This window comes from Pinus tabuliformis, chromosome J (genome assembly GCF_031772625.1).
Source record: "Pinus tabuliformis cultivar Carrire ecotype Pingquan chromosome J, CPIR1, whole genome shotgun sequence".
Classification (NCBI taxonomy): domain Eukaryota; kingdom Viridiplantae; phylum Streptophyta; class Pinopsida; order Pinales; family Pinaceae; genus Pinus; species Pinus tabuliformis.
The window spans coordinates 121210075-121282163 of NC_142295.1; the positions used below are offsets into that span (position 1 = coordinate 121210075).

At 36.7% G+C, this 72089-nt stretch overlaps 3 protein-coding genes and 3 pseudogenes across 3 annotated transcripts; 3 read left to right on the forward strand and 3 right to left on the reverse strand.

Annotated features, from left to right (window-relative positions):
• Positions 1 to 1685: 1685 nt before the first annotated feature.
• LOC149225871 (ADP-ribosylation factor 1 pseudogene) lies at positions 1686 to 2219 on the forward strand (annotated as a pseudogene).
• A 4381-nt stretch (positions 2220 to 6600) lies between these two features.
• On the reverse strand, positions 6601 to 7468 carry LOC149225872 (pathogenesis-related protein 1-like). Its single transcript, XM_089375158.1, has 2 exons — positions 7239 to 7468; positions 6601 to 7119 (listed from the first exon to the last, which is right to left on the reverse strand). Exons 1-2 carry the CDS (start codon positions 7420 to 7422, stop codon positions 6818 to 6820), a joined length of 486 nt encoding a protein of 161 aa, XP_089231284.1. The 5' UTR covers positions 7423 to 7468; the 3' UTR covers positions 6601 to 6817.
• An 18468-nt stretch (positions 7469 to 25936) lies between these two features.
• On the forward strand, positions 25937 to 26552 carry LOC149225873 (ADP-ribosylation factor 2 pseudogene; annotated as a pseudogene).
• A 4438-nt stretch (positions 26553 to 30990) lies between these two features.
• On the reverse strand, positions 30991 to 31864 carry LOC149225874 (pathogenesis-related protein 1-like). Its single transcript, XM_089375159.1, has 2 exons — positions 31629 to 31864; positions 30991 to 31509 (listed from the first exon to the last, which is right to left on the reverse strand). Exons 1-2 carry the CDS (start codon positions 31810 to 31812, stop codon positions 31208 to 31210), a joined length of 486 nt encoding a protein of 161 aa, XP_089231285.1. The 5' UTR covers positions 31813 to 31864; the 3' UTR covers positions 30991 to 31207.
• Positions 31865 to 58466: 26602 nt separating this feature from the next.
• On the forward strand, positions 58467 to 59125 carry LOC149225875 (ADP-ribosylation factor 2 pseudogene; annotated as a pseudogene).
• A 4373-nt stretch (positions 59126 to 63498) lies between these two features.
• Positions 63499 to 64229, reverse strand: LOC149225876 (pathogenesis-related protein 1-like). Its single transcript, XM_089375160.1, has 2 exons — positions 64062 to 64229; positions 63499 to 63942 (listed from the first exon to the last, which is right to left on the reverse strand). Exon 2 carries the CDS (start codon positions 63899 to 63901, stop codon positions 63683 to 63685), a length of 219 nt encoding a protein of 72 aa, XP_089231286.1. The 5' UTR covers positions 63902 to 63942; positions 64062 to 64229; the 3' UTR covers positions 63499 to 63682.
• Positions 64230 to 72089: the final 7860 nt, after the last annotated feature.

Consider the following 72089-nt stretch of genomic DNA (forward strand, 5'->3'; position numbering starts at 1 on the left):
ATTTTGATATATCATGTAGCATTTCTTCCTCTTCTTCATGAGTCATGCTAGAGCTTTCAGGTTCCTTACTAGGTGTTTGCATTTTCTTTCCTCGGGGCATCAGTTACCGATAATAATGCTTTACTATGCCCTTTCAATTCCGTTAAACCAAGCTTAGATAAAAAATTAAAAAAAAACTACACACCTTTTTTCACTTTATAGAAGCCTGATATTGAATCTGACGTATCTCTGTAATTTCGGATCATCCAGTTCTGAAATTGCTACTTGTAGTAGCCTTCTGCGTCCTCTTTCCAATGCCACAAGTCTGAGCCAAATTGGATTCTCCAAATAAGAGTTATGTCAAATCTCCCACAGTGACTTGCTTTTACACTGGTTCAGTAGAGCGCAATTGTACGAAGTGCCACGAGTCATTGTTTCAACCTTTGAATCTGAACCACACATACAAGAAACTACAGTCTGTCCTATTTCTGTACCTTTTTACGAAATTTCAATCCGATCCTCAGAGAGAGAGTTATGACGATTTTCCCCAGGTCACCTGTTTTGAATGTAATTCAGGAGTCTGAAAAAAGGCCAACTTCCTCAGATCATATCTCCGAAAATATCACGCGAAAAGCTCTGAAATTTGGACCCAAGGTTCAGTGCCAATTCTTCTCAAATGAGTTTTTTTTGCGACTTCTGAAACGTCACAGAAAAAAGTTATAGCGAAAATTCCACGATGACCTGTTTGGAGCAGCGAAACCCTAGAATCCAAAGCTCTGATACCAAATGTTATGAAACCAGCTCAAGAAAAGATAGAAAAGATAGATCAACGCCTTAGAATTTAGCCTCTTCGAGGGGGAAACCTCCTTTAAATTACATAAATGAACAATTCTTGGATGATACAAATGACAAAACCTCCTTTCTATATATAGGAGTCTAAGGAGTCACAATATAATCCAGCCGACCTAACAATAATAATATAAAGCCACAAAAATAACAATAGATGGATTCTATGGGGCACAGAAATAACAATATGGGGGTAATAGGGGCACAACAATATAAATAAGGGGTATAACTACAATAGTAATGGGGTAATCACTAGTATTATAGGGACCCAACACTACATATGATTGTGTGTGGAACCAGAGAGCTAGTAAATGGCGGTGCCTATGATTTTGGGTGGCCTGGTGGAAGGTTGATTGGCTTGGGCTGGACTAATGGAGAAATTATGGTTTGCATTGTTCAAGACGACAATGTGTATCGGTCATATGACTCGATTTTGTGAGAACTTCACTAAGATCTGGCATTTAACATCATCACTCAGTGCCAAGAGGCATGCTAGTATCGGGACTTGGACTATAACTGGGAATGGGGTTGGCATTCGTAGTATATCCCCCTCCCCTTTTCGGTTGCAGTTTTAGGTGTTCGAGAGGCATCTTAGATATCTTTGTGGGGAGCGATTCTTTTCCCCTCGAATCTCAAATCTGACCTTTCAACTTGGGATCTCTAACAAGTGGTCAAGATGGGATCGAGACTTGGATTGGAACTGGGAATGGGGCTAACATTCACAGTATCGCCCCCTCCCCTTTTCAGTTGCAGTGCTAAGTGTTTGAGAGGTGTCTCAGATGTCTTTGCGGGGAGCCATTCCTGTCCCCTTGAATCTCAGATCTGAACCTTCAACTCAGGATCTCTAATAGGTGGTCAAGATGGGACTCACTTTTACCAAGCTTTTGAGCTAGTTCTTTGCAAAGAAGGAAATGCACATTATGATGGTTGGTCTCGATGCCGCTGGTAAGACGACCATCTTGTATAAGCTAAAGCTGGGAGAAAATGTTACAAAAATCCCTACCATTGGATCCAATGTGGAAACCGTCGAGTACAAGAACATCAACTTCACTGTGAGGGATGTTGGGGGGCAGGACAAGATCTGTCCACTATGGAGACACTACTTCCAAAATACTCAGTGTCTCATCTTTGTGGTTGATAGCAATGATAGATACCATGTTGTAGAAGCGAGGGATGAACTACATAGATTGTTGAATGAGGATGAACTACGTGATGCTATATTACTTGTGTTTGCAAATAAGAAAGATCTTCCAAATGCTATGAATATTGCAGAGATCACTGAAAAACTTGGGTTGTATTCCCTTAGGTAGTGCCACTAGTATATCCAAAGCACTTGTGCCAATTTTGGTGAGGGCTTCGATTGGCTCTCCAACAACATTGCAAGCAAGGCTTGAAGAAATATGGTGAATTGGGTTCCTGGAATTTTTGTAGGGCAATGTCACCTTATTTGAGTTTTTGTCAGAGACAGTTTGAAGAAATAAGTGCAGTCAAAGTGACTTTTGACTACTATTCAATTTCTTCTATGGGTTTGGATATTTGAAGCGTTATGGAGGTCAGCAACTATTTCCCATTCCCGAGCTAGGGAGCGTAGAGGACTGTAGTGATTTGTTTGATTTACAAAATTTGAAGATGCTTGAGCTGCATGGACTCTAAATGGGTAGCTGGAAATTGATGGTCGAATCATAAAGGTGTCGGCAATCAAGTTGAAATGCAAGACTTTGGGGCTAGTGTTGATGATTTTAATGTTGATTTTAATAATAAGTATGTCATAATACTTCTGGTTGTTATTGAAGTGACATTGGTCTGACCAACTATTGTCACATTTTTTTAGTGTGTGTTGGAACTAGTCAATCTGACAATACAAAAAATTGCGGGATATGATGAAGACATGACACTGAATATGGCATTAGAGGAGATGCATCATATATTAAGGGATGGTGGACAGTCAAGATTGTGTGATTTTATGGAATAGACTCATGATCATGGTGTATTATGACTCACATATTGTAATTAAAACATATCTACATGTCATATATTGTTTTGTAATGGTTAGTTGTGGTCCTTCAAATGTTTTATGTACCTGCTGTAAGACCCAGAGAGGCATGCATACCCTTTGTTATGTGTTCCCTCTGTTAGAGAGTTTTGACAACCTGGAAGAGTGTGTCATGTGGGATGGATACACTTGGGTGGGCCGTATTGGCTTTAGACTCCATGAGGTGAAATTTTATATTTAGGGGGAGTTCATCAAGAGGTTGGGTGAACCATGTATGTGAAGGACTTCCTAGTAGACTCACAGTTAGAGTGGTTTAGAACCCATGCATTCCCGTAGATGGTTGTTACTTTATATGGACATCGACAATTGCATTAACAAGGTACAAGGTGTAATTACCAAACTAGACCAGATGTGATATAGATCTTGTAGATTGATCTCGAGACAAGTAGTCATTAAGGGGGAGTGATGGAAAATGTAATTCCTACTTGTCTCAGTTGTGACTTTCTATGTAAAGGAGTTTGTTCCTACTCTATAGGAGTTGTTATATCTATATTTCTGTAGTTTGGTGTGTGGTTGAGATATTCTCTCAACTAACTGATTGTGTGTCCAAGATGGTTTCCCTATCTTGAGACAACACTTCTTGTATATATACGTAATATCAAAATTGATCAATGTGTATAGTTTGCACTATCAAATTTTATCTGAAACATCGCTCTCATATCAATTTGCTAAACAGACAAAGAAGGAAACATAAACTTAACACACTCAAAATCGGAGCTGCAGTTCAATTACATTTCTTGCTTAATTCAATTGTTCAAATCTTACATGATTATAAATATTCGAGAAGAAAGATAAGGTTAACACACTCAAAACTCTAGCTATTGTTCAATTGCATTGCTCACTCAATTCAATTTTTCAAATTTTATATGATTATAAAGATTCAAAACCGCTAAAAATAGCTACGTTAATCTTTAGATCTCACACACATGACACACACATCACTATCAGCGCACTAACACATAGATTAACTTTATATAAATAACTCGAACACACATCACTATTAGCTCGCCGACATGGATTAACTTTGTATAGATAACTTGAACACACACATCACTATCACCTCATTGACACATATACTATTCTTAATTAGGTTTCACGAGATGTATATCAAATATGTTTGGTCATTGTGCTAGCTTACAATCACATGGAAAATTTTAAATTTTAAGAATAGAAATGTATTTAAAAGAAAAAATTATAATTGGTAATTGTGCTAGTTTACATTTTCACGAAAAATTTTAACTTTAAAGATGAAAAACTGTTTTGAAGTGTAAAAATTTTGGTTAATTTTTCTAATCTAATATGCAAACTTTCAAATATTTGGTAATAATTTTGTTAAAAAAAGTTAAATTTTTATATTTTTATATAATCCTTGAAATTTTGAAAATTTTAAAATATAATAAATTTTTCCTATAAAGTTTGGGCCAATCATTTTTATACCAAATAGGAATTAGTTAGTTATTTTATACAGTCATAACCTTAGCACTAGTTTGGGTGAGATTGCCAAACCTACCTTTGCATCTCTGGAATTTCTCTTCGCTAGAGGCCATTGGAAATGCAATTAGGAAATTTTACTGTAGGTGCCGAGAAACAGAGGAATATGCTAGAACCACATATGCGCGGATCTGTGTGGAAATGGACTTTAGCGCCGGATTCCCAGCTGAAATACACCTAACAAGTAAAGACTATGTGTGGAACCAGAAACTCGATTATGAAAGTGTCCTCTTTAGATGTCGACCTTGCTTTGAGACAGGCCACCTAGCCAAAAATTGCCCAAAAGCCTCCCAGAAAAATTCTGCTAGAAAAAATCACCACAGATCTACATGGTGGGAAGGAGCACAAAAAGAACACTACACTGTCAGCAAGGAAGAATACTCTCGAGAAAACTTTGAATTACAAGAAATCGGGCAAGATAGAAACAACTCTCAAGACAAGCAGGGGGAAAGCCCTGCCCAACAACAAAAAGGTGAACTCAACAAACCCTCAAGCATCGACAGTTATGAGGTTTCGAATAACGCGCAAAATAAATCTTCATTTAACAGGAAAGCAGATCTCCTAGACCAAACTTCTTCTCTGACTATCTCGAAAAGACGAACACAATAGATCGCGAAGTTAAGACACCAATGTCCCAAGAACCAGAAGAGATGAAGGAGATGCAAGATAAAGAAAGTTGGAAGACTGTAGAGAAGAAAAAGAAAGCTACATCACCAATCTCGCCAAGAAAGATGAGGAGCCAGACAATTAGAAATTAAGAAATTATAGGTCCGATAGACCAATTTGGTCTTAATGGACGTTAACCATCATCATCATCATCATCATCATGAAATATGATGCCATTTACTAAATTTAACCCATAAAATTTTCCTTGGTGAAGGCATAGTTTATTGTATTCAGTTTGAGTCAAAATACTTTCACTCTTGATTAATTTGCAAATTTTTAAAAACCATTTGCAAAGTTTATTAAATTTTTGGTAAAATTAAATATTAAATTTATTTTTTTAGAAATTGAAATTAATTTTTGAATTTCTAATTTTTGATGGGTGGATGACTAGTTTTCTTGTTTAAAATCAATTTGTTAGCTTTAATAATTGTTTAAAACAAAAAAAAATGGCCAAGTGTCCTCATAAATTAATTATAAAAAAAAAAATTGAAAATATAACTTTTTCCATTATTAATATTTTCTTTCCATTCATTATAATATTTATTTTTAACTATAAATATTTATTAACTTGTAATCATTCATGACTGACTTTCTATTAATTGTTGTATTCTTTCTAATAACAGTGAAGTTGTGAAGTGTCCTCATAAATTAAATATATAAATTTTTCCATAATAAATATTTTCGTTCCATTTATTATCATATTTATTTTTAACAATAAATATTTATTAACCTATAATTATTGTATTCTTTTTTTTTAATAACAATGTTTTTTCAAGGTTTCCATTAATGTATTTTATTGATCATAATAATTTTTTTTATAGTTTAATTATTTAATTGTTGCTGACCCTTTGTCATAGAACTATGTTTTTACATTTATCCATAAAATTTTACTTCTTTTCAATATTACTTTTTCAAAGCTGATTAATATATCCAAAGAAGTTAAATGATATCAAGAATGATATAGTCAGAAAGGGTAATCTAAAGAGCCCAGAAAATAATGCAAATTCTGGCAAGATTATGATAAAAATTGGCAGAATTCAAAAAATTGTGGTTTATAGCTATCAAACTTCAAAATTGTGGGTGCCTCAGAGATTCTTGATGACGCTGAATCCATTTCCACCATAAAAATAAATAAGTGATTCAAACACTCCAACACTCTGATTTTTGGAATTTTTTTAGAGAATTCTGACCAGAAATCTATGAAATAGCCAAATTTATGGTTTGAGTAGACAACTCCTCTTTTAAATTGTAAATTGTATGGTTGTCTCTGTTATTTCAAATGGAAATACTGATATTTCTATGAGTTTGTCCAGGAACGTAGAGTTTTAGATCTAAGTGCAGTTGCGGTGATATATCCTAGTCTGAAGGGGTTGCTCAGAATCCTCCTATTTCCAAACATTCCAACATAGCAGGCATCCATAATCGTTTAATGTGGTTAACAATAGATTAAAATGCAGTGTTATGGGGATTTCATCGCACTGCACTTGAGGATATTTTTGAGTTATTGTAACGATTAAGGGCATTGAAAATATCTTCAGTGTGAATAACAGAACATATAAATATCATTTAAAAAATATATGCATGATTATTGCATTATGATAAACCGATAAAAAACCATGCAATATAATAGTCCGTCGGATTCATAACAATGCAACGTTACAGAGACGGAATTAGCGACGAGTAAAACGATAACTAGAAGGTACAGATATCATAGCCATTTCCTCTTTTTATTGTAGATAGCCCGTTCCATAAAACATAGTTTGGACAGATAGAGATGTAGATTTAGCAGTACAAGGTGGGGTTGGAGAGCAGATACTGCTCAATCTTCTTGAACATGGCATTACTCTGTTCCTTCATCTCTTGTGCTTTGCCTTCGTCAACCGGAGCGCCAGGGAGGGTTTCGTAGTTGCAGATCCAAGTCACCACACAGCCGCCTTCTTTCCTGGGAACGATTTTGAGCTCAAAGTTTGAGGCACTCAGTTTCTTGCCGAGCAGCCCTCCTTCTATGGTGGTATACTTGAACACCATCTTCTCCTCGTCCATTTCATCGACTCGCTCCTTCTCGTAGCTGAAATCCTTGTTAGCTGAGACATGAAAATGAAAAACCGTTATAACTGCACTCTAAGTCAATAGAGGAAAAAACTAGAAGCTGAAATATAATCTTGATTTATCCCCATTAATGTTGATTTTATAGCCATACTACCAGGGGTGAAGTTGAGCTGCTTGATGGTGCCGACTCCTCCATCTCCCTGCAGGAAGGTGACGGAAGAGAAAAAATCAGGAAAAATCTTTGGAAGGAGGTTGTGGCTGTCCTTCACTAGGGCGTTCCATAATCTCCTTGCTTCCACCTCACTCAAATCTTCACTTGTTGCAGTCCCACTCACCATCTCGATTACCTAAACAAGTCTATCAACAACAAGAAATATAAGCTGCTTGTTGTGGTGTGCACTAAGGAGGAGGAAGAAACGGTATATATAAAGGCTAACACCCAGAACGGTGCATTTAAGAGTAGTGGTAGTTCGTTAGATGTCACAATCACGGGGTAATGTGATCCTGAGTGAATTCTTTGCAATCGTATGCCGTCGAGAATGTCAAAGGCAATAATGGAAAAGGCAGGTTAGTGCAACTGCGAACCCCATCACGGATTTCCCGTAAAATGTCGGTAAGACGACTGTAGAATGTAGAAACCAGGATTTTGTGGTGGACCGAAATTATAGATGCTGCTCAACTGGACCGAATATATAGGTTTATCTTTACTGAAATGGTTTACAATTGTACATTTATTTCAGATTCACCAATTACGTTTATCAATTTGTTGGGTAGGCCTTTATTTTGACAGCGCATTACGCTTTTCGAAAGCGTTCGGGTTTTTGAGCTTTATTAGTGTGTATTTGTACTGGGCTTTTCAATTGCCGATGGCGTCATTACGGAGGTTGATTACCGGCTTTTCAAATGTCGCCTCTGGTAAGTGAACTTAATTATTGGGCTCTTTAGATGCCTTGATATTTTCATCGTTAAAAAAAAACTCATAAAAATAGTCAATTTATACTTACCCATGTTATTTTTAATAGTTTTATCAAATTTATATTTTTTTAAAATTATTTTCTAATTAAAAAATAAAACCCATAAAAATTGAATATTTAATATTTTACACAAATGAGAAAATTGAATTTTGAAATTTAATTAAAAATCATTTGTGTTTATGGTACACAGTAATTAATATATAATGTTATTTCTCAAATTATTTATATTTATTGTACATAGTAATAAGTGATATAGTACATAGTAATTAACAATAGAGTACACAAAAGTCAATTCTTCTCATCATTACACAATAAGAGGGGAGACATTTCAACCAATCACATTGAGATAATAGAAATAAAATTTTATTTAAAAATAATAAATTTAATTTCATAATGTTATATATCTTGCCAGCGACAGATATAATAAAGAAATAAGCATAATAAGAAAATGGAATGTATTTTGATGAAAAACAAGTAGATGTCATAAATTTGAACGCGAAAAACAGGGCATGTCATAAATTTAAGTGTAAACAATAATTACAACAAAGAAATATGTATGAGAAGCAAATGAAATGTATTTCTATGATGTGTTTACTAACAAAATTGTAATTATGATAAAATTAAAGTTAATTAGAGGTTTGTTTTCATATTATATTTTATCCTCTTTCCATGTGAAAACAAAATTAACTATAATAAAATTAAAGTTAATTAAAGGTATGCATACAAATTATATTTTATTTTCTTGGGATGTGAATTGTAATTTTTGAATATATTTTAGTGAAAAAACATCTATTTAACCATCATACTTATTTACACTGTATAAAATATTATATTTAAAACATTAAAACTATTGCAATTATATAAATTTAGTCTAGTAAATGTTATGATTATATAAATTAAGTCTAATAGACATCTATTTATAATAAGCATCAAAACATTTCATAATAGGTTTTACATTACTAAAACTAAAAAAATCATAAAATTAACTAAATTATAACTTTATTATTATTATTAATCAATTTTTTTTAATATAAATTAAATAAATCTCAACTTTTGATCACTGAATATCCTATAATATTCTATGGATGTTAAATCTCTAACATGTGCCTAATAAATATTGATAACTAGATTGAAATTCTAAATTACTATTCCAAAATAGGCACATTAAACTAATTATTTATTTAATATTTTTATTTTTAATAAAAATGTTAAATTAAAAGTTATATTATTAAAAAATAAAAGTTGAATAAATTTAAGTAAATAATTGAAACATGTATTCTAACTAATAGATAAAATGAATCTCCCGGCTGGGGTGACGATCGAGGGAAGTACTATCGAAGATGGGAATGATTATCCCCCACGTGACCATCTTAATTCATAAACATGTTGGTGCAAGACCGTTGAGAATCTGCTCGACGAATGTTCTTGAGACAGTGGAAGGAATATTAGGGAGGTTGCTAACTTGGAAAATCATTTGGAACAATAATGCTATGAAATTTGTAGCAGAGGATGGAACTGTTGGCTCCAATTCTACAAGTGGACTTCTCCGAGCCCTGAGTTGCTTCACTGCTAGAGGTGTGTTTTGCATAGTGGTTCAGAGGTCTGAGAAGGATGAACTGCAAGTTCCTCTTGTTGCTCACTTTGTAATTCGGGACCCGGGTTCGACTGATTTATTGGGCCTTTACACTGATGGAAATATTCGTGGTGAAGGTGACAACCCATTACAAGGATCCTTCCAAGCGGTTTGGCTGTGCAACGCAAGGAAGGTCGCGTTGCATGTTAGTGGATTATCTCAGGTAATTTTTTGCCAATCTCTCCATTTTGGGTGGATTATTCGATCTTCTCTAGTATTCTGGCCTAGTTTTCTCCCAAGGTTGCTTGAATTTGTGTTATGTATAAAATTTAAACAAATTTAAGGGGATAATCATCCCGCTCTATTTTTATTTAGGAAGTTTAGTGTTATTCTTCTTTTGTCAGAGATCTATCGGCCAGAGACAAGTTTGACACTTCTTAGTCGCTGCTGGTTAGTGTCAGGAGCATGGAGAATTTTCTTGCTCTGGGCGCTTGGCTATTGGAGTCCTTGGAGTGTTGGGTTTAGGAACGCCGCTTCCAAATCTTGTTTTTTATCTTAGTGACCACAATCCATTGTGGGCGTCTGTTGTTCATTGTTTAGAGTGTGTATTTGGGATTTGAGGTGGGTTTCCTAGGGAAACTACAACTTCCCAACCATTCTCAGTTGGGGTTGGTGTAGCCCTCTTCAATTGTCAAACCTCGGTGGGTCCAGAAGAGAGGCATCGTTTGTACATAGTTAGAACGACCATTTGTTGAGGGTGGGTGTCGTTTACTCAATAGGCCACCTATGTTGTGGCGACGTGGTCGTTCTCGTTGTGGGGTTGGGCAGTGGAGCCAAGGATATAGATTGCAAGGGGATCCTTTGGCAAAAGAGGGCGAGCTTGATCAATTTCTTGGTGGCTCTCCTAGGTGAGTTGATCTGCCACCCGCTTTTCATTTAAGAAGCTCAAATTCGCCTTGTCCATGCTTTGGTGGACCAACAAGCTCAAGACAGTAGAAATGACCACAATGAAATTCTCAATTTTCTTAATGATATTTTGCACAACTAAGGATGCATCTTAGATTTCCATGAGTTACTAAGCCGTAATCAGAAACACTTGCAAGATCAGATGGATAGTTTTGAAAGGCAGTTGGCCCATATGGAGTCTCACGTCCATGATACCTTTCATCGCCCGACTAATAGAGGTAACTCTGCACAGGGTGCCAACGATATTAATATGGAATGAAGAAAGTTGGAAGCATTTTGTTTTTTCTCAATTTTGTGCTAGTTGGGTTATTGACATGAAATCTCCCAGTTTTGTTCAATCAGTATCCATCTTTCTTTGTATGTATTTGTTGGCCAACAAATCCAATAAGAGTGAGGCTTTTGTTTACTCGCAACTTCTCTACTCACAATGTAATCATCTTTTGAATTAATAACAAATCTTCAACTTTAAAAAAATGATGAAATGACTATTTTCTAAGCATTTTACAATTTATGAAAAAGTAATTGTATTTAATAATTTTTATAAAATACTGAAACTAAAATTAAATAACATAATCATGAGAAAATTAAATTTGAAATTATGAATTTTAATAAAATTCTAAAATAATTAAAATACAATAATTATGTTTAATGTAAAAATTTAATATATTTATATAAATAATTAAATTTTAATAATTATTTAGATAAAATAAAATAATTAATATTATAATAATTATAAATATCAATATAAAAGATTGTTTTTATAATTTTGTTTAATAAAAATCTATTATCAACTTTATAATATAAGCGGTTTTGATAAATATAATAGTTTTGTTTTATTTTTAAATATAATATTTTATAACAATTAAGTAATAGGGTGACAAGTTGGGGTCAGAGTCTAGGTTTTGATAAATATAACAGTTTTGTTTCATTTTTAAATACAATATTTTATAGCAATTAAGTAATAGGGTGACAAGTTGTGGTGAGAGTCTATATGGTCTCAGGAAAAATCTAATAGTTTATTTTTTATAGGGCTTTTCACAATGTTTCCAGCAACTTAGTAGAAGCCTTAGCATTATGGAAAGGTGTTATGAGGCACGTGATTTAAAAAGATAGCAATCTAATAATTACAGTCCACTTTGAAGTGGGAAGCTCAATTTACAATGAACACAATGTATAAGAAAAGATTTGATGATCCTAAGATTAGTTCTCCTTGATATATATATATCCTCCACATCAAGTTGGCCTAGAAGAGATGAAGTTAGCCTGAGGACATCAATACGACCTACCTTGAAGCCTATAAATAGAAGCAAAGTCAAATTCATTCGGATCATCCCATCCCAAGCAAGTTCGATATCTATAAGGAAGCTAGAGAAATACTAAGTGGGTCTAAGGAAGCCAAAGGAAGTGCGATTTGGGTAGAGTCTAAGAAGAAGAATAAAAACAAAATTTTGGTGCCTCTCTCTCTTTGTTTCATGCCCTAGTTTGGGAGATTGAATTTTTCCAAGTTTTGCTGATGCCAAAAGCTGCCTAATGCTGGAAGCTACTACATTGCTGAAGTTGCTGGAAGAGAGGTCATAGATCTGGGATGTTGAATTGGTGTGGAGGGAAGGTTTGGTCTTTGTCTAGGGTGAAGAGTCTCAAAGAATACTATTGAAAGGAAGAAAATTTGGACTAGGCTTTCCCCTCGAGAGGGGTTTTTCCCTGGCATAGTGCCTATATCTAGTGTCAATTTTTTTATGTGCTTTTGCTTTGGTAATTACTTGATGAACTAAAATAAAGAATATATAAATAAAGCCTAATAAGAAGTTAATAAAATCACAAGTAATTATCAAGTATAAGAAAATATTTCTGCCTTTCCGGTATTCTAACAAGAGAGGGAGGTGGGAGAGAGAGGGAGAAAGCAGAAGGAAGAGAGAGATGACTCAATAGAGAGAGAGAGAGAGAGAGAGAGAGAGAGAGAGAGAGAGAGAGAGAAACACATAGAGGGAGAAAGGTGGAGAGAGAGAGGGAGTGATAAGAGATAGATGGAGATAGAGATATAGATATGGAGAGAGAATGTGTATGTTTGGGGGTGAGATAAAGGGAATAAGAAAGATACACATAGATACAAATATAGATATTATACAATATTATATAACCATTCTAGAAACATATTAACCCCAGATCTATCAAGCACTAAGAGTGATCAAATATTTCGAGGTGCAAACATTTCCTCAAGTTTTGCACTCAGAAAATAAGTTTGCAGCTCAAGAGATTTGATCCCTCTCGAAACTTGATAGATTGGGGGTTAAGATGGATCTAGGTTGGTTTGTAACCAATCTATTTCTTTTAGAACACACCTTTTATACATGTCCTTTTAATAAACTTCAACCTCAAATAAAAAACGTTTTCTTTAAATCACCTTTAGTTTTATCCCTTCATAAATAAAATTATGAATGTATCCCTTTCAAATACATAAAGCATTATTTTCAATAATTTCCAACGTGCTTTGGGCTTTGCTAATGCACCTTGCACTATGAGGGTGTTTTTTACTAATGCATTATTTTATGAAGAGGACCCACATCACTGATAACACACCTCTCACTGCAAGGAGGTCACAGTATCCTGAATTGCTGTAAGTTTGTTGTGTGTAACACAACTTTCTGGTTTTTCCAATAGTATAACGAGTGTAGGGTTTTTCCAACATTATAATAAGTGTGGAATAGATTCCACAATGCATTATAGTGGATTTCTTTAACAAAAAAAAATTCTCTTCTCACGCAGACTGCAATTGCTGACCTTGGCTCTTGCTCGACTTTGTTGAAACCTCAGTCTAATACCAATTTGATAGACAGACAAAGAAGGAAACACAAAATTAACACACTCAAAATCCTAACTGTTGTTCAATTACATTACTTGCTTAATTCAATGGTTCAAAGCTTACATGATTTTAAAGATTCCAAACACTAAGAATAGCTATGCTAATATTTAGCTCTCACACACATGACACACACATCACTATCACCTCACTGGCACATAGATTCACTTTGTATCTGACACATAGATTCACTTTGTATAAATAACTTGAACACACTAAGGACACACACATCACTATCACCTCACTAACACATATACTATTCTTAATGAGTTTTGATGAAATGTATATCAAATGTTTGGTAATTGTGTCAGTTTCCATTTTCAATCAAAGGGGAAATTTCAAATTTTAAAAATAGAAATTTATTTTAAAGTGTAGAAACATACAATTGGTAATTGTGCTAGTTTACATTTTCAATCACAATTGTTTTTTAATTTTATGTATGAAAAATTATTTTGAAGTGTAAAAATTTTGGTTAATATTTCTAATCTCTCATATGCAAACTTTAAAATATTTGGAAATAATTTTGTTAAAAAATTCTAATTTTTAATGCTTTTATATAATCCCTCTGAGTTTTTTGACGATTTTAAAATACATTAATTTTATCCTATAAAGTTTGGGCCAATCATTTTTACATCAAATGATTGGTCCAAAAGGTCGAGCCTAAAAAATGAATATTGTGGATTTTCTAAAACCTCAAAGCTCTCAAAACCAACTAAATATTTCACATGAAATATGAAGCCATTTACTAAATTTAACCCATAAAATTTCCATTTGCCTACTACAGAGTATATTGTAATCAGTTTGGGTCAAACTACTTTTACTCTTAACTAATTTGCAAAATTTTTAAAAACTATTTGCAAAGTTTATTAAAGTTTTGGTAAAATTAAATATATTTTCTTTTAAGAAATTGAAAAATCAAATTTTAAATTTTTAAAATTTGAATTTCTAATTTTTCATTAGTGGATGATTAATTTTATGTGGTTTAAAATCAATTTGTTAGAATTAATAATTGTTTAAAACAAATAATCTAATCACCAAATGTCCTCATAAATTAATTATCCAAAAAAATATTGAATATATGAATTTTTCCATAATTAAAATTTTCTTTCCATTCATTATCATATTTATTTTTAACAATAAATATTTATTAACATACAATTATTCATTATTGGCTTTCTATTAATTGTTTTATTCTTTCTAATAACAACGTAGTTGTGAAGTGTCCTCATAAATTAATTATCCAAAAAAGAAATTATATATATGATTTTTTCTATAATTAATATATTCTTTCCATTTATTATCATATTTATTTTTAATAATAAATATTTATTAACCTATAATCATTCCTTGCTTGCTTGTATTATTTTTTCTAATAACAATGTTTTTCCAACCCTTTCCATTAATATATTTTTATAGTTTAATTATTTAATTTTTATGGACCCTTTGTCATAGAACTATGTTATCATCTACCAATAGATTATTAGGGATTAAATTTCCCTTCTACCAAGGTTGTAGTGATTAAATCATGCACTTAATATAACTAAAGTATATAGATTATTAGAAGTTAGATTCCACTCCACCGAAGTTGTAGTGCTTAAATCATGCACTTGATTTAACTAAAGTATATGATCACATTCAATTCTCTACTATTTACATAAAAATGATATAATACTAATAAAAAATGTTGCATATTACACTTTTTCAATATTATGTTTTTACATTTATCATTTATGCATAAAATGTTCATTCTTTTCAATATTATTTTTCCTACATTTATCCATTTACAAACGACTATCTGTGTATAACGATCTTGTATTATTTATCCACATACTACATAGTTATGTTGGAAGCGAATGCACTTATTGATGCAGTTCTAGATCCCATTGGCCCTACATGGAGGATCAGGCACATTGGGGATGAGGGTATATCTAAGAGACTTGATAGATTATTAGTGAATCAAACTCTATACAATCATCTGGTGGGCATTAGATCTTGTATTATCCCTTCATTTATTTCTGATTATCAGCCAATCATGCTATTATAGGATGGGGAGAAAAAAGAGGAGGATCTACCATTTGAAATTTAATCTGAAATGGCTACATACAGAAGATTTCAAGAACCTAGTTTATAATTTGTGGAAAGAGGTAATGACTCCTCCCCCGTTGAACTGCATGTCATCAAGTTTCCAAAAATTAAAATCCCTGAAAAGAGAAGCTCGTTAATGGATCAAAGAGAAGGAGGAAGAACCTAAAGCCCTAAAAGAGATAGACTACATACTCCAATATTATAATGATCCTCCAGACCCTCTATACTTTTTAGAATGATACAAAACCAAAATTATTGAGATGGAGAAAATGAGGAGAGTGTTTCTTCGATCACAGGAAGAAGATATCTATATGAAAAGCCGAGAGATTTGGGTTCAGGATGGAGATAAAACTCCATATTCTTCCACGTGCAATATAATCTCAGGAAACAATCTAACTCTAGAAGGAAGATGAGGGATGCTACAGGTAATATATATTCCTCTCAATCGACTATAGAACAGGAAGTTGTTACACATTTTAAAGGGCTATACAAGGCTCAGGAACATGATTATTCATCCCAAATGGAATATATTTCTCTTGTCCCCAACATGTTCTTCGAAGAGGATAACGAAAATCCAGGACAATTGATTATGAGTGCAGGGTTGACAGAGATATTGAAGGATTGTGCAAAGGAAAAGAGTCTTACACCAAACGGGTGGGGGGTAGAATTATTTCTACAGTTCATTAAGTTGATGATACTAGACCTTTTGGCGATTGCTGAAGAATCAAGGATCCACTGATACATTTCGGGGGCCATGAATGCCACATTCATAGAACTGATATATAAGAAGGAGAAATCTGAGACCTTTGTTTTTTTTTTCTAGGTAAAAGTAATCTATTAATATGTACAAAAAGATACAAAGAGGACAAGGCCTCGACCAAGGTATCGTAGAGTATACAAAGAGGACAAGGCCTCAACCAAGGTATCGTAGAGTATCAACAAAAATTGGACTGCCCCAACATTGGGGAAACTAGTCCAGTGAGAGCAGAAACCTCAAAAATGGTATCACTTCTCAAGTCCAGACCCCACAAAAGAAACAGTAAGATGGTTCCTTGACGATTAGTCTAGATAGGAACCCAGAACCCATGCAACACTAGAAAAAACCAAAAAGACCAGATAATGAACAGCTGGGCTGCCATAGCCAGCCTCGAACTATCATCAGGCAGCCCCTGCCTATACTCCGTCAGCCACATCCGCTGCCTGGAAGCCTCGTCATGGAATTGGCTCCTCGATGATTGGGCAAGCTCACTCATCCACCTTGTCATCCACCACGTCCTTGGAAGCGTTGCTGTGTGGCTCTTCCCCACCTCCATGAGTCTCTCCCCCACCTTCGTTATTTCATTATATATCGAAATACATTGAAAATGCATTGAAACTGGATTTTTTGCGGACCTCAAATATTATCAAATAATATTTAGAGTACCGTCAGGTTCGCATCATCGCATCGCGCATATGAAGGTGTGAAGGCTCCGCCCCTTGGTTTCCGCTGACGTGATATTGCGATGCGATCTAATCGCAATCGCATATTGCTGTATGTAAAGGCCTTGCCCTTTGTGCCCCACATTCTGCGATCTGCCGATGTGGTTTAGGCCGTCGATCCATTTGCGCGATCAACGGTCCTTTTTTAATCGCTAATCACCGTAGCCATCGCAATCTGCATCATCGCATCGGGTTCACATCATCGCATCGCACATATGAAGGTGTAAAGGCTCCGCCCCTTGGTTTCCGCCGATGCGATATTGCGATGCGGTCTGATCGCAATCGCATATTGCTATATGTAAAGGTCGTGCACTTTAGTCTCCCCATTCTGCGATCTGCTGATGTGGTTTGGGCCGTCGATCCGTGTGTGTGATCGACGGTCCTCGTTTAATTGCTGATCACCATTGCCATCGCAGCCTGCATGGCAGGCCTTTCAAAACTTGAACCACCATGTTGAATGCCACCGAACAGGCCATGTGAGGTGAAGAGGGATTCATCCATTGCGTTCTTACCTGTATCCCTGCGATTACTGTGACTAGGAGCGCCTTCCTGAGTCATCTCCTTCTCAACTATTTCATTGAATTCCTTCATTTGTGCATCCGTTGCAATAGAAAATAATTCATTAGCTTTCAGAGTAGTGTTACTCTCCACCCGTATGTTAGCAAGAAGGTCAACCACCTTATTTCCTTCCCGGCGAATATGTTTGAAATTAACTGCTCTGTGGGCTCTGAGCCAATCTTCAACAAGTTCCAGTCTTTCAGCTAGTCTCCAACTGTTGCCAATTTTGTTTGAGGGAGTCCCCTGCATAATTTTGTTCACCATATTTATTAGTATTTGAGAGTCGCCTTCAATGATGAGAGGTAAAAACTCATGTGACTGAGCTAAAAGGAGTCCTTGCCATAACCCTTCAAGCTCTGCTGAGTTATTAGAGTCCCATCCTTTTGAGCCTAGAAAAGTTAGAAGGATGGCCCCTTTATGATCTCTGAAAATTCCTCCAAACCCGGCTTTACCTGGATTGCCCTTTGAGGCTCCGTCGAAATTCAGTTGGAACACATTCTGAGGAGGAGGGATCCATTTGTCTGAGATTGGACTTTTTGGTATAGTTTTGGCTGAATTTTTCAATTCTTGATTCCAATGTAGATTCCAGTTGTCCCAAATAGTCTTTTCTTGTGGCAGTGAGGAGAGGTCGCTGTCATGCCATGATTGGAGTAGAAGAATTTCCTTAAGGTTTTGACAGACATTGTTCCAGATGATGTCCATAGGCGTTGAATGATTCTTGAAGATGCGTTTGTTTCTCTCCTTCCATATAGTCCACATAAGCAGGCCGGGGATAAGCTTCCATAAGGAGTTAAGAATCTTGCTCTTATAAAATTTCTTACCCAATTGCGAATAGTGGTAGGGATGTCTTCCTTGATTCTACTATCCCTTTGACATCTAAAACTGACTTTTTCCCAGAGCTTATGAGCTAGAGGGCATGTGTTCATGAGATGCAAAGTGCTTTCTTCTTCCTGATTGCAATTGGGGCAGATGGAAGGTCCATGAAAGTTTCTCTTCCGTAGATTATCCCAAGTGAGGATTTTGTTCTGACAAAGCAGCCAGAGGAAAGTGGACACCTTCGGCCATAAGTTGGGAGCCCAGATAGCTGTCCACAGTGGATCTTTGAATGCAGATTCTTTTATGATTATGTTGTAGGCTTCATGTGTTGTGAACATTCCCCTGTCTTCATATCCCCATCTAAGTACATCATTCTTTTCTGAATATCTGATTTTCCAATTGGAGAGTTCTGTTCCAAGGATCAGTTGATCTAACTCCAGGCCATTCTGGATAATGTGATCAGGATTGACCCAATGCCTGAAGCCATGCGATAGGGTGGGCTTCCAATATTGATTGATCTTATCAAACCTGTGAGCTTCCCAATTGGGAATTTGGTGAGGATTAATCAAATCTTTTAATCTATGTTGTTGCTGCTAGGAGTCCTCCCATAATCTCGCAATAGGACCATCCCTGACCTCCCAAAAGCTATGTTGCTGAATTAGATTTTTATGTTGCTTTGCTGCATTCCAGACTAATGAACCCGGTCCTATATCAGTGAGTCGGATAAGATCCTCAGCAGGTCTATTATTGGCATATTTGGCTGTCCATAGAGTGGCCCAAGGAGTGTGGGGTGTAGTGAGCCAGTTCCACCAGATACATGCTCCCATAACAGCATTGCTATGATGAGGATCACGGAGCCCAGTCCCTCCTAAGTGCTTAGGAAGACAAACTTTTTCCCATTTAACAAGAGCCCATTTGCGTTTCTGACCTGAGTTACCCCATAGAAAGGATCGTTGGAGCTTTTTTATTTCTTTGAGAACCCATTTAGGCACTGCTAAGATTGAGAAAAGATACAATGGCATAGGTTGAAGAATAGATTTGATTAAGACGAGGTGACTTGGCAAGTTAAGGGATCTGTGAGTCCAGGAAGAGAGACGCGCCTCTAATTTTTCAAGGAGCAAATTCCATGAGGAGTGTTTCAGGGCGACATCAGTAAGGGGAGCTCTTAGGTAGTTGGAAGGAAGAGCGGCTATCGGGAAACCCAGAATCCGAGAAATGGAGGGTTGGGTAACTATAGGGGTATGAAAGAAGAGACTTTTAGATTTGGCTTGGTTTATAGAAGCTCCAGAGGCATCTGAAAAAAGGTTTAACAGAGATTTTAACTTGCGAGCATCTTGGACTGAGGGGTGCACATAAAGCATGTTATTGTCTACAAATTGCTGATGGGTGAAGGGAGGGGAGTTGGGAAAGGAGAGGCCTCGTAGTTGCTGTGAGTGAAGTGCATCTTTGATGCATCTACCTAGACCTTCCGCCATGATAACAAACAAAAAGGGGGATAAGGGATCTCCTTGATGAATACCTCTAGAAGGATGAAAGGGGGAGGAAGGAATTCCATTAATTAGGATGGAGAAGAAGGTGGATGAAATGAGACTCATTACCCATCTGACCCACAGAGGGGAAAAAATAAAGGCATTTAGCCGTTTTTGAATATAACTCCAGCTTAGACTATCAAATTCTTTAGATAGATCTATATTAAGTAGCATACCTACTTTTTTATGCTGCTTCAAAGAGTGGATGATTTCGTGCGTTAGGATAATGCCATCTGTGATTTGCCTGCCCTCCACATACCCTGATTGCTCTGGGAGATAAGTAAAGGGAGCAACGGTTTAAGCCTTGAAGCAATGAGTTTGGAGACTATTTTGTAAATGACATTGCACAACGCTATAGGCCTGAATTTGTCAGGGGTTCTAGACTGCGCTTCTTTAGGAATGAGGGTAATGAAAGTGGCATTCATGGATGGGAGCATCCATCTGTTGGCTCTAGATTCTTCCACGACCTTCGAGACCTCCAATTTGATCATCTCCCAGAAATTGTGAAAGAAGTTAGAGGTAAACCCATCAGGACCTGGCGCCTTCCCTTCTTTTAGCTGTTGGAATGCTTTTTCCACTTCCTATAAAGTAATCGACTGGAGGAGCAACTGATTATGTTCCTCAGTGATGATCTTTGGAATGTATTGGATTATTTTATCAGAGACCTCCGTCCTATCTGTTTGAGTCTCATGATGAACCCGTTTGAAGTATGTCAGAAGTTCTTGTTCTATGGCTACATGGTCCTCAACTTTTTCTCCTTGGCTGTTCTGTATATGGTTAATGGTTTTGGTCATTCTCCTTTGGATCGTAGAGCGGTGAAAGAACTTTGTATTATTTTCACCATCCTTTAGCCACCTGACCCGTGATTTTTTCCTCTAAAGAACTTCTTCTTGCTTGTCTCTTTCCAGGATTTGAGATTGTAGGTGTGTTTCCTGCTCCGAAAGCTGCTCTGTTCACCCTTCTATGATGATTTTCTGTTGCAGTTCTGTCATTGCTTTATTTAGTGCTGTTTGTGCCTAAATTATATTCCCAAAGGTAGACTGGTTCCATTGTTTGATATGAAATTTGAGACTTTTTAGCTTTTGGTGGAATTGGAACATTTTTTATCCCTCCAAAGGCTTGAAGCTTTTCCAGATCGTGTTGACGAAGTTGTTGAAATCTGGATGTGACAGCCAGAAGGCTTCAAAGCGAAAGGGCCGACGTGCAGTGTTGCCTGGTCTGGTCCATTGGAGAGCGATTGGCCAATGATCAGAACCTGTGAGGGGCAAAATTGAGGCTGAGAGGTCTCCGCCTAAATGGATAGCATTATCAGAGAGAAGGAATCGATCTAATTGTGAGGCTATTTGATGAGGCTCTGCTCTTTTATTGTTCCAGGTAAAAACTCCATTATTGAAGGGTAGATCAATGAGCTAGTTATTCTGGATGAGTTCCTTTAGATGACAACTTTCTTTATCTAGTCTGCTTCTGCCTCCCCTTTTTTCCTCCAATTTGGTAATCATATTGAAGTCCCCCCCGTAATCCAGAGTGGGTGGGTCCTTTCAGTGTTGATTATTGATAGAGTATTCAGTATGTCTATCTTTTGAGTAGCTTCGTGGGGAAATTAAACATTTGTTAAATGCCCATGGATATTTGTCCCTGTTATATGGAACAAAGCCTGAATGAGGTGCTTGTTCGCTTGGAAGTTGGAGAGTGTGATTGTCTGTGCGTTCCAAATGATTGCAAGACCTCTTGATGCCCCTAATGCATCTACTACAATTGCAGTACAATGTGGCCAAGCTTTGGCCATGGTTTTTTCCAGAGCTGCTGAGTTACACGTGGTTTCTTGTATGAAGAAAATGCTTGGTTTTTCTTGCTGAACCATGCTTTTTATCGATCTGTACTTCCCGGGCTATTAAGCCCTCTAATGTTCCATGAGATGAGCTTCATGATGAGATATTAGAGAGGGTAGTATAGTACTTCGTGAGCTTGGAGTATCTTCCGGATTCCACTAGCATTTCCCTGATGCGAATGGTTCGTTGAAGATCTGTTTTCCTTCCTCTTTTCTTGTTGTCTTTGTTGAGGATCCTTCCATTCCATTGGCTTCCAGTTCTAAGGGTTCGCTATCTTTGTGCTATTGATAAAATTATTTCCAGATTGTCCAACTGTCTTTCTAGAATTTTGTCATAACTTTTTGTTTTACAGGCTTGCTCTAAGCCTAGAATATCCAGGTCTCCTATATCTATGCTTTCTGGTTCCTCTTCCATATTCTGCATTTCATTCCTTTCTTCTATATTTCCTTTTGTATCCTTCAGAGCAGTCTGCTCATTATCTACCGCCATATTTTGAGTGAGCTAGGCGGGAAAATGGCTGGGAGATGGAGAACTAAGGTCAACAGTTTGCTTTAATTTCTGAGGAATCACTGTGCTGGTAGAAGTTGAGTGAGCTTTTGACTTGGGCTGCTCCTTAGGGGGAGCCAGTGTTTCAAGATTGTTTAGATCTGGCTGAGCCAGGGACTCGAAGTTGTTCCTGGTACTCAGTTTGGAGGGGATATCAGCAGTGGTCTTAGGATGAGATCCAGATTTTCTGAGATTCTTTCTGCGATGGGAGACTTTGGTGAATCCATCAGCATCTGATTTTCCGGAAGGAAGAGGGGCTGAGGTTTTCAGGTTAGATGGGCAATCTCGAAATAGATGACCAAGAGCGTGACATTTATTACTGTGGAATGGAACATGTTCATAGTTGATAGATTGGATCCATTCAAAATCGTCATGAAAGAGACTTACCGCATCTAGCAGGGCATTGTTGAGGTGCATATAAACACATATACGCGCATACGAGGTGTATCTTCTAAGCTTAGTTTCCTCTGCAACTTTGATGAACTCGTCAAGACCATTGCCAATATCTTGTAATGATGCCTCATCCCAATACTCCAAAGCGAGGAAGTAGAGGCAGATCCAGACTGGAGCCCAACTGACATCCTCTTTATTCGGGTTAAATCTCTCGACCCAATCTCTGAGGTATAGGCCAGTGGCATTAAAGAAATACGGCCCTCCATCAATGATTCTATTTCTATCCTCCAGACAGTTGAAAACCACTGTGAAGAATCCCTTGGGGCCTAACTACAGGGTAATGTGACCTTTCGGCTTCCATTTGGCTGCGATCCATCCCTGCAACACTTCTTCTGTGGGTCAAAAGCCAATAAACTTCCCTATCAGGGCATGATCCTTCATATATTGGATTTGTGTGTTGATGCTACAGCTGGGTAGCTTGATCTTTAGTCTCGTGGCTGCAACTGGCTTGCATGTGGTGGAGGTCGCTTTGTTGACCTCGTTAATTGTTTCTTTATCTCCTTGAGAGTCTTGTCCTTCTTCTATTTCCTCGTGGACTGTTTGTTTGCAGGCTTCCTCCTGCATTGGAACCTGTTCATTGTCATTTGGGGGAGGCTCTGTTCCCTCCCCCTGAGGTTTACCCATGATTTTCTCACCTCCTTTGTCCGTTAGTAGTTTGTCTTGTAGCTGTAAGAGTTGGCAGGGTTTACTGCAAACCCTGCGGCCTGACGTTGCAGATTAGTCCTGAACCCTAGCTGCCATGAATGCGGCTCCAATCTGAGACCTTTATTAATTATAGATCGATCTCTCATTGTAATTTAGTGTATAAGATGATATCAAACCTGATAGCATGCAAACTCAATTCTGTTTTGTCGAAGCACATCACTGTTGAAAAATTTGGGTTTTTGGAAGGTAAATAGATACAGTATGCCATTAGTATCGTTCAGGAGGTGATACATACAATAAAAACTCAGAAGCAAAAATCATATCTACTAAAGGTAGACCTGATTAAGGCCCACGACTACATAGATTGTGAATTCCTTAAAGGCCCACGACTACATAGATTGTGAATTCCTTAAAATGGTACTGATCAAAATAGGTATCTCCCCTACGAACATTATTTGGATTATGGCATGTATTACTACCACAAATTTTGTAGTCATTATAAATGTGTTGCCGTCACAATTATTCAATGCTCACAAAGGGTTGAGATAGGGTTGCACTCTATCCCCTCTACTTTTCCTCCTTGTGATTGATTGTTTAAGTAGAAACTATGGGAAGCGATGGACAATGGCCATATTTCCGGAATTAATGTTTCCAGACAACACGCTATTACACATTTAATGTTTGTTTCCGATTTACTATTTGGTGGGGAGTCCTCTATTGGTGAATAGATAAATATTCAAAGGATCATCAAGTCCTTTGGAATTGCTACAAGCTTATGATACAAAAAGGTTTTATCCGAATCCAACACACTTTCATGCTTAGCAAAAGATAAAAATTTTACAGACTAACAGACTTTTGCAAATCCCTAAAATCTGATTTAAATAAAAACCCTTTTCTTTTTCTTTTAATTCTCTTTGAAAAAAATAAATCACTTTAAAAAATATCCCACATATTTTTTCTTTTTTCTTTGAAGCAGAATTTCAGTTAAATTTGTTGTGTGGAACACAACTTTCTAGCTTTTCCAGCAATATAACGCGTGTAGCATTTTTTCCAGCATTATAGTGAGCATGTAACAAATTGTACAGTGCGTTATTGTGGCTTTCTTTAACAAAAAAAAAAAATATCTTCTCACCCAGACTGTAGTTGTTGACTTTGGGTCTCCCTTGGCTCTATTGAAATTGTTGGAAAATGTAATTCCTACTTCTCTCAGTTGTGACTTTCTATCTAAAGGAGTCTGTTCCTACTCTATAGGAGTGGTTATATCTATATGTCCCTAGTTTGGTGCGTGGTTGAGATATTCTCTCAACCAACTGATTATGTGTCCAAGATAGTTTCCCTATCTTGAGACAACACTTCTTGTATATGTAATATCATAATTGCTCAATGTGTATAGTTTGAAATATCAAATTTTATCTTGGTATTGGAGCCTGTGAGAGGTTTTTCCTTGGCCGCTCATGGGCCAGGGAAATAAGAAAGTATATGTGTATTGTTTTAGTTTTCTTTTTTGTCCATCGATCAACATTGTGCGGGTCGAGGGAGTGTAGTGATCATTTTTTTTAATTGGTGATCAACTTTTCAAATTGTAAGGCTGGTGTGAGCGATTGTTGGTATCACTACTGTGGGTTGTGTCAGCAGAGTCTATTGGCGACATCTGCTATGGTGCATCAAATCTCCCTTTGTTTGACCAACGTGAACTAAGAATTTTGATTCGGCCTATGGATTGAATTTATTCATGTTTGTGGCCCGCATTTTGAGTGGAGGATTACCTGGCAGATTGTTGTGGTCACCGGATAAAATTTGCAGTCATTGAGGCATAGGGAGCAGTGAAGAGCCGTGATGTGACTGTGAATTGTAGATCTGTTTTTTTTACTTGAAGTGATGTGTGGCTTGGCCTAGATGTGTGTTTAGAAAACTCTGATTGCATTGGATCTCGTTTGGTAGATCGGTTGTTGGTAATCGACGAGCGCGATTGCAGATCCAAAGCGTGGCCACTGAGGAGGGATGATTGATCTGCTTAGGCAGACCTCTGTGGGGGTTGCTACATATGAGTGTGTGTGGAACCAGAGAGCTAGTAAATGGCGGTGCCTGTGATTTTGGGAGGCCTGGTGGAAGGTTGATTGGCTTGGGCTGGACTAATGGAGAAATTATGGTTTGCATTGTTCAAGACGATAATGTGTATCGGTCATATGACTCGATTTTGTGAGAACTTCACTAAGATCTGGCGTTTAACATCATCACTCAGTGCCAAGAGGCATGCTAGTATCGGGACTTGGACTATAACTGGGAATGGGGTTGGCATTCGTAGTATATCTCCCTCCCCTTTTCGGTTGCAGTTTTAGGTGTTCGAGAGGCATCTTAGATATCTTTTTAGGGAGCGATTCTTTTCCCCTCGAATCTCATATCTGACCTTTCAACTTGGGATCTCTAACAAGTGGTCAAGATGGGATCGAGACTTGGATTGGGACTGGGAATGGGGCTGACATTCACAGTATCTCCCCCTCCCCTTTTCGGTTGCAGTGCTAAGTGTTTGAGAGGTGTCTCAGATGTCTTTGCGGGGAGCCATTCTTGTCCCCTTGAATCTCAGATCTGAACCTTCAACTCAGGATCTCTAATAGGTGGTCAAGATGGGACTCACTTTTACCAAGCTTTTGAGCTAGTTCTTTGCAAAGAAGGAAATGCACATTATGATGGTTGGTCTCGATGCCGCTGGTAAGACGACCATCTTGTATAAGCTAAAGCTGGGAGAAAATGTTACAAAAATCCCTACCATTGGATCCAATGTGGAAACCGTCGAGTACAAGAACATCAACTTCACTGTGAGGGATGTTGGGGGGCAGGACAAGATCTGTCCACTATGGAGACACTACTTCCAAAATACTCAGTGTCTCATCTTTGTGGTTGATAGCAATGATAGATACCATGTTGTAGAAGCCAGGGATGAACTACATAGATTGTTGAATGAGGATGAACTACGTGATGCTATATTACTTGTGTTTGCAAATAAGAAAGATCTTCCAAATTCTATGAATGTTGCAGAGATCACTGACAAACTTGGGTTGTATTCCCTTAGGTAGTGCCACTAGTATATCCAAAGCACTTGTGCCACTTCTGGTGAGGGCTTCGATTGGCTCTCCAACAACATTGCAAACAAGGCTTGAAGAAATATGGTGAATTGGGTTCCTGGAATTTTTGTAGGGCAATGTCGCCTTATTTGAGTTTTTGTCAGAGACAGTTTGAAGAAATAAGTGCAGTCAAAGTGACTTTTGACTACTATTCAATTTCTTCTATGGGTTTGGATATTTGAAGCGTTATGGAGGTCACCAACTATTTCCCATTCCCGAGCCATGGAGCGTAGAGGACTGTGGTGATTTGTTTGATTTACAAAATTTGAAGATGCTTGAGCTGCATGGACTCTAAATGGGTAGCTGGAAATTGATGGTCGAATCATAAAGGTGTCGTCAATCAAGTTGAAATGCAAGACTTTGGGGCTAGTGTTGATGATTTTAATGTTGATTTTAATAATAAGTATGTCATAATACTTCTGGTTGTTATTGAAGTGACATTGGTCTGACCAACTATTGTCACATTTTTTTAGTGTGTGTTGGAACTAGTCAATCCGACAATACAAAAAATTGCGGGATATGATGAAGACATGACACTGAATATGGCATTAGAGGAGATGCATCATATACTAAGGGATGGTGGATAGTCAAGATTGTGTGATTTTATGGAATAGACTCATGATCATGGTGTATTATGACTCACATATTGTAATTAAAACATATCTACATGTCATATATTGTTTTGTAATGGTTAGTTGTGGTCCTTCAAATGTTTTATGTACCTGCTGTAAGACCCAGAGAGGCATGCATACCCTTTGTTATTTGTTCCCTCTGTTAGAGAGTTTTGACAACCTGGAAGAGTGTGTCAAGTGGGATGGATACACTTGGGTGGGCCGTATTGGCTTTAGACTCCATGAGGTGAAATTTTATATTTAGGGGGAGTTCATCAAGAGGTTGGGTGAACCATGTATGTGAAGGACTTCCTAGTAGACTCACAGTTACAGTGGTTTAGAACCCATGCATTCCCGTAGATGGTTGTTACTTTATATGGACATCGACAATTGCATTAACAAGGTACAAGGTGTAATTACCAAACTGGACCAGATGTGATATAGATCTTGTAGATTGATCTCGAGACAAGTAGTCATTAAGGGGGAGTGATGGAAAATGTAATTCCTACTTGTCTCAGTTGTGACTTTCTATGTAAAGGAGTTTGTTCCTACTCTATAGGAGTCGTTATATCTATATTTCTGTAGTTTGGTGTGTGGTTGAGATATTCTCTCAACTAACTGATTGTGTGTCCAAGATGGTTTCCCTATCTTGAGACAACACTTCTTGTATATATACGTAATATCAAAATTGATCAATGTGTATAGTTTGCACTATCAAATTTTATCTGAAACATCGCTCTCATATCAATTTGCTAAACAGACAAAGAAGGAAACATAAACTTAACACGCTCAAAATCGGAGCTGCAGTTCAATTACATTTCTTGCTTAATTCAATTGTTCAAATCTTACATGATTATAAATATTCGAGAAGAAAGATAAGGTTAACACACTCAAAACTCTAGCTATTGTTCAATTACATTGCTCACTCAATTCAATTTTTCAAATTTTATATGATTATAAAGATTCAAAACCGCTAAAAATAGCTACGTTAATCTTTAGATCTCACACACATGACACACACATCACTATCAGCGCACTAACACATAGATTAACTTTATATAAATAACTCGAACACACATCACTATTAGCTCGCCGACATGGATTAACTTTGTATAGATAACTTGAACACACACATCACTATCACCTCATTGACACATATACTATTCTTAATTAGGTTTCACGAGATGTATATCAAATATGTTTGGTCATTGTGCTAGCTTACAATCACATGGAAAATTTTAAATTTTAAGAATAGAAATGTATTTAAAAGAAAAAATTATAATTGGTAATTGTGCTAGTTTACATTTTCACGAAAAATTTTAACTTTAAAGATGAAAAATTGTTTTGAAGTGTAAAAATTTTGGTTAATTTTTCTAATCTGTAATATGCAAACTTTCAAATATTTGGTAATAATTTTGTTAAAAAAAGTTAAATTTTAATATTTTTATATAATCCTTGAAATTTTGAAAATTTTAAAACATACTAAATTTTTCCTATAAAGTTTGGGCCAATCATTTTTATACCAAATAGGAATTAGTTAGTTATTTTATACAGTCATAACCTCAGCACCAGTTTGGGTGAGATTGCCAAACCTACCTTTGCATCTTTGGAATTTCTCTTCGCTAGAGGCCATTGGAAATGCAACTGGGAAATTTTACTGTAGGTGCCGAGAAACAGAGGAATATGGTAGAACCACATATGCACCCATCTGTGTGGAAATGGACTTCAGCGCCGGATTCCCAGCTGAAATACACCTAACAAGTAAAGACTATGTGTGGAACCAGAAACTCGATTATGAAAGTGTCCTCTTCAGATGTCGACCTTGCTTTGAGACAGGCCACCTAGCCAAAAATTGCCCAAAAGCCTCCTAGAAAAATTCTGCTAGAAAAAATCACCACAGATCTACATGGTGGGAAGGAGCACAAAAAGAACACTACATTGTCAGCAAGGAAGAATACTCTCGAGAAAACTTTGAATTACAAGAAATCGGGCAAGATAGAAACAACTCTCAAGACAAGCAGGGGGAAAGCCCTGCCCAACAACAAAAAGGTGAACTCAACAAACCCTCAAGCATCGACAGTTATGAGGTTTCGAATAACGCGCAAAATAAATCTTCATTTAACAGCAAAGAAGATCTCCTAGACCAAACTTCTTCTCTGACTATCTCGAAAAGGACGAACACAATAGATCGCGAAGCTAAGACACCAATGTCCCAAGAACCAGAAGAGATGAAGGAGATGCAAGATAAAGAAAGTTGGAAGACTGTAGAGAAGAAAAAGAAAGCTACATCACCAATCTCGCCAAGAAAGATGAGGAGCCAGACAATTAGAAATTAAGAAATTATAGGTCCGATAGACCAATTTGGTCTCAATGGACGTTAACCATCATCATCATCATCATCATCATGAAATATGAAGCCATTTACTAAATTTAACCCATAAAATTTTCCTTGGTGAAGGCATAGTTTATTGTATTCAGTTTGAGTCAAAATACTTGCACTCTTGATTAATTTGCAAATTTTTAAAAACTATTTGCAAAGTTTATTAAATTTTTGGTAAAATTAAATATTAAATTTATTTTTTTAGAAATTGAAATTAATTTTTGAATTTCTAATTTTTGATGGGTGGATGACTAGTTTTCTTGTTTAAAATCAATTTGTTAGCTTTAATAATTGTTTAAAACAAAAAAAAATGGCCAAGTGTCCTCATAAATTAATTATAAAAAAAATTGAAAATATAACTTTTTCCATTATTAATATTTTCTTTCCATTCATTATAATATTTATTTTTAACTATAAATATTTATTAACTTGTAATCATTCGTGACTGACTTTCTATTAATTGTTGTATTCTTTCTAATAACAGTGAAGTTGTGAAGTGTCCTCATAAATTAAATATATAAATTTTTCCATAATAAATATCTTCGTTCCATTTATTATCATATTTATTTTTAACAATAAATATTTATTAACCTATAATTATTGTATTCTTTTTTTTTAATAACAATGTTTTTTCAAGGTTTTCCATTAATGTATTTTATTGATCATATTTTTTTTTTTTTATAGTTTAATTATTTAATTGTTGCTGACCCTTTGTCATAGAACTATGTTTTTACATTTATCCATAAAATTTTAGTTCTTTTCAATATTACTTTTCCAAAGCTGATTAATATATCCAAAGAAGTTAAATGATATCAAGAATGATATAGTCAGCAAGCTTAATCTAAAGAACCCAGAAAATAATGCAAATTCTGGCAAGATTATGATAAAAATTGGCAGAATTCAAAAAATTGTGGTTTATAGCTATCAAACTTCAAAATTTTGGGTGCCTCAGAGATTCTTGATGACGCTGAATCCATTTCCACCATAAAAATAAATAAGTGATTCAAACACTCCAACACTCTGATTTTTGGAATTTTTTTAGAGAATTCTGACCAGAAATCTATGAAATAGCCAAATTTATGGTTTGAGTAGACAACTCCTCTTTTAAATTGTAAATTGTATGGTTGTCTCTGTTAAGGAATTTCAACTATAGTACAACACAAAAACAAAATGAAGTTTAACAAGACAATATTTCAAATGGAAATACTGATATTTCTATGAGTTTGTCCAGGAACGTAGAGTTTTAGATCTAAGTACAGTTGCGGTGATATATCCTAGTCTGAAGGGGTTGCTCAGAATCCTCCTATTTCCAAACATTCCAACATAGCAGGCATCCATAATCGTTTAATGTGGTTAACAATAGATTAAAATGCAGTGTTATGGGGATTTCATCGCACTGCACTTGAGGATATTTTTGAGTTATTGTAACGATTAAGGGCATTGAAAATATCTTCAGTGTGAATAACAGAACATATAAATATCATTTAAAAAATATATGCATGATTATTGCATTATGATAAACCGATAAAAAACCATGCAATATAATAGTCCGTCGGATTCATAACAATGCAACGTTACAGAGACGGAATTAGCGACGAGTAAAACGATAACTAGAAGGTACAGATATCATAGCCATTTCCTCTTTTTATTGTAGATAGCCCGTTCCATAAAACATAGTTTGGACAGATAGAGATGTAGATTTAGCAGTACAAGGTGGGGTTGGAGAGCAGATACTGCTCAATCTTCTTGAACATGGCATTACTCTGTTCCTTCATCTCTTGTGCTTTGCCTTCGTCAACCGGAGCGCCAGGGAGGGTTTCGTAGTTGCAGATCCAAGTCACCACACAGCCGCCTTCTTTCCTGGGAACGATTTTGAGCTCAAAGTTTGAGGCACTCAGTTTCTTGCCGAGCAGCCCTCCTTCTATGGTGGTATACTTGAACACCATCTTCTCCTCGTCCATTTCATCGACTCGCTCCTTCTCGTAGCTGAAATCCTTGTTAGCTGAGACATGAAAATGAAAAACCGTTATAACTGCACTCTAAGTCAATAGAGGAAAAAACTAGAAGCTGAAATATAATCTTGATTTATCCCCATTAATGTTGATTTTATAGCCATACTACCAGGGGTGAAGTTGAGCTGCTTGATGGTGCCGACTCCTCCATCTCCCTGCAGGAAGGTGACGGAAGAGAAAAAATCAGGAAAAATCTTTGGAAGGAGGTTGTGGCTGTCCTTCACTAGGGCGTTCCATAATCTCCTTGCTTCCACCTCACTCAAATCTTCACTTGTTGCAGTCCCACTCACCATCTTGATTACCTAAAGAAGTCTATCAACAACAAGAAATATAAGCTGCTTGTTGTGGTGTGCACTAAGGAGGAGGAAGAAACGGTATATATAAAGGCTAACACCCAAAACAGTGCATTTAAGAGTAGTGGTAGTTCGTTAGATGTCACAATCACGGGGTAATGTGATCCTGAGTGAATTCTTTGCAATCGTATTCCGTCGAGAATGTCAAAGGCAATAATGGAAAAGGCAGGTTAGTGCAACTGCGAACCCCATCACGGATTTCCCGTAAAATGTCGGTAAGACGACTGTAGAATGTAGAAACCAGGATTTTGTGGTGGACCATTATAGATGCTGCTCATCTGGACCGAATATATAGGTTTATCTTTACTGAAATGGTTTACAATTGTACATTTATTTCAAATTCACCAATTACGTTTATCAATTTGTTGCGTATGCCTTTATTTTGACAGCGCATTACTGTGTATTTGTACTGGGCTTTTCAATTGCCGATGGCGTCATTGCCGGCTTTTCAAATGTCGCCTCTGGTCAGTGAACTTAATTATTGGGCTCTTTAGGTGCCTTGAATTTTTCATCGTTAAAAAAAAGCTCATAAAAATTGTCAATTTAATACTTACCCATGTTATTTTTATATAGTTTTATCAAATTTATATTTTTTTAAATTATTTTCTAATTAAAAAATAAAACCCATAAAAATTGTATATTTAATATTTTATATAAATGAGAAAATGGAATTTTTAAATTTAATTAAAAATCATTTGTGTTTATGGTACACAGTAATTAATATATAATGTTATTGTTCAAATTATTTATATTTATTGTACATAGTAATAAGTAATATAGTACATAGTAATTAATAATAGAGTACACAAAAGTCAATTCTTTTCATCATTACACAATAAGAGGGGAGACATTTCAACCAATCATATTTGAGATAAATAGAAATAAAATTTTATTTAAAAATAATAAATTTAATTTCATAATGTTATATATCTTGCCAGGCGCAGATATAATAAAGAAATAAGCATAATAAGAAAATGGAATATATTTTGATGAAAATCAAGTAGATATCATAAATTTGAACGCGAAAAACAGGTCATGTCATAAATTTAAGTGTAAACAATAATTACAACAAAGAAATATGTATGAGAAGCAAACGGAATGTATTTCTATGATGTGTTTACTAACAAAATTGTAATTATGATAAAATTAAAGTTAATTAGAGGTATGTTTGCATATTATATTTTATCCTCTTTCCATGTGAAAACAAAATTAACTATAATAAAATTAAAGTTAATTAAAGGTATGCATACAAATTATATTTTATTTTCTTGGGATGTGAATTTGTAATTTTTGAATATATTTTAGTGAAAAAACATCTATTTAACCATCATACTTATTTACGCTGTATAAAATATTATATTTAAAATATTAAAACTATTGCAATTATATAAATTTAGTCTGGTAAATGTTATGATTATACAAATTAAGTCTAATAGACATCTATTTATAATAAGCATCAAAACATTTCATAATAGATTTTACATTACTAAAACTAAAAAATCATAAAATTAACTAAATTATAACTTTATTATTATTATTAATCAAATTTTTTTAATATAAATTAGATAAATCTCAACTTTTGATCTACTGCTATGAATATCCTATAATATTCTATGGATGTTAAATCTCTAACATGTGCCTAATAAATATTGATAACTAGATTGAAATTCTGAATTACTATTCCAAAATAGGCACATTAAACTAATTATTTATTTAATATTTTTATTTTTAATAAAAATGTTAAATTAAAAGTTATATTATTAAAAATAAAAGTTAAATAAATTTAAGTAAATTTAAGTAAATAATTGAAACATGTATTCTAACTAATAGACAAAATGAATCTCCCGGCTTGGGTGACTATCGAGGGAAGTACTATCGAAGATGGGAATGATTATCCCTCACGTGACCAGCTTAATTCATAAACATGTTGGTTCAAGAGCGTTGAGAATCTGCTCGACGAATGTTCTTGAGACGGTGGAAGGAATATTAGGGAGGTTGCTAACTTGGAAAATCATTTGGAACAATAGTGCTATGAAATTTGTAGCAGAGGATGGAACTGTTGGCTCCAATTCTACAAGTGGACTTCTCCGAGCCCTAAGTTGCTTCACTGCTAGAGGTGTGTTTTGCATAGTGGTTCAGAGGTCTGAGAAGGATGAACTACAAGTTCCTCTTGTTGGTTAGTTTGTAATCCGGGACCCGGGTTCGACTAATTTATTGGGCCTTTGCACTGATGGAAATATTCGTGGTGAAGGCGACAACCCATTGCAAGGATCCTTCCAAGCGGTCTGGCTGTGCAACGCAAGGAAGGTCGCGTGCATGTTAGTGGATTATCTCAGGTAATTTTTTGCCAATCTCTCCATTTTGGGTGGATTATTCGGTCTTCTCTAGTATTCTGGCCTAGTTTTCTCCCAAGGTTGCTTGAATTTGTGTTATGTACAAAATTTAAACAAATTTAAGGGGATAATCATCCCGCTCTATTTTTATTTAGGAAGTTTAGTGTTATTCTTCTTCTGTCAGAGATCTATGGGCCAGAGACATGTTTGGCACTTCTTAGTCGCTGCTGGTTAGTGTCAGGAGCGTGGAGAATTTTCTTGCTCTGGGCGCTTGGCTATTGGAGTCCTTGGAGTGTTGGGTTTAGGAACGCCCCTTCCAAATCTTGTTTTTTATCTTAGTGACCACAATCCATTGTGGGCGTCTGTTGTTCATTGTTTAGAGTGTGTATTTGGGATTTGAGGTGGGTTTCCTAGGGAAGCTACAACTTCCCGACCATTCTCAGTTCGGGTTGGTGTAGCCCTCTTCAATTGTCAAACCTCGGTGCGTCCAGAAGAGAGGTATCGTTTGTACATAGTTAGAACGACCATTTGTTGAGGGTGGGTGTAGTTTACTCAATAGGCCACCTATGTTGTGGCGACGTGGTCGTTCTCGTTGTGGGGGTGGCCAGTGGAGCCAAGGAGATAGATTGCAAGGGGATCCTTTGGCGAAAGAGGGCGAGCTTGATCAATTTCTTGGTGGCTCTCCTAGGTGAGTTGATCTGCCACTCGCTTTTCATTTAAGAAGCTCAGATTCGCCTTGTCCAAGCTTTGGTGGACCAACAAGCTCAAGATAGTAGAAATGACCACAATGAAATTCTCAATTTTCTTAATGATATTTTGCACAACCAAGGATGCCTCTTAGATTTCCATGAGTTACTAAATCGTAATCAGAAACACTTGCAAGATCAAAACAGTTGGCCCATATGGAGTCTCACGTCCATGATACCTTTCATCACCCGACTAACAGAGGTAACTCTACACAGGGTCCCAACGATGATAATATGGAATGAAGAAAGTTGGAAACATTTTGTTTTTTTCTCAATTTTGTGCTAGTTGGGTTATTGACATGAAATCTCCCAGTTTTGTTCAACTAGTATCCATCTTTTTTTGTATGTATTTGTTGGCCAACAAATCCAATAAGAGTGAGGCTTTTGTTTACTCGCAACTTCTCTACTCACAATGTAATCATCTTTTGAATTAATAGCAAATCTTCAACTTAAAAAAAATGATGAAATAACTATTTTCTAAGCATTTTACAATTTATGAAAAAGTAATTGTATTTAATAATTTTTATAAAAAACTGAAATTAAAATTAAATAATATAATCATGAGAAAATTAAATTTGAAATTATGAATTTTAATAAAACTCTAAAATAATTAAAATACAATAATTATGTTTAATGTAAAAATTTAATATATTTATATAAATAATTAAATTTTAATAATTATTTTGATAAAATAAAATAATTAATATTATAATAATTATAAATATCAATATAAAAGATTGTTTTTATAATTTTGTTTAATAAACATCTATTATCAACTTTATAATATAAGTGGTTTTGATAAATATAATAGTTTTGTTTTATTTTTAAATATAATATTTTATAACAATTAAGTAATAGGGTGACAAGTTGGGGTCAGAGTCTAGGTTTTGATAAATATAACAGTTTTGTTTTATTTTTAAATACAATATTTTATAGCAATTAAGTAATAGGGTGACAAGTTGTGGTGAGAGTCTATATGGTCTCAGGAAAATCTAATAGTTTATTTTTATAGGGCTTTTCACAATGTTTCCAGCAACTTAGTAGAAGCCTTAGCATTATGGAAAGGTGTTATGAGGCACATGCTTTAAAAAGATAGCAATCTAATAATTACATTCCACTTTGAAGTGGGAAGCTCAATTTACAATGAATACAATGTATAAGACAAGATTTGATGATCCTAAGATTGGGTCTCCTTGATATATATATATATCCTCCACATCAAGTTGGCCTAGAAGAGATTAAGTCAGCCTGAGGACATCAATACGACCTACCTTGAAGCCTATAAATAGAAGCAAAGTCAAATTCATTCGGATCATCCCATCCCAAGCAAGTTCGATATCTATAAGGAGGCTTGAGAAATGCGAAGTGGGTCTAAGGAAGCCAAAGGAAGTGCGAGTTGGGTAGAGTCTAAGAAGAAGAATAAAAAAAAAATTTGGTGCCTCTCTCTCTTTGTTTCATGCCCTAGTTTGGGAGATTGAAGTTTTCCAAGTTTTGTTGATGCCAAAAGCTGCCTAATGCTGGAAGCTGCTACATTGTTGAAGTTGCTGGAAGAGAGGTCATAGATCTGGGATGTTGAATTGGTGTGGAGGGAAGGTTTGGTCTTTGTCTAGGGTGAAGAGTCTCAAAGAATACTATTGAAAGGAAGAAAATTTGGACTGGGCTTTCCCCTCGAGAGGGGTTTTTCCCTGATATAGTGCCTATATCTAGTGTCCATTGTTTTATGTGCTTTTGCTTTGGTAATTACTTGATGAACTAAAATAAAGAATATATAAATAAAGCCTAATAAGAAGTTAATAATATCACAAGTAATTATCAAGTATAAGAAAATCCTTTTGCCTTTCCGGTATACTCACAAGAGAGGGAGGTGGGAGAGAGAGAGAAAGTGGAAGGAAGAGAGAGATGACTCAATAGAGAGAGAGAGAGAGAGAGAGAGAGAGAGAGAGAGAGAGAGAGAAACACATAGAGGGAGAAAGGTGGAGAGAGAGAGGGAGTGATAAGAGATAGATGGAGAGAGAGATATAGATATGGAGAGAGAATGTGTATGTTTGGGGGGTGAGATAGAGAAAGGGAATAAGAAACACATAGATACAAATATAGATATTATACAATATTATATAACCATTCTAGAAACATATTAACCCCAGATCTATCAAGCACTGAGAGTGATCAAATATTTCGAGGTGCAAACATTTCCTCAAGTTTTGCACTCAAAAAATAAGTTTGCACCTCGAGAGATTTGATCCCTCTCGACACTTGATAGATTGGGGGTTAAGATGGATCTAGGTTGGTTTGTAACCAATCTATTTCTTTTAGAACACACCTTTTATACATGTCCTTTTAATAAACTTCAACCTTAAATAAAAAACGTTTTCTTTAAATCACCTTTAGTTTTATCCCTTCATAAATAAAATTATGAATGTATCCCTTTCAAATACATAAAGCATTATTTTCAATAATTTCCAACGTGATTTGGGATTTGCTAATGCACCTTGCACTATGAGGGAGTGTTTTACTAATGCATTCTTTTATGAAGAGGACCCACATCACTGATAACACACCTCTCACTGAAAGGAGGCATAGTATCCTGAATTGTTGTAAGTTTGTTGTGTGTAACACAACTTTCTGGTTTTTCCAACAGTATAATGAGTGTAGGGTTTTTCCAACATTATAATAAGCGTGGAATAGATTTCACAATGCATTATAGTGGATTTCTTTAACAAAAAAAAATCTCTTCTCACGCAGACTGCAATTGCTAACCTTGGCTCTCGCTCGACTTTGTTGAAACTTCACTCTAATACCAATTTGATAGACAGACAAAGAAGGAAACACAAAATTAACACACTCAAAATCCTAACTGTTGTTCAATTACATTGCTTGCTTAATTCAATGGTTCAAAGCTTACATGATTATAAAGATTCCAAACACTAAGAATAGTTATGCTAATATTTAGCTCTCACACACATGACACACACATCACTATCACCTCACTGACACATAGATTCACTTTGTATAAATAACTTGAACACACTAATGACACACACATCACTATCACCTCACTAACACATATACTATTCTTAATTAGGTTTGATGAAATGTATATCAAATGTTTTGTAATTGTGTCAGTTTCCATTTTCAATCAAAGGGGAAATTTCAAATTTTAAAAATGGAAATTTATTTTAAAGTGTAGAAACTTTACAATTGGTAATTGTGCTAGTTACATTTTCAATAACATTTTTTTTTAATTTTATGTATGAAAAATTATTTTGAAGTGTAAAAATTTTGGTTAATATTTCTAATCTCTCATATGCAAACTTTAAAATATTTGGAAATAATTTTGTTTAAAAATTCTAATTTTTAATGTTTTTATATAATCTCTGTGAGTTTTTTGACGATTTTAAAATACATTAATTTTATCCTATAAAGTTTGGGCCAATCATTTTTACATCAAATGATTGGTCCGAAAGGTCAAGCCTAAAAAATGAATATTGTGGATTTTGTGAAATCTCAAAGCTCTCAAAACCAACTAAATATTTCACATGAAATATGAAGCCATTTACTAAATTTAACCCATAAAATTTCCATTTGCCTACTACAGAGTATATTGTAATCATTTTGGGTCAAAATACTTTTACTCTTAATTAATTTGAAAATTTTTTAAAAACTATTTGCAAAGTTTATTAAAGTTTTGGTAAAATTAAATACATTTTCTTTTAAGAAATTAAAAAATCAAATTTTGAATTTTTAAAATTTGAATTTCTAATTTTTCATTAGTGGATGATTAATTTTATGTGGTTTAAAATCAATTTGTTAGAATTAATAATTGTTTAAAACAAATACTCTAATCACCAAATGTCCTCATAAATTAATTATCCAAAAAAATATTGAATATATGAATTTTTCCATAATTAAAATTTTCTTTCCATTCATTATCATATTTATTTTTAACAATAAATATTTATTAACATACAATTATTCATTATTGGCTTTCTATTAATTGTTGTATTCTTTCTAATAACATTGTAGTTGTGAAGTGTCCTCATAAATTAATTATCCAAAAAAGAAATTATATATATGAATTTTTCTATAAATTAATATTTTCTTTCCATTCGTTATCATATTTATTTTTAACAACAAATATTTATTAACCTATAACCATTCCTTGCTTTCTTTCTATTAACTGTTGTATTATTTTTTCTAATAACAATGTTTTTCCAACCTTTTCCATTAATATATTTTATTAATCATAATATATTTTTATAGTTTAATTATTTAATTTTTATGCACCGTTTGTCATAGAACTATGTTATCATCTACCAATAGATTATTAGGGATTAAATTTCCCTTGTAGTGGTTAAATCGTGCACTTAATATAACTAAAGTATATAGATTATTAGAAGTTAGATTCCCCTCCACCAAAGTTGTAGTGCTTAAATCATGCACTTGATATAAATAAAGTATATGATCACATTCAATTCTCTACCATTTACATAAAAATCATATAATACTAATAAAAATTGTTGCATATTACACTTTTTCAATATTATGTTTTTACATTTATCATTTATGCATAAAATGTTCATTCTTTTCAATATTATTTTTCCTACATTTATCCATTTACAAATGACTATCTGTGTATAACGATCTTGTATTATTTATCCACATAATACATAGTTATGTTGGAAGCGAATGCACTTATTGATGCAGTTCTACATCCCATTGGCCCTACATGGAGGATCAGGCGCATTGGGGATGAGGGTATATCTAAGAGACTTGATAGATTATTGGTTAATCGAACTCTATACAATCATCTGGTGGGTATTAGATCTTGTATTATCCCTTCATTTATTTCTGATTATCAGCCAATCATGCTATTATAGGATGGGGAGAAAAAACAGGAGGATCTACCATTTGAAATATAATCTGAAATGGCTGCATATAGAAGATTTCAAGAACCTAGTTTATAATTTGTGGAACGAGGTAATGACTCCCTCCCCGTCGAACTGCATGTCATCAATTTTCCAAAAATTAAAATCCCTGAAAAGAGAAGCTCGTTCATGGATCAAAGAGAAGAAGGAGGAAGAACTTAAAGCCCTAAAAGAGATAGACTACATACTCCGATATTATAATGATCCTCCAGACCCTCTATACTTTTTAGAATGATACAAAACCAAAATTATTGAGCTGGAGAAAAAGAGGAGTGTGTTTCTTGGATCATAGGAAGAAGATATCTATATGAAAAGCCGAGAGATTTGGGTTCAGGATGGAGATAAAACTCCATATTCTTCCACATGCAATATAATCTCAGGAAACAATCTAACTCTAGAAGGAAGATTAGGGATGCTACAGGTAATATATATTCCACTCAATCGACTATAGAACAAGAAGTTGTTACACATTTTAAAGGGCTATACAAGGCTCAGAAACATGATTATTCATCCCAAATGGAATATATTTCTCTTGTCCCCAACATGTTCTTCGAAGAGGATAACGAAAATCCAGGACAACTGATTATGAGTGCAGGGTTGACAGAGATATTGAAGGATTGTGCAAAGGAAAAGAGTCTTACACCAAACGGGTGGGGGGTAGAATTATTTCTACAGTTCATTAAGTTGATGATGCTAGACCTTTTGGCGATTGCTGAAGAATCAAGGATCCATTGATACATTTCGGGGGCCACGAATGCCACATTCATAGAACTGATATATAAGAAGGAGAAATCTGGGACCTTTGTTTTTTTTTCTAGGTAAAAGTAATCTATTAATATGTACAGAAAGATACAAAGAGGACAAGGCCTCGACCAAGGTATCGTAGAGTATCAACAAAAACTGGACTGCCCCAACATTGGGGAAACCAGTCTAGTGAGAGCAGAAACCTCAAAAATGGTATCACTTCTCAAGTCCAGACCCCACAAAAGAAACAGTAAGATGGTTCCTTGACGATTCGTCCAGATAGGAACCCAAAACCCATGAAACACTAGCAAAAACCAAAAAGACCAGATAATGAACACCTGGGCTGCCACAGCCGGCCTTGAACTATCATCAGGGAGCCCCTGCCTATACTCCATCAGCCACATCCACTGCCTGGAAGCCTCATCATGGAATGGGCTCCTCGATGATTGGGCAAGCCCACTCATCTGCCATGTCATCCACCACATCCTTGGAACCGGTGCCGTGTGGCTCTCCCCCACCTCCATGAGTCTCTCCCCCACCTTCGTTATTTCATTATATATCAAAATACATTGAAAATGCAATGAAACTAGATTTTCTGCAGACCTCAAATATTATCAAATAATATTTAGAGTACCGTCGGGTCCACATCATCGCATCGCACATATGAAGGTGTAAAGGCTCCGCCCCTTAGTTTCCGCCGATGTGATATTGCGATGTGATTTGATCGCCATATTGCTGTATGTAAAGGCCTTGCCCTTTGGGCCCCCCATTTTGTGATTCGCCGATGTGGTTTAGGCCGTCGATGCACGTGCATGATGGACGGTCCTTGTTTAATCGCTAATCACCATAGCCATCGCAACCTACATCATCGCATCACACATATGAAGGTGTAAAGGCTCCGCCCCTTGGTTTCCTCCGATGCGATATTGCGATGCGATCTGATCAAAATCGCATATTGCTATATGTAAATGCCTTGCACTTTGGTCTCCCCATTCTGCGATCTGCTGATGTGGTTTGGGCCATCGATCCGTGTGCGCGATCGACGGTCCTCGTTTAATCGTTGATCACCATTGCCATCGTAGCCTGCATGGTAGGCCTTTCAAAACTTGAAGCACCATGCTGAATGCCACCGAACAGGCCATGTGAGGTGAAGAGGGATTCATCCATTGCGTTCTTACTAGTATCCCTGTAATTACTGCGACTAGGAGCGCCTTCCTGAGTCATCTCCTTCTCAACTATTCATTGAATTCCTTCATCTGTGCATCAGTTGCAATAGAAGATAATTCATTAGCTTTCAGAGTAGTGTTACTCTCCACTGCTATGTTGGCAAGAAGGTTAACCACCTTATTGCCTTCCTGATGAATATGTTTGAAATTAACTACTCTGTGGGCTCTGAGCCAATCTTCAACAATTTCCAGTCTTTCGGCTAGTCTCCAACTGTTGCCAATTTTGTTTGAGGGAGTTCCCTTCAATGATGAGAGGTAAAAATTCATGTGATTGAGCTAAAAGGAGTCCTTGCCATAACCCTTCAAGCTCTGCTGAGTTATTAGAGTCCCATCCTTTCGAGCCTAGAAAAGTTAGAAGGATGGGCCCTTTATGATCTCTGAAAATTCCTCCAAACTCGGCTTTACCTGGATTGCCATTTGAGGCTCCGTCGAAATTCAGTTGGAACACATTCTGAGGAGGAGGGATCCATTTGTCTGAGATTGGACTTTTTGCTATAGTTTTGGCTGAAATTTTCAATTCTTGATTCCAATGTACATTTGAGTTGTCCCAAATAGTCTTTTCCTGTGGCAGTGAGGGGAGGTCGCCGTCATGCCAAGATTGGAGTAGAAGAGTTTCCTTGAGGTTTTGACAGACATTGTTCTAGATGCTGTCCATAGGCGTTGACTGATTCTTGAAGATGCGTTTGTTTCTATCCTTCCATATAGTCCACATAAGCAGGTCGGGGATAAGCTTCCATAAGGAGTTAAGAATCTTGCTCTTATAAGGATTTCTTACCCAATTGCGAATAGTGGTAGGGATGTCTTCCTTGATTCTGCTATCCCTTTGACATCTACAACTGACTTTTTCCTAGAGCTTATGAGCCAGAGGGCATGTGTTCATGATATGCAAAGTGGTTTCTTCTTCCTGATTGTAATTGGGGCAGATGGAAGGTCCATGAAAGTTTCTCTTTCGTAGATTATCCCAAGTGAGGATTTTGTTCTGACAAAGCAGCTAGAGGAAAGTGGACACCTTCATCCATAAGTTGGGAGCCCAGATAGCTGTCCACAGTGGATCTTTGAATGCAGACTCTTTTATGATTATGTTGTAGGCTTCATGTGTTGTGAACATTCCCCTGCCTTCATATCCCCATCTAAGTACATCCTTCTTTTCTGAATATCTGATTTTCCAATTGGAGAGTTCCGTTCCAAGGATCAGTTGATCTGACTCCAAGCCATTCCAGATAATGTGATCAGGATTGACCCAATGCCTGAAGCCATGCGATAGGGTGGGCTTCCAATATTGATTGATCTTATCAAACCTGTGAGCTTCCAAATTAGGAATTTGGTGAGGATTAATCAAATCTTTTAATCTATGTTGTTGCTGCCAGGAGTCCTCCTAGAATCTTGCAATAGTACCGTCCCTAACCTCCCAAAAGCTATGCTGCTGAATTAGATTTTTATGTTGCTTTGTTGCATTCTAGACTAATGAACCTGGTCCTATATCAGTAAGTCGAATAAGATCCTCAGCAGGTCTGTTATTGGAATATTTGGCTGTCCTTAGAGTGACCTAAGGAGTGTGGGGTGCAGTGAGCTAGTTCCACCAGATACGTGCTCCCATAACAGCATTGCTATGATGAGGATCACGGAGCCCAGTCCCTCCTAAGTGCTTAGGAAGACAAACTTTTTCCCATTTAACAAGAGCCCATTTGTGTTTCTGACCTAAGTTACCCCATAGAAAGGATTGTTGGAGCTTTTTTATTTCTTTGAGAACCCATTTAGGCACTGCTAAGATTGAGAAAAGATACAACGGCATAGATTGAAGAACAGATTTAATTAAGAGGAGGTGACTTGGCAAGTTGAGGGATCTGTGAGTCCAAGAAGAGAGACGCACCTCTAATTTTTCAAGGAGCAAATTCCATGAGGAGTGTTTCAAGGCGACATCAGTAAGGGGAGCTCCCAGGTAGTTAGAAGGAAGAGTGGCTATCGGGAAACCTAGAATCCAAGCAATGGAGGCTTGGGTAACTGCAAGGGTATGAAAGAAGAAAATTTGAGATTTGGCTTGGTTTATAGAAGCTCCAGAGGCAGCTGAAAAAAGGTTTAACAAAGATTTTAACTTGCGAGCTTCTTGGAAAAAGGGGTGCTCATAAAGCATGTTATTGTCTACAAATTGCTGATGGGTGAAGGGAGGGGAGTTGGGAAAGGAGAGGCCTCATAGTTGCTGTGAGTGAAGTGCATCTTTGATGCATCTACCTAGACCTTCGCCATGATAACAAACAAAAAGGGGGATAAGGGATCTCCTTGACGAATACCTTAGAAGGATGAAAGGGGGAGGGAGGAATTCCATTGATGAGGATGGAGAAGAAGGTGGATGAAATGAGACTCATAACCCATCTGACCCACTGAGGGTAAAAACAAAAGGCATTTAGCATTTTTTGAATATAACTCCAGCTTAGACTATCAAATTCTTTAGATAGATCTATCTTAAGTAGCATACCTGCTTTTTTATGCTGCTTCAAAGAGTGGATGATTTCGTGCGTTAGTATAATGCCATCCGTGATTTGCCTGCCCTCCACATACACTAATTGCTTTGGGGAGATAAGTAAAGGGAGCAACGGTTTAAGCCTTGAAGCAATGACTTTGGAGACTATTTTGTAAATGACATTGCACAGCGCTATAGGCCTGAATTTGTCAGGGGTTCTAGACTGCGCTTCTTTAGGAATGAGGGTAATGAAAGTGGCATTCATGGATGGGAGCATCCATCTGTTGGATCTAGATTCTTCCATGACCTTCCAAACCTCCAATTTGATCATCTCCCAGAAATTGTGAAAGAAGTTAGAGGTAAACCCGTCAGGACTTGGCACCTTTCCTTCTTTTAGCTGTTGGACTGCTTTTTCCACCTCATGTAAAGTAATCGGCTGGAGGAGCAACTGATTATGTTCCTCAGTGATGATCTTTGGAATGTATTGGATTATTTTATCAATGACCTCTGTCCTATCTGTTTGAGTCTCATGATGAACCTATTTGAAGTATGTCAGAAGTTCTTGTTCTATGGCTGCATGGTCCTCAACTTTTTCTCCTTGGCTATTTAGGATATGGGTAATGGTGTTGGTCATTCTCCTTTGGATCGTAGAGCGGTGAAAGAACTTTGTATTGTTTTCACCATCCTTTAGCCACCTGACCCGTGATTTTTTCCTCTAAAGAACTTCTTCTTGCTTGTCCCTTTCCAGGATTTGAGATTTTAGGTGTGTTTCCTGCTCCGAAAGTTGCTCTGTTCGTCCTTCTATGATGATTTTATGTTGCAGTTCTGTCATTTCTTTATTTAGTGTTCTTTGTGACTGAATTATACTCCCAAAGGTAGACTGGTTCCATTGTTTGATATGAAATTTGAAACTTTTTAGTTTTTGGTGGAATTGGAACATTTTTGATCCCTCCAAAGGCTTGAAGCTTTTCCAGATCGTGTTGATGAAGTTGTTGAAATCTGGATGTGACAGCCAGAAGGGTTCAAAGCGAAAGGGTCAACGTGCAATGTTTCCTGGTCTGGTCCATTGGAGAGTGATTGGCCAATGATCAGAACCCGTGAGGGGCAAAATTGAGGCTGAGAGGTCTCTGCCTAAATGGATAGCATTATCAGAGAGAAGGAATTGATCTAATTGTGAGGCTATTTGATGAGGCTCTGCTCTTTTATTGTTCCAGGTAAAAACTCCATTATTGAAGGGTAGATCAATGAGTCAGTTATTCTAGATGAAGTCCTTTAGATGACAACTTTCTTTATCTAGTCTTCTTCTGCCTCCCCTTTTTTCCTCCAATTTGGTAATCATGTTGAAGTCCCCTCCGTTATCCAGAGTGGGTGGGTCCTTTAAGTGTTGATTATTGATAGAGTATTCAATATGTCTATCTTTTGAGTAGCTTCCTGGGGAAAGTAAACATTTGTTAAATGCCCATGGATATTTGTCCCTGTTATATGGAGCAAAGCCTGAATGAAGTGCTTGTTCGCTTGTAAGTTGGAGAGCGTGATTGTCTGTGCGTTCTAGATGATTGCAAGACCTCCTGATGCCCCTAATGCATCTACTGCAATTGCAGTACAACCTGGCCAAGCTTTGGCCATGGTTTTTTCCAGAGTTGCTGAGTTACACTTGGTTTCTTGTATGAAGAAAATGCTTGGTTTTTCTTGCTGAACCATGCTTTTTATCGATCTGTACTTCCCGGGGCTGTTAAGCCCTCTAATGTTCCATGAGATGAGCTTCATGATGAGATATTAGAGAGGGTAGTATAGTACTTCGTGAGCTTGGAGTATCTTCCGGATTCCACTAGCATTTCCCCGATGCGAATGGTTCGTTGAATATCTATTTTCCTTCCTCTTTTCTTGTTTTCTTTGTTGAGGATCTTTGAATCCCATTGCTTCCAGGCTATATTCCAAGGGTTTGCTCTCTTTGTGCTATTGATAAAATTATTTCCAGATTGTCCAACTGTCTTTCTAGAATTTTGTCATAACTTTTTGTTTTACAGGCTTGCTCTATGCCTAGAATATCCAGGTGTCCTATATCTATGCTTTCTGGTTCCTCTTCCATATTCTGGGTTTCATTCCTTTCTTCTGTATTTCCTTTTATATCCTTTAGAGCAGTCTGCTCATTATCTACGTCCATATTTTGAGTGAGCCAGGCGGGAAAATGGCTGGGAGATGGAGAACTAAGGTCAACGGTTTGCTTTAATTTCGGAGGAATCACTGTGCTGGTGGAAGTTGAGTGAGCTTTTGACTTGGGCTGCTCCTTAGCGGGAGCCAGAGTTTCAAGATTGTTTAGATCTGGCTGAGCCAGGGACTCAAAGCTGTTCCTGGTACTCTGTTTGGGGGGGATATTAGCAGTGGTCTTGGGATGAGATCCAGATTTTCTGAGATTCTTTCGGCGATGGGAGACTTTGGTGAATCCATCAACATCTGATTTTCTGGAAGGAGGAGGGGCTGGGGTTGTTGGAGAGGTAAATCCCCTCTGCGGACAGAGGCGATCCCACTAGCCCAAAATGGGTCTAGCAACAATCAAACAATGCTATCACGCAAGTGCCTAAATGCAAATTAAAGGTGGATTATGAGAACCTACTTGGATTCCAACGCTAGTGTTGTAGAAGAGTTGACACTCCCGTTCCTTTGCTCCGGCCGGTCGCGATCCTCACGATCTCCTTGAATGGACACCTGCACATGCAAATAACGATACGAATACAAGCATAAAATCCAATAGATGCAATTATATATCGGTTAGAAAAGATATAATTCAAACATCATCATAATGAACAGCAAGAATGGAACCATAATGATAGTCATCTATTATTGATAATCAACAAAGGAGTATACAACCGAAGTTCTGACGTCAAATCCTCCTTTGGCTGGGTGATCAGCTACACATGTCTTGCAAAGCTTGCCGGGATTGGGAACAAGCCTCTCTCTCTTTGATTATGAATGCAAAGAAGACTCTTACAGCAATTTCTCAGACTTCTGACAGTATAATTCTTCCTATGCTCAAAAACTAGCTTGTCAAATGCATTTGAGCAAGCTTTTATAGATGGAGGAGGAGAAAGAGATACAATGAATCCAGACATCCATGGGATAAGCATTATCCTCGAAAAGCTATTATGGATAGAGATACGATGAATCTCGACATCCATGAGATTGGCATTATCCTTGAAAAGCTTCATGAGTCAAAAGGAAAAAACTTTTGGGTGTGCGTTTGTTAAAAAGCTTTCCCAAACCTGATTGGCGCGGGTAAGACTCTGAGACAGAGCGCCAATTGGCGCGCCCTCTTTGGAGAATTTCCCCCATTGGCGCGGGTGATACACTATGGATCCGCGCTAATGGAAAAAGGGGACTTTTTAAGGATATTCTACAGGAGATGTCTTCAAAGCATATGAAGTCCATACTTAGGGGAACATAACGCAAGTGTTTTCAAGTTATGTCACTTCTCACAGGTCTCGGAATGAGTCCTCCAAAGTGCGGGGAAGGGGTAACAGGGATGGTAACAAATGGTGACAAATTACTGTGTAACAAATGCCCCCTAAAACATGAGGCCCGAGAGAGAGAGAGGGGTGAAATGCTTTACAAGAATACATGTAGTTGCCGCCGGAGAATCTGCATAGAGAGATACAACTAATAGCTCAAGTACATGATATATGTGGTATGGGTGCAGCCATCCATAACAGAGTACATAATAATCTAGATCCATGGTATGGGCGTAGCCATCCGGTGAGGATCGATGAATAGACTCAGGCATGGTCGCAACCATCCAGTGAATGAGTCATGTAACAATAATCCACAAAATCGCAGCCTGGATTCCAACAGACAAAATCCAGGGTCTTGCGCTCCATCTCGACCCGAACAAAAGTACAAGTTCAAGCATGTGAATACATGAGTTGAAGTCGAACATGCATGAACATCGTCTGATTACCAGTCAATAATGAAAACTGTTAATAGACGCGAGAGGTACCACCAATAATGACAATGGTCCTCAAGGTACTATAGGTACAATCTACGGCGTGTGAATCAGTGAACTGGCGTCGAACACCTGTAGAATCATTCGATCGGAGGCCAATGATGAAAACGTCACGTCGAACACGAAGAACCTGCCATTGAGGCATGTAGGCTCCAAGGCATCGGAAGGGAGTCTCTAGATCAACTTCCTGGATAATGAGCTCAAGTCGACAGGAAGTGACCTTGATCGAAGGTGGGCCATAGTGTTTCCCACATCATCGACACGAGACAGAGGAGGAATGTTGTGGTGAATCAGAATCATGTGAGCTATCAAAGGGAGGTTGTTATTCCGCAGAGGTCAACTTCTCTTGAACATATCGGCGGCACGACAGTGGACTTGGTAGTATTTGACATCAATGGATCAAAGGTCATGGCGATGAGGCAATGAGAAGATGAGAGGTCAAACAGGATCACCCAAACTCACGGAGGCAAGTGAAAAACGAGATGAGATGTCCCAACCTAGACACGAATGCAAACAAGTGCCATGTTCAAGAGCGACATACTGCCGACACGACAATAATTGTGGTTCCATTTTCCCAACCATCTCGGCGAGTACCCCAGTTATTTTTTATCAACAAGCTTGACGGGGATAGCATATGCTTTTAAAACGTCATCTCGATGGACTCCAGTGTCATCAAGTTTTAACGAGTCTGACAAAGGAAGAACTCGACGTCTTTTCATGTTTAGAGAGTTTGAAAAGACAGCGGAAAAGAAAACTCCAAGGGTGTCCTTTTTCATAAAGTTGTGTCTCTCGAGCCCGAAAAATTATAAAACAATGCTCGAAAGAACCGCCCGACCATTACGATCGAGGAGTACTTTTCATGTTTAGTGACGTCGACTTGAAAAAGTAAAAAAGCGATCGAGATCACGTCGTTTCGTAACCGTTAACGAGCCTGAAATGACAAGGGCCCGACAATCTTTTTGTTTTTTACACGGTCGGAAAAGAGCTTAAAGACGACCGCCTCTTGTTCACGTTTAACGAGTCAAGAGGGGTAACTCGGCGATCTTTTCACATTTAAATGGTCAGAAAAGAGCTGAAAGTAGACCTCCATTTTTATTCTCTTTAACGAGTCAAAAAAGGAAAAATACTCGGCTATCTTTTCATCTTTTATGAGTCAGAAAAGAGCTTAAAAGGAGACACGTCCTAGAGGAACGAGTGGTATAAAGGGTAGCAACTGGTTCCGGTAATGGTGGAACTGCTCAAAACATATAATGGTCAAGAGGCTAGCTAATAAAACCACTCATTGCTGCAGTTCCTCAGGAAAGGATAAACAACCAAGTGAAAGCATATGATCAGCCAAAGAGATGTTGGCGATGGAATGAAAACAACCAAGGCTCATCTAACAGAATTTAGCGGATAAACGGCAATCATGAGATGGGTTCATTTTTACACAAGCTTGAACCATGGAGAACTCTGCTTGGATTCGGTTTCATGTTTACACAAGCTTGAAACAAAAAACTATGCTTGTTATAAGTTCGCATGCCCCCAGCATAATGACGCAAAACAAGGTACATGCTCCCCCAGCTTCATTGCATTCAATAAAGTGGATGGAATGAAGGTTCACTCTCGAGATCTATGAAAGACTCGACTGGTATTTTACGAGATCTTAATCAAAAGACTCGATTGGAAAGGGAGTTGTTTCATTTTTTAATGAGGTTGACACAGTAAAAGAACTATCCTCATAACCCTTGTTTCATTTTTTAACGAGCTTGACACATGACCAGGAACTATGCTCGACCAGACCCAGTTTCATTTTTTTGGAGCTTGACACCGGAAGGAACTATGCTCCGACCATACCCAGTTTCATTTTTTAAGGAGCTTGACACCGGAAAGGAACTATGCTCCGCCCAAACTTCATCATAATGAACAGGACGCTACCGAGAATGCCACTCCCGGTGGAAGGACCACATCTCGGAAGTCAGGACCCAATGCCCCCAGGACACTGTGCACGATGACGGCATCGCTGGATACAGGCATGGGATAGGTGGCCACGTAGTTGATCTGCGGTGGGGCAGATGCAACTGGTGGATGAAAACCAGGAGGGGATGAGAACTGCGCAGGAGGGACCCGTGGACAAACGAACGATAATTGATCGATAGTCATGATTCTTCCATCACGCGGAAAGCAAACCACACGGAAAAGTGAAGAGACAAGGGCCCCCATGGCATAAACATAGTCACGGCCAAGGAGAAGACTGAAATCTAAAGCACCTTGGGTAACCGATACGTCTATATAGACGGTTTTGCCTCCCAAAGTAATAGGGAACTTTGGAAGGATCCTTAATGGTTGACTAGTTCCTCCGTCAAAAGCCGTCAGATTCGACGCGATTGGCACAAGCTGTGGGGAACCCAAAGCTTGCCAAGTAGTGGCAGGCATAAGACTAACAGATGCACCTTCATCCAAAATAGTGCCAGGTATCGCCTTATTATAGGCGTGTACCGTGACCGAGAAAGGCACATGGGATGGGAGACGGGAGGTAGTCAAACGACTCCAGTCGAAGGAAACGACTGAACTACTTGGTGGGGGAATCGTATGATTGGCCCCTTGCTCTAAAGGAACTGAAGCAGGACTCTCGGGAACAGCTGGGATAGGAGAGTCATTTTCGGATTCAGGAGAATCTGAGGAGAGGAGAAGAACATGGGAACTATGCTCTTCCGAAGCAGAGTGGTCGACGGGTGGTGAACTCGAGTCGACACTCTTTCCGACCAATGGTTGGTCTGGAACAGGCTGGGCACAGCCAGGTTCGGGAAAAAGGGCCTGGACAAGAGAAGAATGTGAATCAATCTCTTGGTCAGCAGGGGGATGATCTACGGCTGCAGAGAGACGTTGATAACCAACGGGGAGTTGGGGTGAGGGAGCTGTAAGACTTTCCAATACAATGGAGGCTTTATCCATGAGCGGACAAAGGTGAAGGGGATGATTGCCTTCACAAAGTCTACAAGGGATTCGAATCTTCCCTTTTCCCTTACCATTTCTAGCTGATAGGGTAGCATCACCATGAGCTCCAGAGGACGATGAGGGGTGGGCCGGATCACGAGACCATACTTCTACGACCCTGGGAATGCCAGGACAATCGCGAAGAAGATGATCCTCCTTGCATAATCTACAAGGAAATTTGACCTTCCGCGGAGGAGCAGAAGGTGGCTCGACTTGAGTTGTACTTTTAACCTCTCGCTTAGGAGTCTTCTTCTTCTTTTTCTTCTTCTTCTTCTTCTTAGCCACCTGGTTACTTGAATCTAGACTTTCGTCAGGCGAAGTAGAAAATGAGGACGCAGAAACAGGCGAAGAAGGGGAGAGGTCCACCTTGGAATCAACATGATGTTGTTCGGGTGGAGGAGAGAGTGGAACAGGAGTCATCACACTCGGGACCACCGAGGTTGAAAACAACCATACGGGCAAACCGATGGTTAACCCAGGGAAAGACAAAGTTGCCATATACGGAGCACCGACATTTCCAAAAGAAGGAAATGGACTAGGGTTTCCATCCGGGGGTACACCTTGGCCGGTAGACTCGGGGAAGGTTGCCATTGAAAACGAGAAAGAAACCTACTCAAGCTAACGCAAACAAGATCTAACCGGGTAAATTTGAATCGTGGCCGAATAAATTTTAAGACACGAGGACATAACTTGACCTTTTCATTTTTTAAGAGTCGAGAAAAGGACAAAATGATGACTCTAGTCGCCTTCGAATGTTTAATGAGCCTGAAGTGACAAGTGCTCAGATGGACCTTTTCTTTTAGGGAGTCCGAAAAGGAACGAAAGTGATTACTCTGGAGAAACTAGGCAAAAGGTTTACTAGACAATCCGTAAATCTGCTTATACACCTTGGCAATCGTATGAAAACCAAGGACTTTCCGTACGGCAGTCAATCTTCCCGAATGTTGTGTTCGGTGCGTTACGGCTTGTAAAGCGGCAGACACGGCTTCCTATGGATAAAGGATGATAACCTAGTGGGGTCTCCCCATATACTCGACGGTATGTTGGAGCTCAAATCCATGCTAGAACACTATTGCGTCACGAAAGGAGGAATCACCCAACCTTGAGTGAAACAAAAGTGACTAGGTTTAACGACGCCGGAGCACGTCTCTAGCCTAGACCTCTGAATGTGTGCGTTATGTTCCAATGCGTTGTTAGATTCATTTAGTTCATTTTACGGTTGATCTTTTATTAGGTTTCAATTTTTAGGTCTTACCGTATGTAATCTCTCACAATTTCCTAAATGCAAGCTATATGCCAAAATATATCATTTCGTTCGATGAATGCTAACTACGAGAGGGTTGAGAGCTTTCACACAAACAAAAATGACCATAAAACAATCAACAATAACTCTAATGAAGCTAATGGCAATAAACGAAACTTTTCTTTAAAGTCACTAATCGCTAATAACAATGAAAAGCTCTAATTTCCATTAACTAATGCAACGCAAAAGAGATTGTTCGTTTTCTTTTCAATGGCAAAGTGCACTAAACAAATTTTGAGAGATAATAACAAAGAGTAAAAGAGACAAATTTCACTCAATGAAAACACAATCAAGTCGCTGAAACACCAAGGCAATCTTTCAAACCAAGAAAAATCACAAAGACCTCAATGAGCCGTATGATCCAGGCCCAAAACGAAGCCAAGCGAAATCTAAGCGAAAAAGAGGTAAATTGCTCGAAGAACACAATAAAAAGTTTTGACAACCACTAGACAAGTGCAAAAAGTAGCCAAGAAGTCGACTGGACAACCAAAGAACCAAAAACTCCTACGGAAGGCTCGATGCACAAATCCACTAGATGTCCTAGGGCTAAAATGTGAAATTGATAGAAAATGGCAAACACCCAAAGTATGCAAATGTAATCTATGCACACTTTTCATTCATATCCTGAAAATGAGAATTCTAATTATGCAAGTGTGATCTATGCAAGAGAATTCTCAAACACACGATGATTCTAATGTAATCTAAGAACCAATCAAGTGCAAATCAAGAAAAACGGGTGTGAGTTCCAAAGATCATAAACTAAAAACACTCAAAGGCGATTAACACTCATACAAACCTCCAAGTAATGATCAAAGGAAATCAAATTAATAATTTTCAAAAAAAAAGACTCAAAACCAGTCAAACAAGACTCTAACACACTCAAGTGATTGAAAAAGGTGTAGCTAGACACAAAACCCAAGCTTGGAAGGCTGCAAACAAGCAAACTGGAAAATTTCACAGGCCTGGCGCGACTGTCAGGCGGAAAAATTGCGCTAATTAATGATTGGTGCGGGCTATACACTGGAAACTTGCGCCAATTGGCGCGACTGTCATGCAAAAAAGAGCGCCAATTAAGTTTTCTAGCTTAAAAATAAAAACAAGCAGTCCAAGGCTTGGTCGACAGTAACCAAACAGACCAGGCAGCAAGAGACAGCAAAGAATCCAAACCCGAGAGCTATCTAAGCAATCAAAACAAGAGAAAACCAAAGAGACAAGACAAACTCCAAGCTGTTCAGTTCGTAAACCAAACTGGAGATTGACTGAAGTGGCGTTGATCTACTTCGCTAATGCAGAGCAATAGCGTTTCGAAGGCTACCTGGCCGTACTTCAGGCTCCGTCCAAAGTTTACGAATCAAACAACAAATAGCTTCCCCAGTGGAGTCGCCAAATTGTTGGAGAGGTAAATCCCCTCTGCGGATAGAGGCGATCCCACTAGCCCAAGATGGGTCTAGCAACAATCAAACAATGCTATCACGCAAGTTCCTAATTGCAAATTAAAGGTGGATTATGAGAACCTACTTGGATTCCAACGCTAGTGTTGTAGAAGAGTTGACACTCCCGTTCCTTTGCTTCGGCCGGTCACGATCCTCACGATCTCCGTGAATGGACACCTGCACATGCAAAGAACGATACGAATACAAGCGTAAAATCCAATAGATGCAATTATATATCGGTCAGAAAAGATATAATTCAAACATCATCATAATGAACAGCAAGAATGGAACCATAATGATAGTCATCTATTATTGATAATCAACAAAGGAGTATACAACCGAAGTTCTGACGTCAAATCCTCCTTTGGCTGGGTGATCAGCTACACATGTCTTGCAAAGCTTGCCGAGATTGGGAACAAGCCTCTCTCTCTTTGATTATGAATGCAAAGAAGACTCTTACAACAATCTCTCAGACTTTTGACAGTATAATTCTTCCTATGCTAAAAAACTAGCTTGTCAAATGCGTCAGAACAAGCTTTTATAGATGGAGGAGGAGAAAGAGATACAATGAATCCAGACATCCATGGGATCAGCATTATCCTCGAAAAGCTATTATGGATAGAGATACGATGAATCTCGACATCCATGAGATTGGCATTATCCTTGAAAAGCTTCATGAGTCGAAAGGAAAAAACTTTCGGGCGTGCATTTGTTAAAAAGCTTTCCCAAACTTGGTTGGTGCGGGTAAGACTCTGAGACAGAACGCCAACTGGCATGCCCTCTTTGGAGAATTTCCCCCATTGGCATGGGTGATACACTATGGATCCGCGCTAATGGAAAAAGGGGACTTTTTAAGGATATTCTACAGGAGATGTCTTCAAAGCATATGAAGTCCATACTTAGGGGAACATAATGCAAGTGTTTTCAAGTTATGTCACTTCTCACAGGTCCCGGAATGAGTCCTCCAAAGTGCGGGGAAGGGGTAACAGGGACGGTAACAAATGGTGACAAATTACTGTGTAACAGGGTTTTTTAGGTTAGATGGGCAATCTCGAAATAGATGACCAAGAGCATGACATTTCCTACAACATAATGGAACATGTTCATAGTCGATAGATTGGATCCATTCAAAATCGTCATGAAAGAGACTTACTGCATCCGACGGGGCATCGTTGAGGTGCATATAAACACATATATGCGCATACGAGGTGTATCTTCTAAGCTTAGTTTCCTCTGCAACTTTGACGAACTCGCCAAGACCATTGCCAATATCTTGTAATGATGCCTCATCCCAATACTCCAAAGGGAGGGAGTAGAGGCGGATCCAGACCGGAGCCCAACTGAGATCCTCTTTATCTGGGTTAAATCTCTCGACCCAATCTCTGAGGTACAGGCCAGCGACGTTAAAGAAATACGACCCTCCATCAATGATTCTATTTCTATCCTCCAGACAGTTGAAAACCGCTGTGAAGAATCCCTTGGGGCCTAACTGCAGGGTAATGTGACCTTTCGGATTCCATTTGGCCGTGATCCATCCCTGAAGCACTTTTTCTGTGGGCCAAAAGCCAATAAACTTCCCTATCAGGGCATGATCCTTCATATATTGGATTTGTGTGTTGATCCTACAGCTGGGTAGCTCGATCTTTGCTCTCGTGGCTGCAACTGGCATGCATGTGGTGGAGGTCGCTTTGGGGACCTCGTTAACTATTTCTTTATCTCCTTGAGTGTCATGTCCTTCTTCTATTTCCTCGTGGAATGTTTGTTTGCAGGCTTCCTCCTGCATTGGAACCTATTCATTGGCATTTGGGGGAGGCTCTGTGCCCTCCCCGTGAGGTTTACCCATGATTTTCTCACCTCCTTTTTCCGTTAGTAGTTTGTCTTGTAGCTATAAGAGTTGGCAGGGTTTACTGCAAACCCTACAGCTTGACGTTGCAGATTATTCTTGAACCCTAGCTACCATGAACGCCGCTCCAATCTGAGACCTTTATTGATTATAGATCGATCTCTCATTGTAATTTAGTGTATAAGATGATATCAAACCTAATAGCATGCAAACTCAATTCCGTTTTGTCGAAGCACATCACTGCTGAACAATTTGGGTTTTTAGAAGGTAAACAGATACAGGATGCCATTGGTATCATTCAGGAGATGATACACACAATAAAAACTCGGAAGCAAAAATCATATCTACTAAAGGTAGACCTGATTAAGGCCCACGACTACATAGATTGTGAATTCCTTAAAATGGTACTGATCAAAATAGGTATCTCCTCTACAAACATTATTTGGATTATGGCATGTATTACTACCACATATTTTGTAGTCATTATAAATGGGTTTCCGTCACAATTATTCAATGCTCACAGAGGGTTTAGATAGGGTTGCGCTCTATCCCCTCTACTTTTCCTCCTTGTGATTGATTGTTTAAGTAGAAAATTGCGGGAAGCGATAGACAATGGCCATATTTCCGGAATTAATGTTTCCAGACAACACACTATTACACATTTAATGTTTGTTACCGATTTACTATTTGGTGGGGAGTCCTCTATTGGTGAATGGATAAATATTCAAAGGATCATCAAGTCCTTTGGAATTGCTACAAGCTTATGATACAAAAAGGTTTTATCCGAATCCAACACACTTTCATGCTTAGCAAAAGATAAAAATTTTATAGACTAACAGACTTTTGCAAATCCCTAAAATCTGATTTCAATAAAAACCATTTTATTTTTCTTTTAATTCTCTTAAAAAAAAATAAATCACTTTAAAAAATATCCCACATATTTTTTCTTTTTTCTTTGCAGCAGAATTTGAGTTAAATTTGTTGTGTGGAACACAACTTTCTAGCTTTGCCAGCAATATAACGCGTGTAGCATTTCTTCCAGCATTATAATTAGCATGTAACAAATTGTACAGTGCGTTATTGTGGCTTTCTTTAACAAAAAAAAAATATCTTCTCACCCAAACTGTAGCTGTCGACTTTGGGTCTCCCTTGGCTCTATTGAAACTATTGGAAAATGTAATTCCTACTTTTCTCAGTTGTGACTTTCTATCTAAAGGAGTTTGTTCCTACTCTATAGGAGAGGTTATATCTACATGTCCCTAGTTTGGTGCGTGGTTGAGATATTCTCTCAACCAACTGATTGTGTGTCCAAGACAGTTTCCCTATCTTGAGACAACACTTCTTGTATATGTAATATCATAATTGATCAATGTGTATAGTTTGAAATATCAAATTTTATCTTGGTATCGGAGCCTGTGAGGGTTTCTTCCTTGGCCGCTCATGGGCTAGGGAAATAAGAAAGTATATGTGTATTGTTTTAGTTTTCTTTTTTGTCCATCGATCAACATTGTGAGGGTCGAGGGAGTGTAGTGATCATTTTTTTTAATTGGTGATCAAATTTTCAAATTGTAAGGCTGGTGTGAGCGATTGTTGGTATCACTGCTATGGGCCGTGTGAGCAGAGTCTATTGGTGACATCTGCTATGGTGCATCAAATCACCCTTTGTTTGACCAACGTGAACTAAGAATTTTGATTCGGCCTATGGATTGAATTTATTCATGTCTGTGGCCCGCATTTTGAGTGGAAGATTGCCTGGCAGATTGTTGTAGCCACCGGATAAAAGTTGCATTCATTCAGGCATAGGGAGCAGTGAAGAGCCACGATGTGACTGTGAATTGTAGATCAGTTTTTTTTTACTTGGAGTGACGTGTGGCTTGGCCTAGATGTGTGTTTAGAAAACTCTGATTGCATTGGATCTCGTTTGGTAGATCGGTTGTTGGTAATCGAAGAGCGCGATTGTAGATCCAAAGCGTGGCCGCTGAGGAGGGATGATTGATCTACTTAGGTAGACCTACGTGGGGGTTGCTACATATGAGTGTGTGTGGAACTAGAGAGCTAGTGAATGGTGGGGTCTGTGATTTTGGGAGGCCTGGTGGAAGGTTGATTGGCTTGGGCTGAACTGATGGAGAAATTATGGTTTTCATTGTTCAAGATGACAATGTGTATCGGTCATATGACTCGATTTTGTGAGAACTTCACTGAGATCTGGCATTTAACATCATCACTCAGTGCCAAGAGGCATGCTAGTATCGAGACTTGGACTAGAACTAGGAATGGGGTTGGCATTCATAGTATATCCCCCTCCCCTTTTCGGTTGTAGTTTTAGGTGTTCGACAGGCATCTTAGATATCTTTGTGGGGAGCGATTCATTTCCCCTCGAATCTCAGATCTGACCTTTCAACTTGGGATCTCTAACAAGTGGTCAAGATGGGATCGAGACTTGGACTGGGACTAGGAATGGGGCTGATATTCATAGTATCACCCCTCCCCTTTTCGTTTGTAGTGCTAGGTGTTTGAGAGGAGTCTCAGATGTCTTTGTGGGGAGCCATTCTTGTCCCCTTGAATCTCAGATCTGATCCTTCAACTCAGGATGTCTAATAGGTGGTCAAGATGGGACTCACTTTTACCAAGCTTTTGAGCTGGTTCTTTGCAAAGAAGGAAATGCACATTCTGATGGTTGGTCTCGATGCTACTGGTAAGACAACCATCTTGTATAAGCTAAAGCTGGGAGAAAATGTTACAAACATCCCTACCATTGAATCCAATGTGGAAACCGTCGAGTACAAGAACATCAACTTCACTGTGAGGGATGTTGGGGGGCAGGACAAGATCTGTCCACTATGGAGACACTACTTCCAAAATACTCAGTGTCTCATTTTTGTGATTGATAGCAATGATATATACCATGTTGTAGAAGCAAGGGATGAACTACATAGATTGTTGAATGAGAATGAACTACGTGATGCTATATTACTTGTGTTCGCAAATAAGAAAGATCTTCCAAATGCTATGAATGTTGTAGGGATCACTGACAAACTTGGGTTGTATCCCCTTAGGTAGTGTCACTGGTATATCCAAAGCACTTGTACCACTTCTGATGAGGGCTTCGATTGGCTCTCCAACAACATTGCAAACAAGGCTTGAAGAAATATGGTGAACTGGGTTCCTGGAATTTTTGTAGGGCAATGTCGCCTTATTTGAGTTTTTGTCAGAGACAGTTTGAAGAAATAAGTGCAGTCAAAGTGAATTTTGACTACTATTCAATTTCTTCTATGGGTTTGAATATTTGAAGCGTTATGGAGGTCACCAACTATTTCCCATTCCCGAGCCAGGGAGCGTAGAGGACTATGGTGATTTGTTTGATTTACAAAATTTGAAGTTGCTTGAGCTGCATGGAATCTAAATGGGTAGCTGGAAATTGATGGTCGAATCATAAAGGTGTCGGCGATCAAGTTGAAATGCAAGAATTTGGGGCTAGTGTTGATGATTTTAATAATAATTATGTCATGTCATAATACTTCTGGTTGGTGACATTGGTCTGACCAACTATTGTCACAATTTTTTAGTGTGTGTTGGAACTGGTCAATCTGAAAATACAAAAATTTGCGAGATATGATGAAGACATGACACTGAATATGGAATTAGAGGAGATGCATCATATACTAAGGGATGGTGGACAATCAAGATTGTGTGAGTTTATGGAATAGACTCATGATCATGGTGTATTATGACTCACATATTGTAATTAAAACATATCTACATTTCATATATTGTTTTGTAATGGTTAGTTGTGGTCCTTCAAATGTTTTATGTACCTGCTATAAGACCTAGAGAGGCATGCATACCCTTTGTTATGTGTTCCCTCTATTAGAGAGTTTTGACAACCTGGAAGAGTGTGTCATGTGGGATGGATACACTTGGGTGGGCCATATTGGCTTTAGACTCCATGAGGTGAAATTTTATATTTAGGGGGAGTTCATCGAGAGGTTGGGTGAACCATGTATGTGAAGGACTTCCTAGTAGACTCACGGTTACAGTGGTTTAGAACCCATGCTTTCCCGTAGATGGTTGTTACTTTATATGGACATCGACAATTGCATTAACAAGGTATAAGGTGTAATTACCAGACTGGACCAGATGTGATATAGATCTTGTAGATTGATCTCGAGACAAGTAGTCATTAAGGGGGAGTGATGGAAAATGTAATTCCTACTTGTCTCAGTTGTGACTTTCTATGTAAAGGAGTTTGTTCCTACTCTATAGGAGTCGTTATATCTATATTTTTGTAGTTTGGTATGTGGTTGAGATATTCTCTCAACTAACTAATTGTGTGTCCAAGATGGTTTCCCTATCTTGAGGCAACACTTCTTGTATATATACGTAATATCAAAATTGATCAATGTGTATAGTTTGCATTATCAAATTTTATCTGAAACATCGCTCTCATATCAATTTGATAAATAGACAGAGAAGGAAACATAAACTTAACACGAACAAAATCGGAGTTGTTTTTCAATTACATTTCTTGCTTAATTTAATTGTTCAAATCTTACATGATTATAAATATTCGAGAGGAAAGGTAAGGTTAACACACTCAAAACTCTAGCTATTGTTCAATCACATTGCTTACTCAATTCAAATTTTCAAAGTTTATATGATTATAAAGATTCAAAACCGCTAAAAATAGCTACGTTAATCTTTAGATTTCACACACATGACACACACATCACTATCAGCTCACTGACACAGATTAAGTTTATATAAATAACTCGAACACACATCATTATCAGCTCACCGACATGGATTAACTTTGTATAGATAACTTGAACACACACATCACTATCACCTCATTGACACATATACTATTCTTAATTAGGTTTCACGAGATGTATATCAAATATGTTTGGTCATTGTGCTAGTTTACAATCACATAGAAAATTTTAAATTTTAAGAATAGAAATGTATTTAAAAGAAAAAATTATAATTGGTAATTATGCTAGTTTACATTTTCACGAAAAATTTTAACTTTAAAGATGAAAAATTGTTTTGAAGTGTAAAAATTTTGGTTAATTTTTCTAATCTGTAATATGCAAACTTTAAAATATTTGGTAATAAATTTGTTAAAAAAAGTTAAATTTAAATGTTTTTATATAATCCTTGAAATTTTGACAATTTTAAAATATACTAAATTTTTCCTATAAAGTTTGGGCCAATCATTCTTATACCAAATAGGAATTAGTTAGTTATTTTATACAGTCATAACCTCAACACCAGTTTGGGTGAGATTGCCAAACCTACCCTTGCATCTCTGGAATTTCTCTTCGCTAGAGACCATTGGAAATGCAATTGGGAAATTTTACTGCAGGTGCCCAGACACAAAGGAATATGCCAGAACCACGTATGTACGCATCTGTGTGGAAATGGACTTCAGTGTCGGATTCCCAACTGAAATACACCTAACAAGTAAAGACTATCTGTGGAACCAGAAACTCGATTATGAAAGTGTCTTCTTCAGATGTCGATCTTGCTTTGAGACAGGCCACCTAGCCAAAAATTGCCCAAAAGCCTCCGAGAAAAATTCTGCTAGAAAAAATCACCACAGATGTACATGTTGGGAAGGAGCACAAAAAGAACACTACACTGTCATCCAAGAAGAATATTCTCGAGAAAACTCTGAATTACAAGAAATCGAGCAAGATAGAAACAACTCTCAAGACAAGCAGGGGGAAAGCCCCGCCCAACAACAAAAAGGTGAACTCAACAAACCCTCAAGCATCGACAGTTATGAGGTTTCGAATAACGCACAAAATAACTCTTCATTTAACAGCAAAGCAGATCTCCTAGACCAAACTTCTTCTTCGACTATCTCCAAAAGGACGAACACAATAGATCGCGAAGCTAAAACACCAATGTCGCAAGAACCAGAAGAGATGAAGGAGATGCAAGATAAAGAAAGTTGGAAGACCGTAGAGAAGAAAAAGAAAGCTACATCACCAATCTCGCCAAGAAAGACGAGGAGCCAGACAACTAGAAATTAAGAAATTATAGGTCCGATAGACCAATTTGGTCACAATGGACGTTAACCATCATCATCATCATCATCATCATGAAATATGAAGCCATTTACTAAATTTAACCCATAAAATTGTCCTTGGTGAAGGCATAGTTTATTGTAATAAGTTTGAGTCAAAATACTTTCACTCTTGATTAATTTGCAAATTTTTAAAAACTATTTGCAAAGTTTATTAAATTTTTGGTAAAATTAAATATTAAATTTATTTTTTTAGAAAATGAAATTAATTTTTGAATTTCTAATTTTTGATGGGTGGATGACTAGTTTTCTGTGGTTTAAAATCAATTTGTTAGATTTAATAATTGTTTAAAACAAAAGAAAAAAATGGCCAAGTGTCCTCATAAATTAATTATAAAAAAAATTGAAAATATAACTTTTTCCATAATTAATATTTTCTTTCCATTCATTATAATATTTATTTTTAACTATAAATATTTATTAACTTGTAATCATTCATGTCTGACTTTCTATTAATTGTTGTATTCTTTCTAATAACAGTGAAGTTGTGAAGTGTCCTCATAAATTAAATATATAAATTTTTCCATAATAAATATTTTCGTTCCATTTATTATCATATTTATTTTTAACAATAAATATTTATTAACCTATAATTATTGTATTCTTTTTTTTAATAACAATGTTTTTTCAAGCTTTTCCATTAATGTATTTTATTGATTATAATATTTTTTTTTATAGTTTAATTATTTAATTGTTGCTGACCCTTTGTCATAGAACTATGTTTTTACATTTATCCATAAAATTTTAGTTCTTTTCAATATTACTTTTCCAAAGCTGACTAATATATCCAAAGAAGTTAAATGATATCAAGAATGATATAGTCAGCAAGCGTAGTCTAAAGAGTCCAGAAAATAATGCAAATTCTGGCAAGATGATGATAAAAATTGTTAGAATTCAAAAAATTGTGGTTTATAGCTATCAAACTTCAAATTTTGGGTGCCCTAGAGATTCTTGATGACGCTGAATCCATTTCCACCATAAAAATAAATAAGTGATTCAAACACTCCAACATTCTGATTTTTGGAATTTTTTTACAGGTTTCTGGCCAGAAATCTATGATATAGCCAAATTTATGCTTTCAGCAGACAACTCCTCTTTTAAATTGTAAATTGTATGGTTGTCTCTGCTAAGGAATTTCAACTATAGTACAACACAAAAAGAAAATGAAGTTTAACAAGACAATATTTCAAATGGAAATACTGATATTTCTATGAGTTTGTCCAGGAACGTAGAGTTTTAGATCTAAGTACAGTTGCGGTGATATATCCTAGTCTGAAGGGGTTGCTCACAATCCTCCTATTTCCAAACATTCCAACATAGCAGGCATCCATAATCGTTTAATGTGGTTAACAATAGATTAAAATGCAGTGTTATGGGGATTTCATCGGACTGCACTTGAGGATATTTTTGAGTTATTGTAACGATTAAGGGCATTGAAAATATCTTCAGTGTGAATAACAGAACATATAAATATCATTTAAAAAATATATGCATGATTATTGCATTATGATAAACCGATAAAAAAACCATGCAATATAATAGTCCGTCGGATTCATAACAATGCAACGTTGCAGAGACGTAATTAGCGACGAGTAAAACGATAACCAGAAGGTACAGATATCATAGCCATTTCCGCTTTTATTGTAGATAGCCCGTTCCATAAAACATAGTTTGGACAGATAGAGATGTAGATTTAGCAGTACAAGGTGGGGTTGGAGAGCAGATACTGCTCAATCTACTTGAACATGGCATTAGTCTGTTCCTTCATCTCTTGTGCTTTGCCTTCGTCAACCGGAGCGCCAGGGAGGGTTTCGTAGTTGCAGATCCAAGTCACCACACAGCCGCCTTCTTTCCTGGGAACGATTTTGAGCTCAAAGTTTGAGGCACTCAGTTTCTTGCCCAGCAGCCCTCCTTCTATGGTGGTATACTTGAACACCATCTTCTCCTCGTCCATTTCATCGACTCGCTCCTTCGCGTAGCTGAAATCCTTGTTAGCTGAGACATGAAAATGAAAAACCGTTATAACTGCACTCTAAGTCAATAGAGGAAAAAACTAGAAGCTGAAATATAATCTTGATTTATCCCCATTAATGTTGATTTTATAGCCATAATACCAGGGGTGAAGTTGAGCTGCTTGATGGTGCCGACTCCTCCATCTCCCTGCAGGAAGGTGACGGAAGAGAAAAAATAAGGAAAAATCTTTGGAAGGAGGTTGTGGCTGTCCTTCACTAGGGCGTTCCATAATCTCCTTGCTTCCACCTCACTCAAATCTTCACTTGGTGCAGTCCCTAAAGAAGTCTATCAACAACAAGAAATATAAGCTGCTTGTTGTGGTGTGCACTGAGGAGGAGGAAGAAACGGTATATAAAGGCTAACACCCAAAACGGTGCATTTAAGAGTAGTGGTAGTTCGTTAGATGTCACAATCACGGCGTAATGTGATCCTGAGTGAATTCTTTGCAATCGTATGCCGTCGAGAATGTCAAAGGCAATAATGGAAAAGGCAGGTTAGTGCAACTGCGAACCCCATCACCGATTTCCCGTAAAATGTCGGTAAGACGACTGTAGAATGTAGAATTTGAACGCGAAAAACAGGTCATGTCATAAATTTAAGTGTAAACAATAATTACAACAAAGAAATATGTATGAGAAGCAAATGGAATGTATTTCTATGATGTGTTTACTAACAAAATTGTAATTATGATAAAATTAAAGTTAATTAGAGGTATGTTTGCATATTATATTTTATCCTCTTTCCATGTGAAAACAAAATTAACTATAGTAAAATTAAAGTTAATTAAAGGTATGCATACAAATTATATTTTATTTTCTTGGGATGTGAATTTGTAATTTTTGATTATATTTTAGTGAAAAAACATCTATTTAACCATCATACTTATTTACACTGTATAAAATATTATATTTAAAATATTAAAACTATTGCAATTATATAAATTTAGTCTAGTAAATGTTATGATTATATAAATTAAGTCTAATAGACATCTATTTATAATAAGCATCAAAACATTTCATAATAGGTTTTACATTACTAAAACTAAAAAAATCATAAAATTAACTAAATTATAACTTTATTATTATTATTAATCAAAACTTTTTAATATAAATTAGATAAATCTCAACTTTTGATCACTGTATACTCCTATGAATATCTTGTAATATTCTATGGATGTTAAATCTCTAACATGTGCCTAATAAATATTGATAACTAGATTGAAATTCTAAATTACTATTTCAAAATAGGCACATTAAACTAATTATTTATTTAATATTTTTATTTTTAATAAAAATGTTAAATTAAAAGTTATATTATTAAAAAATAAAAGTTGAATAAATTTAAGTAAATAATTGAAACATGTATTCTAACTAATAGACAAAATCAATCTCCCGGCTGGGGTGACGATCAAGGGAAGTACTATCGAAGATGGGAATGATTATCCCCCACGTGACCATCTTAATTCATAAACGTGTTGGTGCAAGAGCGTTGAGAATCTGCTCGATGAATGTTCTTGAGACGGTGGAAGGAATATTAGGGAGGTTGCTAACATGGAAAATCATTTGGAACAATAGTGCTATGAAATTTGTAGCAGAGGATGGAAATGTTGGCTCCAATTCTACAAGTGGACTTCTCCGAGCCCTGAGTTGCTTCACTGCTAGAGGTGTGTTTTGCATAGTGGTTTAGAGGTCTAAAAAGGATGAACTGCAAGTTCCTCTTGTTGCTCAGTTTGTAATCTGGGACCCGGGTTCAACTGATTTATTGGGCCTTTACACTGATGGAAATATTCGTGGTGAAGGCGACAACCCATTGCAAGGATCCTTCCAAGCGGTCTGGTTGTGCAACGCAAGGAAGGTCGTGTTGCATGTTAGTGGATTATCTCAGGTAATTTTTTGCCAATCTCTCCATTTTGGGTGGATTATTCGGTCTTCTCTAGTATTCCGGCCTAGTTTTCTCCCAAGGTTGCTTGAATTTGTGTTATGTACAAAATTTAAACAAATTTAAGGGGATAATCATCCCGCTCTATTTTTATTTAGGAAGTTTAGTGTTATTCTTCTTCTATCAGAGATCTATGGGCCAGAGACAAGTTTGGCACTTCTTAGTCGCTGCTGGTTAGTGTCAGGAGCGTGGAGAATTTTCTTGCTCTGGGCGCTTGGCTATTGGAGTCCTTGGAGTGTTGGGTTTAGGAACGCCCCTTCCAAATCTTCTTTTTTATCTTAGTGACCACAATCCATTGTGGGCGTCTGTTGTTCATTGTTTAGAGTGTGTATTTGGGATTTGAGGTGGGTTTCCTAGGGAAACTACAACTTCCCGACCATTCTCAGTTGGGGTTGGTGTAGCCCTCTTCAATTGTCAAACCTCGGTGGGTCCAGAAGAGAGGCATCGTTTGTACATAGTTAGAACGACCATTTGTTGAGGGTGGGTGTAGTTTACTCAATAGGCCACCTATGTTGTGGCGACGTGGTCATTCTCGTTGTGGGGGTGGGCAGTGGAGCCAAGGAGATAGATTGCAAGGGGATCCTTTGGCGAAAGAGGGCAAGCTTGATCAATTTCTTGGTGGCTCTCCTAGGTGAGTTGATCTGCCACCTGCTTTTCATTTAAGAAGCTCAGATTTGCCTTGTCCAAGCTTTGGTGGACCAACAAGCTCAAGACAGTAGAAATAACCACAATGAAATTCTCAATTTTCTTAATGATATTTTGCACAACCAAGGATGCATCTTAGATTTCCATGAGTTAATAAGCCGTAATCAGAAATAGTTGCAAGATCAGATGGATAGTTTTGAAAGGCAGTTGGCACATATGGAGTCTCACGTCCATGATACCTTTCATCACCCGACTAAGAGAGGTAACTCTGCACAGGGTCCCAATGATGATAATATGGAATGAAGAAAGTTGGAAACATTTTGTTTATTTCTCAATTTTGTGCTAGTTGGGTTATTGACATGAAATCTCCCAGTTTTGTTCAATTAGTATCCATCTTTTTTTGTATGTATTTGTTGGCCAAGAAATCCAATAAGAGTGAGGCTTTTGTTTACTCGCAACTTCTCTACTCACAATGTAATCATCTTTTGAATTAATAGCAAATCTTCAACTTAAAAAAATGATGAAATGACTATTTTCTAAGCATTTTACAATTTATGAAAAAGTAATTGTATTTAATAATTTTTATAAAAAACTGAAATTAAAATTAAATAATATAATCATGAGAAAATTAAATTTGAAATTATGAATTTTAATAAAATTCTAAAATAATTAAAATACAATAATTATGTTTAATGTAAAAATTTAATATATTTATATAAATAATTAAATTTTAATAATTATTTTGATAAAATAAAATAACTAATATTATAATAATTATAAATATCAATATAAAAGATTGTTTTTATAATTTTGTTTAATAAACATCTATTATCAACTTTATAATATAAGCGGTTTTGATAAATATAATAGTTTTGTTTTATTTTTAAATATAATATTTTATAACAATTAAGTAATAGGGTGACAAGTTGGTGTTAGAGTCTAGGTTTTGATAAATATAACAGTTTTGTTTTATTTTTAAATATAATATTTTATAGCAATTAAGTAATAGGGTGACAAGTTGTGGTGAGAGTCTATATGGTCTCACGAAAAATCTAACAGTTTATTTTTTATAGGGCTTTTCACAATGTTTCCAGCAACTTAGTAGAAGCCTTAGCATTATGGAAAGGTGTTATGAGGCACGTGCTTTAAAAATATAGCAATCTAATAATTACAGTCCACTTTGAAGTGGGAAGCTCAATTTACAATGAATACAATGTATAAGACAAGATTTGATGATCCTAAGATTAGGTCTCCTTGATATATATATATCCTCCACATCAAGTTTGCCTAGAAGAGATGAAGTCAGCCTGAGGACATCAATATGACCTACCTTGAAGCCTATAAATAGAAGCAAAGTCAAATTCATTCGGATCATCCCATCCCAAGCAAGTTCGATATCTATAAGGAAGCTAGATAAATGCGAAGTGGGTCTAAGGAAGCCGAAGGAAGTGCGAGTTAGGTAGAGTCTAAGAAGAAGAATAAAAACAAAATCTTGGTGTCTCTCTCTCTTTGTTTCATGCCCTAGCTTGGGAGATTGAAGTTTTCCAAGTTTTGCTGATGCCAAAAGCTGCCTAATGCTGGAAGCTGCTACATTGTTGAAGTTGCTGGAAGAGAGGTCATAGATCTGGGATGTTGAATTGGTGTGGAGGGAAGGTTTGGTATTTGTCTAGGGTGAAGAGTCTCAAAGAATACTATTGAAAGGAAGAAAATTTGGACTGGGCTTTCCCTTCGAGAGGGGTTTTTCCCTGGCTTAGTGCCTATATCTAGTGTCCATTGTTTTATGTGCTTTTTCTTTGGTAATTACTTGATGAACTAAAATAAAGAATATATAAATAAAGCCTAATAAGAAGTTAATAACATCACAAGTAATTATCAAGTATAAGAAAATATTTCTGCCTTTCCGGTATTCTAACAAGAGAGGGAGGTGGGAGAGAGAGGGAGAAAGTGGAAGGAAGAGAGAGATGACTCAATAGAGAGAGAGAGAGAGAGAGAGAGAGAGAGAGAGAGAGAGAGAGAGAGAGAGGGAGTGATAAGAGATAGATGGAGAGAGAGATATAAATATGGAGAGAGAATTTGAATGTTTGGGGGGTGAGATAGAGAAAGGGAATAAGAATGATACACATAGATACAAATATAGATATTATACAATATTATATAACCATTCTAGAAACATATTAACCCCAGATCTATCAAGCACTGAGAGTGATCAAATATTTCGAGGTGCAAACATTTCCTCAAGTTTTGCACTCAAAAAATAGGTTTGCACCTCGAGAGATTTGATCCCTCTCGACACTTGATAGATTAGGGGTTAAGATGGATCTAGGTTAGTTTGTAACCAATCTATTTCTTTTATAAGACACCTTTTATACATGTCCTTTTAATAAACTTCAACCTCAAATAAAAAACATTTTCTTTAAATCACATTTAGTTTTATCCCTCCATAAAAACAATTATGAATGTATCCCTTTCAAATACATAAAGCATTATTTTCAATAATTTTCCATCGTGATTTGGGCTTTGCTAATGCACCTTGCACTATGGGGGCGCGTTTTACTAATGCATTCTTTTATGAAGAGGACCCACATCACTGTGTAACACAACTTTCGATATTTTCCAACAGTATAATGAGTGTAGGGATTTTCCAACATTATAATAAGCGTGGAATATATTTCACAATGCTTTATAGTGGATTTCTTTAACAAAAAAAAATTCTCTTCTCACGCAGACTGCAATTGCTGACCTTGGCTCTCGCTCGACTTTGTTGAAACCTCACTCTAATACCAATTTGATAAACACACAAAGAAGGAAACACAAAATTAACACACTCAAAATCCTAACTGTTGTTCAATTACATTGCTTGCTTAATTCAATGGTTCAAAGCTTACATGATTATAAAGATTCCAAACACTAAGAATAGCTATGCTAATATTTAGCTCTCACACACATGACACACCATCACTATCACCTCATTGACACATAGATTCACTTTGTATAAATAACTTGAACACACTAATGAAACACACATCACTATCACCTCACTAACACATATACTATTCTTAATTAGGTTTGATGAAATGTATATCAAATTTTTGGTAATTGTGTCAGTTTCCATTTTCAATCAAAGGGGAAATTTCAAATTTTAAAAATAGAAATTTATTTTAAGTGTAGAAACTTTACAATTGGTAATTGTGCTAGTTTACATTTTCAATCACAATTTTTTTTTAATTTTATGTATGAAAAATTATTTTGAAGTGTAAAAATTTTGGTTAATATTTCTAATCTCTCATATGCAAACTTTAAAATATTTGGAAATAATTTTGTTAAAAATTCTAATTTTTAATGTTTTTATATAATCTCTCTGAGTTTTTTGACGATTTTAAAATACATTAATTTTATCCTATAAAGTTTGGGCCAATCATTTTTACATCAAATGATTGGTCCAAAAGGTCGAGCCTAAAAAATGAATCTTGTGGATTTTCTGAAATCTCAAAGCTCTCAAAACCAACTAAATATTTCACATGAAATATGAAGCCATTTACTAAATTTAACCCATAAAATTTCCATTTGCCTACTACAAAGTATATTGTAATCAGTTTGGGTCAAAATACTTTTACTCTTAATTAATTTGCAAAATTTTCAAAAACTATTTGCAAAGTTTATTAAAGTTTTGGTAAAATTAAATATATTTTCTTTTAAGAAATTGAAAAATCAAATTTTGAATTTTTAAAATTTGAATTTCTAATTTTTCATTAGTGGATGATTAATTTTATGTGGTTTAAAATCAATTTGTTAGAATTAATAATTGTTTAAAACAAATACTCTAATCACCAAATGTCCTCATAAATTAATTATCCAAAAAAATATTGAATATATGAATTTTTCCATAGTTAAAATTTTCTTTCCATTCATTATCATATTTATTTTTAACAATAAATATTTATTAACATACAATTATTCATTATTGGCTTTCTATTAATTGTTGTATTCTTTCTAATAACAATGTAGTTGTGAAGTGTCCTCATAAATTAATTATCCAAAAAAGAAATTATATATATGAATTTTTCTATAATTAATATTTTCTTTACATTTATTATCATATTTATTTTTAATAATAAATATTTATTAACCTATAATCATTCCTTGCTTGCTTTCTATTAATTGTTGTATTATTTTTTCTAATAACAATGTTTTTCCAACCTTTTCCATTAATATATTTTATTAATCATAATATATTTTTATAGTTTTATTATTTAATTTTTATGGACCCTTTGTCATAGAACTATGTTATCATCTACCAATAGATTATTAGGGATTAAATTTCCCTTCTACCAAGGTTGTAGTGCTTAAATCAGGCACTTAATATAACTAAAGTATATAGATTATTAGAAGTTAGATTCCCCTCCACCAAAGTTGTAGTGCTTAAATCATGCACTTGATATAACTAAAGTATATGATCACATTCAATTCTCTACCATTTACATAAAAATCATATAATACTAATAAAAATTGTTGCATATTACACTTTTTCAATATTATGTTTTTACATTTATCATTTATGCATAAAATGTTCATTCTTTTCAATATTATTTTTCCTACATTTATCCATTTACAAATGACTATCTGTGTATAATGATCTTGTATTATTTATCCACATACTACATAGTTATTTTGGAAGCGAATGCACTTATTGATGCAGTTCTAGATCCCATTGGCCCTACATGGAGGATCAGGCGCATTGGGGATGAGGGTATATCTAAGAGACTTGATAGATTATTGGTGAATCAAAATCTATACAATCATCTGGTGGGTATTAGATCTTGTATTATCCCTTCATTTATTTATGATTATCAGCCAATCATGCTATTATAGGATGGGGAGAAAAAAGAGGAGTGCTGGAGAGGTAAATCCCCTCTGCGGACATAGGCGATCCCACTAGCCCAAAATGGGTCTAGCAACAATCAAACAATGCTATCATGCAAGTTCCTAATTGCAAATTAAAGGTGGATTACGAGAACCTACTTGGATTCCAACGCTAGTGTTGTAGAAGAGTTGACACTCCCGTTCCTTTGCTCCGGCCGGTCACGATCCTCCCGATCTCCGTGAATGGACACCTGCACATGCAAAGGACGATACGAATACAAGCATAAAATCCAATAGATGCAATTATATATCGGTCAGAAAAGATATAATTCAAACATCATCATAATGAACAGCAAGAATGGAACCATAATGATAGTCATCTATTATCGATAATCAACAAAGGAGTATACAACCATAGTTTCTGACGTCAAATCTTCCTTTGGCTGGGTGATCAGCTACATATGTCTTGCAAAGCTTGTTGGGATCAGGAACAAGCCTCTCTCTCTCTTTGATTATGAATGCAAAGAAGACTCTTACAGCAACCTCTCAGACTTCTGACACTATCATTCTCCCTATGCCCCCAAAACTAGCTTATCAGATGCACCAGAACAAGCTTTTATAGATGGAGGAGGAGGAAGAGATACAATGAATCCAGACATTCATGGGATAAGAATTATCCTCGAAAA

Coding starts and splice junctions, on each gene's coding strand:
- LOC149225872 (XM_089375158.1), bottom strand. CDS start 7,422: ATGGTGAGTGGGACTGCAACAAGTGAAGATTTGAGTGAGGTGGAAGCA. Junction 7,120..7,238: donor GCAGCTCAACTTCACCCCTG/GTAGTATGGCTA, acceptor TTCATGTCTCAG/CTAACAAGGATTTCAGCTAC.
- LOC149225874 (XM_089375159.1), bottom strand. CDS start 31,812: ATGGTGAGTGGGACTGCAACAAGTGAAGATTTGAGTGAGGTGGAAGCA. Junction 31,510..31,628: donor GCAGCTCAACTTCACCCCTG/GTAGTATGGCTA, acceptor TTCATGTCTCAG/CTAACAAGGATTTCAGCTAC.
- LOC149225876 (XM_089375160.1), bottom strand. CDS start 63,901: ATGGACGAGGAGAAGATGGTGTTCAAGTATACCACCATAGAAGGAGGG.